This window comes from Pteronotus mesoamericanus, unplaced genomic scaffold (assembly GCF_021234165.1).
Source record: "Pteronotus mesoamericanus isolate MK-2021 breed Mesoamerican mustached bat unplaced genomic scaffold, CSHL_Meso_final contig_20, whole genome shotgun sequence".
NCBI lineage: Eukaryota > Metazoa > Chordata > Mammalia > Chiroptera > Mormoopidae > Pteronotus > Pteronotus mesoamericanus.
The window spans coordinates 52,946,911-53,018,999 of NW_026555085.1; positions in this window are offsets into that span (position 1 = coordinate 52,946,911).

Sequence of the window (72,089 nt, forward strand, 5' to 3'; positions counted from 1 at the left end):
TTAATCTCTAAGAAAGCTAAACTCCATTCTTTATTCTGGTGTTTTCCTGAAGATGTGTTCTTGAGAATAATATTCCATTAGTTCTTGCATGTTCAAAGCAGTTTACACTTTGTAAACTTGAAAGAATTTTGGCTAAACAGGAAAAAAAATAGGCTTCCAGCCAAGATGGAAGCGTAGGTAGATATGTTTACTGCCTCACACAACCAAAAGAAGGACAATAACCAATTTAAAAACAAAAACCAACCAGAACTGCCAGTCTCACAACCAAGGAGTTAACAACCAAGGAGTTAAAGATGAAACATTCATCCAGACTAGTAGGAGGGACAGAGACCTGCAGCTAGGGCAGAGAGGGCATATGGCAAGACTGTGGCTGGAGGACTGGGTAGGCGAGGCAGTGCCAGCAGACCCAGCAGTCCCATATTCATGTGCGGATAAACTGGGAGGAACAGCTGGGGAGTGAGACGGGTGGTACAACCCAGGGTTCCAGTGCGAATAACTAAAGCCTCTAAACCTCTGGCTGTAAAAATCTGTGGGGGTTGCGGCAGTGGGAGAAACTTCCAATCTCACAGGAGAGTCCGTTGGAAGGAACAATGGGGTCCTAGAATGTACACATGCCCACCCACCAGGGAATCAGCACCAGAAGGGCACAATTCGCTTGCGGGTAGCAGGGGAAGTAACTGAAAGTGGAGTGAAAGCTGAGCAAGTGGCATTGTTCCCTCTCTGACCCCTCCCCCACAGGCAGCACCACAACACAGTGAAGTGGGTTGCCCCATCCTGGCGAATACCTAAGGCTCTGCGCCTTGAACGTAACAGGTGCATGGAGACAAACAAGTATGGGCCAAATGAAAGAACAGGTCAAAACTCCAGTAAAAGAATTAAGTGACAAGGAGATAGACAATTTATCAGATGCAGAGTTCAAACCACTGGTAATCAGGATGCTCACAGAAATGACTGAGAATGGCTGCAAAATAAAGGAAGAAGTGAAGGCTATACAAGTGAAATAAAGAAAAATATACAGGGAACTAACAGTGAAGGGAAGGGAACCGGGATTCAAAGTCAATGATTTGGAACAAAAGGAAAAAATAAACATTCAACCAAAACAGAATGAAGAAACAAGAATTCAAAAAAAACAAGGACAGGATTAGGAATCTCTGGAACAACTTTAAATATTCCAACATCCAAATCATAGAGGTACCAGAAGGAGAAGAGGAAGAGCAAGAAATTGAAAATTTATTTGAATAAATAATGAAAGAAAACTTCACCAATCTGGTGAAGGAAATGGACATAGACATAGACATAAACATAGTCCAGGGAGCACAGAGTCCTCAAGAATTTGGACCCAAAGAGGGCCACACCAAGACACATCATAATTAAATTACCCAAGATTAAAGACAAGGAGAAAACCTTAAAAGCGGCAAGAGAAAAGGAGATAGTTTACTACAAAGAAATTTTCATAAGCCTAGCAGCTGATTTCTCAAAAGAAATCTTACAGGCAAGAAGGGGCAGGAAAGAATTATTCAAAATCATGAAAAACAAGGCCCTACATCCAAAGTTACTCTATCCAGCAAAGCTATCATTTAGAGTGGAAGGGCAGATAAAGTGCTTCCCAGATAAGGTCAAGTTAAAGGAGTTCACTATCACCAAGATCTTATTATGTGAAATGTTAAAGGGACTTAATCTAAGAAAAAGAAGAAGATCAAAATTGTGAACAGTAAAATGACAACGATCTCACAGCTATCAACAATTGAACATAAAAAATACTAAAAACAAAAACAAACTAAGCAAACAACTAGAACAGGAACAGAAACACAGAAATGGAAATCACATGGAGGAAAATCAGTGGGGAGGGAGAAAAGGTAAAGAAAATATGAAGCATAATTGGTAGGAACAAAATAGACAACAGGAGGTTAAGAATAGCATAGGAAATGGAGAAGCCAAAGAAGTTACATGTATGACCTATGGACATGAACTAAGGGGGGAAATACTGGATGGAAGGTGCATACAGGGCAGAGGGGCAAAAAGGGGAGAAAAAAATGAGACAACTGTAATGACACAATCAATGAATTACTAAAAAAAAAAAAAAAAACCCACTATGTGAAGACAAAGAATAAAAGAGAGGTAACAACAATAAAAGTAACATTTAGCTCTCACTTTATTTTCTTTGGTATCATTTGGGTTTTCCTCACTGACATTAAATGATTATTCTGCAGCAAATGTTGCACTAAAGAATTCTGTGGCCAGTCTCAGTATTTTCCTTTTTAATTTACTGATTATTTTTGCCTGCATACTTGCAAACTTCTTTATTATATTTAAATTCTACTTACTATATTAGGGTATACCTTGGTGCTGATGAGTAATAGAACATATCTTGGTGTTGATGATTCTGTGGCAATTTTTCCTAGAAATTATTATGTTCTTTAAAAATTAAATTTCAAGTCTTCTTTCATTCCAAGAATGCTTCCTTTTTTAATATTAAAAATTATGTTTAAATACCTATTTTTTCTGTTATTTTTCTTTTTTAGGTCCTCTAATTATGTGTGTTAAATTAACTTTGCCTTTCTTCTCATCTTTTATGTTCTCTCTAGTCCTCTTCTCTGTTTATTTCTATTTCATTTTGCTAGTCTTTCTCATCTCTGCCCTCTTTCCCTTACCATGTTTACCTCAGTGTATATTTTACCTGTAATTCTTCCATATTTATTCTTAATTTGGAATGATTTTAATTTTTCTTCCACTTCTTTCCTGAGTTTGGCCAGCTTTGGGTCATCAGCTCCTATTGTTTTATCAACCACCCCCAAGTTCTTGTATTTGTGTCTTGCAGTTCTCATTCTTAGAAGCAATTACTTCATTTTGTCCTTATGAAAATTCACAGCAGAATGTTAGGACAAATTTTTCAGCTTCTTTTTGGCACCATTGTTATGGCATGTGTTCTTTAACAACTGGCACATTTTGCTGCTCTTCTGTCTTTTCCTATATTATTTTTGTATTAATCATGTGGCTGTTCTTTTTTTTTTTTTTTTTTTTTATCATTACTCATAACTAACCAAGGTAGGTCTTTCGCATCTAGGTTCCTGGGGAAAGGAGAAGGGAAAATAGCCATCTGGGATTTTCAAAGTTTTGGTCGTCCCTGCTACTACAGAGACGGGCTGCTTTTTGCAATCATCACTCCACTGTTTAACCTTGTGTAAAGCAACGGGACATATCTAAGAGGGCTTTTGCCACCAGCTCTACTCTCTTCAGTTCTCACACTGATTGCAGAAATTAAAATGTATATGATTTGTACATCAAGATAAGCAATTCAGCTGCAGGAAGTATGTTTCTCTGAGGTTTTGTGAGATTAACCATAACTGAGTCCTCTTTGCACTTACGAGGCTTCATCCTTTTCTCCTTTTGTTGCTACAACCTAGTTCCAGTTCCTGAATTTCTGTAACCAAGGGAAAGAGCCTTTACATTTCATAGTGAAATTCTCACTTTTAAGAATTATATTTCTATTAAAGCTTTCTAAAGTTCTATACCATTGGGCCCACTCTCTGCTCCTCTTCTCCTTACTTTTTCTTTTGTGACTTCTGATGATCTCAGCAGTTTGGGCATCTCATACACACGTATTGAGAACTGCGGGTTATCTATCTCCTGATTTAACTAAAAATAAAATTTGCAGGGTTTTTTTTTTATATTGTCTTTGTTGGTTGGTGTATGCTTCAGAAGAAGAAAAGTTGCTAATTTTTTGTCATCACCTTCATTCTAGATTCTGTTTATACATTCAGCAGTACTAACTGTATGTATCATGTACTCCATACATAAATTTTCAGAAGTCTCTACAACCTCAAAGACATTTACTACTTTCTATTTTCCCCACTGATAGAAGCAGATGTTAATTTTTAAAAGCGAAGGCTCATCAAAATTTTCACTGGCATAAAAAATTTCCATTGTTTCCTTTTACAAAAAATGCTACTCTTTTTCCCTAAACCCTCCTTGTCCTCTTTTCTTTAAGAAGTCATATAAGAACTGGCTATAAGCATAGGCTAACAACCTGTATTCTTTTTCTCATAATCTTGTTAATGCCTTTAATTTAATTAATAAATATTTCTTCTTTGGGCTTCAAATTTACCACCATCTTCACATAACATCTTTCCTAGTGATAAAGCACTTATTGGCTCATTAAACTCTAAGCTTCACAAGGGCACATTTACCAATTTTCACTGTGGTATCCCGTGAACCTAACGTAATACCTGCCCCCAAAGAATGGCTATTAAAGGTGTTCAATAAATAGAGAATGTTATTTCTTTCGCTAACCATTCTCTGGCACCTGTGCAATATTTGTTTAAAAATAGGGTTTCAATCTTTCTGATTTCAGAAAATTTCAATGCGAGAACTTGTTTTCAACTAATTCAAAGGGTCAGTGTTTAAAATGAAGCTTTTTATTTTATTTATTTGGTTTCCCATGTTGCACTGCTTAACACAGTATGACACCAATAAAGATGCAGGGGAAAGAATATGAAAGGGAGAAAATGCTGTGGTATAGGTGACAGAAAAGTTTTCACCCAGCCTGAGACTCTAAATTGAAATCCAAGTTTTCTAGCAGGAGAACTATAATGCCCTTCCATCTTCATCACCCCACTGATTTTCTTCTCTGGTGGGCCATGAGGTTGGGGAGTAGGTGTTAGAACTCATCTTTCTGTACTCTAAATGTCATCATTTCTCTTGGCTTTAAGGCATTTTAGTTATCATTTTTTCTCTACCTTTTTACAACCATAAAACTAGACTATACAAATATTGCTATTACAGTTTCCAAATCAAACCTAGGAGGTAAGTAACATAAATTCTCATGGGCCAATCACCTTAGTAAAGGAAAAATGAGGAATGTCCTAAACATGGATGAGAAAATGAAGATTTAATTCTTGGTAACCACTCCTTGCACAAGGAGCCACCAGTATTAGCGGAAAAAATTATTGCTCCTGTCTATAATATAGTCACAGCTGAGAAGACTTAGAGTCAAATGAGCTATAGGTCTTCACCAACCATTTTCTCCCTATGGTCTCCTGTGAAAGAATAGCATATGGTGAATTTGCATGGTTCAATGTTGAACATCTGGAGACAGTAACATACCTTTCACAGTTGAGGTACATTAGAAGAGCTTGATATCTGTACCCTTAATGAGGAGGTGCTTCTCTCATTCAGATTATCGGGTAGATGTGAAACAAAATATTTTCCACAGGAAAGATGCTAGCAAGTTGAAAGTACATAGACCACTGAGTAACACTTTATCACTAACATTTTTTTTTTCTCATGTGAATGTATATGGGAAGAGCTAGAGGTATTTCATCAATATTTGGGAATACTTTATTGTATTAAAAATGCCTCTCCATACTGCACCATTCTCCATAGTGCACCTACTTTAATGTAAATACATTTGTTATATAAGACATACTTAATTGAAATAAAATGCCTAATTTATTCCAAAGGTCAGGATCCTTTTGATTTTTAAAAAGTGACTCTTAAGTAACAGAAAAACTACTAAAATTAAAAAACACACAAAATCAGAAACTCTTTCCCTCTAGGGTGCTCACAGGGAGTATTTTGGTCACGTCATGTTATTTGCGGAGAGTATACTGCTCCCCACCTGCAGTCATATCTTTTACACAAATAACCTATTTGCTCCCTGCCTACCTTAACTACCAAGTGAAGCTTTTGAAACGAAAATGTTTCAGGGAAATTAGTCAATAATGTCGCGATTGTTTTCATATTTACTGAAAGTGTGGATTCACCCCTACTGTATTTTGTGAGTGTATAGATGCTAAATACTGTCTCTATTTTTAGGGGAGTCTCTGTAGTTTGCCAATAAACAGGACTGATTCATAGTCTAATAGAGCCAAGAAAATCCAAAATAGGAAAGCGAGGACAACCCTAGAAGAATTGGCGTGAAAACGAAAAGCTCTGCAATAATAAAATTGAGAAATTTTTGATTAGACGTGTTAAATCCTGTTCTGGTTTTCTAGGATGTTGGGAAAAAGGAAGAGGAGAACCAAGACAGAAGGTAATAGACTACCCCTGAGCCCTGGTCCCAGGCAATCGGGTCATAGAATATTCCCATTCACTCTCTGCTCTCGCTCTCGCTCTCCCCCCCCCCTCTCTCTCTCTCTCTCTCTCTCTCTCTCTCTCTCTCTCTCTCTCTCTCTCTCTCTCTCTGTTTTTACCTCGTTAGATGGTCAACCGGCGGCAAACACTGTCACCCCTGCCCAGCCAACAGCTTCAAAGGGGCAGGCGACAGTGGCCTACATTGAGCTCCCTGCCGGCGCCTTCTGAAGAGCGTCCAGGGAAGCAGACAAAAATAGGGGGGCGACACAGATGTCACAGACGCACAGTCATGATTATAATCTGACCAGAAAGGGGAGAGAAGGCGAGCCAGGGCTCGCAGATCCCTGCCTGGGAGCCGCCGCAATGGAGCGGTCGGCTGTGTGAGCGCGCACAGGTGCCTTAGGCTGGTGGCGCCAAGAGCTGTCGCGGCCGCCTCCTGGTCTCTAAAACCGTGCCAGCGCTCAGAAGCCCCGGCTGCTGCGGAGCCTGGGTAACCCCCCAAGCCTGATCCTGGAGAGGAAGAGTCCCTGGAAAGGGCGCGAAGGGAGAAGAAGGGGAGGGGATATGGGGGAGGGGAAGACACCCATCTAATCTTGAATTTCCCCTTCCCGAGCTCTTCTGGTGGGAATCTTTGAAGGGTTTGTGCGCCCCTCCCTCTGCGCCTCCCTCCCACATTCCCTCCCTCCCTCCTCTTCACTCTGGGTGATCATCTCCCCTTCTCCCCACTCTCCCTCCCTCCGAGCCGCGTGCCTCCTCCCCTCCCCCTCGCCTGCCTCCCTCCCTCTCCACCGGCAGCAGCAGTAGCCGCTTTAGCGGAGCCGGAGATGGGCAGAGAGCGCGCGCCGCGCAGCAGCTCTGGATCCACCGCCCTCCCAGCCCGCAGCTCCCTGCGCCCCCACCGCCGCTCTCTCCACGTCCGTGTCTCCCGGCTCCAGTCCCGCGCCTAGGACAGCGCCGCGCCGCCCGGCCCTGCCTGCCGCCTGCGCCGCGCAGCCCCGGTGCGCGTCCGGATGGCGCTTTCCTCCCAGGACCGGTGAGTAGCCTGGAGGGCGCAGGGGGGCGGGCGCCAAAGCTAAGCGCGGAGACAACATCTTTGCTTTAGGAGGTACCCTACACACGTGCTGTGATTCCTCAACCTTTAGGCAGGGGGTCTCGGGAGGGCGCTGCTCCATAGTCCCTGAGGTGCTGTTTGATTTCAACTCCACCTGCTGGAAACCTGAACCCCTCTCCCTGCCGGGCAGCTCCGGGTCTCTCCTCACTTCCAGCTCCCAAACTAGCAGCAGCAGTGGATGGTCCCGACACTCGCTCCAGTTACCCCAAACAGGGTCTTCTCTGTCCTAACTGCCACCCCCCACCCCGTTTTTCCCCTTCTGATTTCCCGCTTCTGCCGGTCCGCAAACGCCCCCACCCGCTACTCTTTACCCGATCTCGCACTGACAAAGCCTTCTCCGCCAAGTCCGCCCCTGACCCACCTTCCCTCCTTTCCCCAAGCCTGACTCTTGAGCCCACGCTGTCCCGCCGTATTCCTTCGCCCAGCAAATGGTCCCCGCAGTGAATTCTGACCTCAGTCCCTCGACACCAAGGTGCCTCTACCGCTTTTCTGACTGTCATCTCAGGAAACTGACACAGACACGCGGTGATCTTGGCTTGTATACAGTTACTTTGTGTGCTTCTCAGCACCTGGTCTGTTTAGGGTATGATAAAGCACGGGAAAAGACAAAAATAAACCTTTTGCAACTAAACTTTTTGTTATTGTTGTTTTAAAGAGCACAGCCATTTACATCAATCAGATTCGTTGTGTTCCTTTAGAGGATTCTTATCTAATAATACGGAACTCCCCTATTTACCTGTTCTTCCGGACTCGGTCTTCGTTCCAGGTTGAGAACCGTGCACCTGACTGGGTGATGAATCTCCTTTAGTAACAACACTATCAAAAGCTCAGCAACTCTTAAGATGCTTTTTCTTGAAAGAGAATAGAGTAGCACCAATCTCACCCTTTGAAATCTTTGAATTTGCAATAAGCCAGAGTCCTTATTTTTCTTTAGATTTAGTGGCTAACAGAAGCATGCATTAGGACCAGAAAACGTCCCGAAGAGCTCCTGACTGTCTGGGTGCTTGGTTGTGTAGTATCTTAGCATCCAGTCTTTCTGTAGAAGTTTTCTTCCGGCAGTAGCCCTCTCTTTTGAAACCATGTTTAACGTTTTAGTATTTCTAATTAGCGTGAAAGAAAGAAGGGAGTTGTGTTCAGTGAGGGAATGAATATGAGAAGGGAGATGAAGGAATGAGTGAGCACAGGGAGAGAGAATTTAAATACTAAAATTTGTACTCCTGATTCACCATGTGTGGGAATCTTAAAAATAAAATTATCCCCATGCAATTTATGATTTAGTTTTTTTAAGAAGGGATAAAATTGTATTAATTTCAGCATATTTTACTCTATTGAACCCTTGGTCATAGGGCTTATGTTTTAAGCAATACAGATAACTATTCAGAAATACATGTCAGAAACTTTAAAAGGTGCCCCATTTGAGTATGTAGTGTGTGAATGTAAATTTCCTTGTAATAGTATTATTCTTATTTTTAAAAATTTTAAGGAAATGGGGATTAAATTGTCATTTTTGCTCTCCCAGATCATGAAGAGATATGTATACTTCCTCACCTTAAGTGAGCAAGCGTCTGCCAATACAAGAAATAGAGAGGGAAAGTTGAGCAATTAACTAGGGAATTTGTCTAGTAAGGATTGCCTTAAAATCTTGCCTTCTCCAATGTCAAGATTTTTAAAAAATTTTGTTTTAACTAGAACTGTATTTGAGCCTTTGTTTTTCTCTTTTTTCTTGCATAGACACAGGCAAAAATGCAGTGAGCAAGTCACTGACAAGAATGGTTTTGTAAATGTGGAGAACAGCATCTGAAGTCAGGAGGGGCTATGAGTAATGACTTTATTGTTGTTTTTCCACATTCAGAAATCTTAGCTGGTAAAATTTCATGCTTGACTAAGAAGAATATTCAAAGCCAAGTGTTTAACCTTACAATTACTGCAAATAGTCACATTGGCCATATCAGATGGTTAGATAACAGGTAAATTATGAGCTGAATCAAAAGATCATTTAATTTTTTTCTCTCTAAATGCTTTTATTCTTTGGACAGTAGTGGAGTGCTTACTATATGTAGTATGTCCAACAATAATGAATATGTATTGGAAAGGATACCTGCTGATTGAATAGAAGGGAAAGCAGAGATCAATGCTGTCTTTGATCAGTTATTGCCCATAATTGTGTAAATGATGAATTCAAGACAATATATGCTCACATAATTATAATTAATGTCAAATTCTAAACAATGTCAGAAATGTCTCATTTATTTTGTAAGGGTGTATGTGTAATGCTAAAATAGTCTCAGAATTGCCTATCAGAATGTAAATGATTAATCTTCCATAAATTATGGCAGGAATTTTGTAAAGAACTCTTGGTGAGCTGGAACTCAAGATCTGCCTAACTTTAATGTGGTTGTCATTATCAAGGGTTTACAAAGCAGCTAAATATAACACTTGGGGAGACAAGTTTCCCCAATGTTTGAATGGCATGTCTTTGACTATCAAGTTGTAGCTTATAATGCTCATAACTATTTGCCACCTAGAGGATGGGATAGGTCTAAATTAAATGTTTACAGTGGTAAAGAGTAATTTTTTTTAGTCTTAATCATTTTACTTGACCAAACTGATAAGTACAAAGGAATATTTGTGAAACCATTGGTAATATGATAAACTTTAAAGCACTTATTATATTTCTTGATATGGTAAACTTTAAAGCATTTATTTCAACTTTACTCCCCTATGATATTTCTTGGAACAGGAATATATACATTTTTCACCAATAAATGCTAATGCTTAAATTTATAATTACCCTATTTGTGGAAATTTGAGAATCATTCCAACTAAATGAAAAAATTATTTTATTCTTACAATTTAATGTATATTCAAAATAATATTTTTGTAGCAGCCAAACCTTTAACCTAAAATTCAGAACTGTAGTCTCATAAGTTAACAAAATGGCCACATTTTTATATAATTATATTGATTATTAACACTAGAAAAGAAATACGGTACCTCCTAAAACAAGGCAGACTAGCAACTGGGATTGTTTTTCCTTCTGGAAAAGAAGAAGTCAAGCTTCTTCCTTGTCTATGATTTTTATTTCATCTGTTCAAACACACAACTGCTTCAGTGTTAAAGTTTAAATGGTTTTTGGGTATTTAATATTGGTAATGCTTTCTAAGATTTAAGAATTCCAACAGTGAGAATCAGAAGATGACCTGGTAAACAGTAATTTAAAACTGTGGAAATCATATAGATTATTTCACCAATAGACTGCTATTAGTTGAATGTTTCATGTGAAATCATTTTTGGGCTTGTGTGTGGTGAAAGAGGTAGTCTGAGGAAGGGAAATCAGGCAAGAAGAGAGAAATAAAAAGGAGAAAAGCTTAAATTCTTTATTCTAGTAAGAGTAATTAAATTCAAGTTCCATTATTTTGGTATTTGGGATAACAGCCATTTTCCAACTTTAATTTTAAGAGATGTCTTTTTATTTACAGCAATACAAATACAATTTTAAAAATAAAATCATGCATTCATTTTATTCAGTAAAAGCCAGGGTTTATAGGCAAACTATTTCATGTAAACTAATCAACCTAAATAAAATTCTAGACAAATTTAAAAACAAAACCTTGAAAGAAGGAAAACACACAAACTCACATACACCTGAAATTACAATATTAGGTAGAGAGCCAAGTGGTTTATTGTTTATGAAGGCAAGGTGATTCAGTGGAGAGATCGCTAATATTTTCATAACTTAATACATCTCTCTCATGTTTTTCTATTTACATTTGTTGATTATTCAAATTTTATTGATTATTAATTTTTATTTACAAATTTACAAGAGGTTGTATATTTTAAAATGCTTCAGATTTTATGACTTCTAAATAACCTGCAAATTGTAAACATTGTATTATTATATAAATGTTTATACATGGCTTTGTTTTCTATCTTTGTTCTATAATGGAAAGGATGTTACAAAAAACATTTTCAGAGAGCAGATAAACCAAATGAATATTTAAAAACTAGCATGATGATTCAACCAAAGTTTTACAACAATGCTATTACTCTCTTAAGATCAAATCTCACATATAATTAAAATTCCCACAGAAAAGAAACATTTAGATTCTATGATTTTACCTAGGGTGGTATGAGAATCATTTTTACTTCTTTAGCTGCAAATGAAATCCTAAATTGACAGAATTTAGTCATTGATTAGAAGATACAGAGGACATTCCACTTCCTTCATTTTACTAATAATTTACTCAAGGTTCTTCTTTTTTTAAATTTTTTTTAAAAATTGTTGTTCAGGTACATTTGTCCCCATCCCCCTGCCTTTGTTGCTCTCCCCTGCCCTGTCCAGCTCTGGCTCCCAAAGGCAATCCCCATCCCATTGTCCTTGACCGTGGGTCCTTCATACACATTCCTTGACGTGACCCTTCACCTTCTTTATCCTGTTCTCTCCTCCTACCTTCACTCTGGTCACTGTCAGTTTGTTCTTTATTTCCAGGTCTCTAGTTCTTTTTTGCTCTTTTGTTTGTTTTGTTGATTAGGGTCTACTTATAAGTGAGATCATATGGTATTTGTCTTTGACTGCCTGGCTTATTTCACTTAGCATATACTCTCCATTTCCATCCATGCTGACATGAAGGGTAGGAGCTCCTTCTTTCTTTCTGCTGGGTAGTATTCCGTTGTGTAAATGTACCATAGTTTTTGATCCACTCATTTACTGATGGGCAGTTAGGCTGTTTCCAGTACTTGGCTATTATAAATAATATTGCTATGAACATAGGGGTGCATAGTTTCTTTTGAATTTGATGTTTCAGGATTCTTAGGGTACATTCCCAGGAGTGAAATCACTGGGTCAAAAGGCAGTTCCATTTTCAGTTTTTTGAGGAAATTCCATACTGTTTTCCACAGTGGCTGCACCAGGTTAAGTAGTTAATAGAAACAGAATTAGAATCCAGGTCTTCTGACTCCATGCTGTACATCTTTGTACAAAGTAAATATCAGTCTTACCACTTATTTTATTTTGAGAACATAATAAGGGAGAGATCAATTTCAGTATTGAAGAAAAATGAAAATGAAATAAACTAAAAATCTGTGCCTTCTTTAGGGAATGCCTAGTCCTGTAAGCTTCATAGTTGAAAGTAATCTTTCTATGCTCACTCTTTCTCACCTTCAGGTTAAAGCATGGGGAATATTTTACAAATTTAACTGTCATTGGTTCACCTTAAATATTTTTGCTTAATTTTTATGTTAGCAGTTTCTTTAATAGTAACTGTATGTCATGGACACTTCCATTTTAACTTTTAATAGACAGTTGATTGAAAAATAGTCCTGAAAACAGATTTTGGCTTCTGTAAACAAAACAATAAAAATAAACATGGTTTCTTGTCTATGTATATTTAATCTTTTTTGTCACCAGAAAGAATGTTTGTGTACCCATGTTTTTTTGTGTGGGTTTTTTTTTTCTTTTTTGTCACCGTAGTGTGTGAATAAATCAGATTTTCAGGGAAGGTAAGTTTGTTTCACAAATTTCCAAGTCCACAATTAAAAATCCTGGCATTTTTAGCATTCTCTTCCATGATGGCTAGGCAGATCAGTGAAAGCAAATGACTAAATCAGTGGGGAACCTCATCATTAATGGGTAAAAAATAAACTTTCAAATGTATTCTTGGTGATGGGGGCTCATCAGTGTCATCTCTCATTAAAAAGAGTAATATGATAATGCAGATTGATATCCATATGGAAGAACACTACATTGTTTAAGTGTGCCTGTGTGGATAGAAGTTAGGGGGCTCTGTGATCTCAGACTGCTGTGTGGCTGCTTCAGAAGTGGAAGAGGAAACCTTGTCTTAGGAAGTGGACCTTCTTTAAGCCAGTTAAGATGCAGACTTAACTGAAAGGAGAAATACTATAAGGCTCCCAATTTCTTTGGAGGGTAATTCGGTTTCCACTTATTGAGGGCTTCCTCCTGGCAAGATCTGAAGTGGTGACTACAGACACCAGAATGAATATGATACAGTCCTGACCGCAAGCAGCTTAGAGTATAACTGCAGAGACAGACAAGAACAAACAGAAAGGAGTAATAGGGCACCAGCTGGCATTAATCTAGGCCAGCCACCATGTTATTGGATGTTTCTGGAGAGAAGTTGAAAAGACTACAACTAACTCTTAATATGCCTTGCCAAAATGGTATGACATGACTAACTTTTGACACAGACATAATCTACTTCTTTAAGATAGAATACATTTACATTGCTTTCCAGGTTAATTTTAACTCTGACAATTAATTTTGACAAAGCAGGAATCTATTATTATGAACTGATAGAGAATGCCTCACACTAATGAAACCAATTATCATTCAGTTGTTATAGGTCATAAGATCATTTTTAAAGAATATATAACTTATTTTGCACTTTTAAAATAAGTTTGAAATAATCAATTCTGTCTTTTAAGAAATCTATATCTTTAAGGTGCATTCCTACATTCAAAGATAATATACAGAAGAGGGAGTAAAGGGAGGCAGCAAATGATATTTGTATCATCTATTCAACAATTAAAAGTTTATAAATGGCTTAACTAAATATATTTCAACTTAAACAGGTAATTTTGGATCACTGTATTCCATTTACTTTGATAACAAATGTTTACTGAGTAAGTATGTGTGGGGTCCCTGTTTGGGCACCAGAAGAGGAAGGTACCCCGTCCCGCAGAGTCTCCCTGGGTCACTGCAGATGAAGGAAATAAGTCGTTCCAGACAGTTTGTGGTCTGCCAGGAAAAGGGGGTGGTGATTCCCTCTAGTGGAGAATGCCCCAGTCCTTCTCTTGAAGTGGGCTTTATTAAAAATGACATGCACAGGGATAGACAGCACGGATGCAAAGCTCATCAATTAATGACAAAAGGCTATGTTTACAGAAAACAGAGATCATAGATAACCATTGAAGGAACTCAGAGATTTGCCTCAAGTCAGGGTCTGGTAGACAGGGTGGTGCCCATTCAGCCCTAAAACCTGGGAAACTGATCACATTCTATGCTCGGACTCCAAACATCAGTACTCACTAACTCGAGGGCATTCTTAGCAAAGTAAGTTTCATAGGATTTAATGCATTCCTTTTCCAGGCCTAATTGTCCCTGAGGAACTGCCTGATCCGGTTTAGGGCTGTACCTGCCTTTAGTACTGTTTCACTGACCTGGTCAGGCAGGTGGAGCGGAGCAGAGCAGCCCAGAGATTAGGAGACTTCTTTCAGAAAGAATGAGGACTCTGGCCATGACTGGAGTCCATAAAGCCAAGAGATGCCCCTCTTGCATGTCCCCCAAGTCCTTCCCTGATGGCCCCTATGTGACCATGCCTGTCTTAGGTTGCCCCTGCCGTCGAGGGGTCTTAGTCGTCATTGACTAACCAGCCATTCTCCAGGGCCAAGCAGGGTGATGTGAGGGAGGCAGGGGCTGGACCCCTGCCAGGGAGACAGATTTTGTCTCCTAAGTGGTCCATTTTCCTGAGGCCTCCTTGCTCAGCTCCAGCCTTGGGGCCCTCTTGCCTCTCGGTGAAGCTACAGTCCCTGAAACCAGGCAGGATGGTTCCCAATATGTATGATTGTATGACACCAAGGGAGATAGGACTGTTGATAATGATGATAAAAAAAGATGGTTTCATTGTCTTGACCTGTAGGAGACAACTATTTCTATAGCCCAACCCTGCTGAATTACAAGACCCAGGGAAGGTCTTGAATAATTGATTTATTATTTAAGACTTCTAAGTTAGGCATTAATAATTGATACTAGTCCTTGTTTTGGAGGGGCTGCATGAAGGCAGTCAATCTAACTTGTCTTATTTTTCCACATCAATAGCCTGATGACATTTGTCTGTCCCACGGAATGACAAGCAATGGTTACAGATACAGGAGTGGGAAAGACAGGCAGAGGTGTTGATAGGCATTTCACATGGGAAATTCAGAAACTGGGGGCATCCCCTGCTATTTCTGATAACATTGCTTGCTAGATTAAGGGGACTATGGATCAAATCAGAGCTGTCTGGCGGGGAATGGCAGATTCAAAAGAGAGTTAAATTTAGGACCCTTGCAATAGTTTGGGAGAGCCATTTTTTCATGTAAAACTGAGATGCCCCAGGAGCCAAGCAAGGGCTTGAATATAAAATTTCCATTTGATGAGTGAATCTGTAGAACCCTTTCTCACACATCGTTAGTCGTTGAGTCTGAGTTGACGCACCCCAAAATGAAAACAGTAGGCCAGAAAGCCCTAAAACCTCCATGGGTAAGGAATTTTGACAAGAGCTCAGTAGCAAGCTAATACTTGTTTCTCTAAAGATGTATACCTGGTAGGGGTGTACATTCTGTGTTAGGGAGGTGACTAGTCATCCATAATCCCAAAGGAAAGCTGGCAGTGAAGGCTGTCTACCTTTTCCAGAGTTTAGTTACAGAGACCTCTATCTCACAGGTCTATTAAGGGCATGGGGCCCCAGATGTAAAGAGAATGCTACAGTTTACTGGGAAACTTCAAACAGTGTGTATTGGCTTGGGCCTCAATCCAATGATGCTAGTTTTTGGATTAGCTAAAATGAAGGTGTCAGTAGAAAGTCCAAGTAAAGCACATATTGTCTTTAGTACCCACAGATTCCTGTTAGGTGCTGGGCATTTGTGTTGTTGTTATTGTTGTTGGTTTGAGTTAAGTAGACAGCAGTTTTTCTTTGAACTGCCAGAGAGTGATCGAATACTGCAAATCTGCCCATATAATCCCAGGAAAATTTATTTGACAAGCACAGCCCTGATTTGTCAGGGTTGATCAGCCACCCTGGCTGGCGAAAGCATGATAACACCACAGTCAAGGCATGGCTAACAGAAGCTTCTGACTTTGTCATCAACAGAATATCATGATATAATTAAAACTTTGTACAATAGAGGATAGAGTCACTTATACTACCCACCTACCTGATGGAAAATTACAGAGGAATTTAGCTATCCCTGGAGATAAGGTGTAGTAATTTGAGGAATTACTACAAATATATATTGGCGGTGATGGAATGTGAGTTTGTGTTTGTCCTCAGGAGCCAGTGGGATAGAAAGTAAGGCATCGACATCATCTTAGGTAGAATAGCAAGTGTTAGGATGGCAAGGGATTCAGTTACACCAGCTGTTGGTGATAATCCATTCTAAACTTCCAGTCCTCAGTCTTTTTCACTGATCTGGGCTGTTGCATTAAAATACTGCATCTCTTGCTACCAATATTTTCATCAAGTCTGTAATGAGAGCTGTGATTTCCTTTTCTCCTCCCATGATTTTATACTGCTTCTGTTGGACCATCGAAGAAGAAACAGGGAGACTAGAAAGTGATTTACATGTTCTATTAGCATTTCCCTATGTGTGGACTTTCCCAATTAGATGGTCTTCTCAGGCACTTAATGAGTGATGAAATATAAGCATGTAACACATTAACTCCTACTATGCAGTCAGATGTAGAAACAACAAAAATAATACATTAAATTGGCCCAAAGTTATCCATCCACAAGATCATGTTACTTTGCTTTCCCACTGTAAATTCTACCTAAACCCTATTAGCTGAATCTGGGTTTGTAAATCAGGTAAGAGAACAACTTGGGCATCTACATTCAACATATTCTTAGAAGTTTGATTCTCCTTCCTGCAATTCTCCGGCATACTTATGTGGGTGCGTTTGTCCTTTGATTCCTATTGGAGATAGGGAAACCTTGGTCTCTAATCATGTTTCTCTTTAAATTATAGGTCAGGGTAAAGCAGGAGGGGAATCAGAGAGCAAGGAAAGAGAGAGGCTTCATATGTATTTTCAGTTTCAAGTAATATGGCGATGGCTCATGGAATAACCAAATGAACTTTGAGTATTTTTAGCCAATTCAGTACTTTATGGGGGAGCAAGGCCCTCATGGCTGATACTACCTATGTCAGTCTTGGGAATCCCTGGACTCAAAAACAATAGCCAAATCAGTTTTTGTTGGTTGGTTGGTTGGTTGGTTTTTGGCTAGGGCCATGGGATTTGTGACCTTCAACTGAATCCATCTGGGCTCACACAGTGGTGACCTTCTTTAAGTCTTTAACCTTAATTTTGGCCATTCACTGTCCCATTGTCTAGATAACATCTTTTCAGTTCCCAAAGGTTTCAATATTGGGGCTGGGCGAATTTTCTTGTGCATTGGTGGTGACCTTAAGAATTTATCTAGATTTCTTTGGATCTCTTTCTCTTTCTCTAGTCAGTCAACTTCATCAGAATTCTAAACTCAATCCAGGGCAGTAAGAGCTCAGATGCTAGCCAAGGCCTCACGTATGGTTTCCCGCAGGAGGTTTTCTTCTTAGGAAAATCTCCCCAAGACAGCCAGTACTCTTTTATAGCAGGCAGAATCCACTACAAAGGCTCAGAGTTTTTACTCTCACTTCCACATGGGTCAAGTATGGCATGATGGAATGAGGGAGAGGTTTGGCTGTAAGTAAACCTGTGATTTGCCATTATCCCTTTACAACTGATAGGTTCCATGCCTCTCTCTTTCCCATGTGAACTAGTCAAACTTTTAATGATTCACCTGGTTTATGGTCACAGGATTCCCCTTTTTACACTTAATGTATGTGCACATCTCTCTAACTGTTGTCTGAAATGGGGAGCAAGCTTCTGCCTACCCCGTACAAATCTTAGTAAGATCACTGCTGAAGATCAGAGGCTGAACATCAAATTGGCAAAGAAGTTGTTTCACCTAGAAGAGAATTAGCAACAGAACAACATTTTGATATTGTATTTTATCTATTTCTTATTACTTAACCTGCAGTGACCTTTTCGATTCCTCTTGATTGACAAGCAAAAATGTGGAGGCTTATGTATTTATTGCCCAGTTGACTATATAATTCGTTACTGGTTCTCTCAGATTTCCCTCAAATTCCATTAATGGACCTGTGTGGTCCTCATTCTCCCTTTTCCAGAAAGAAAACCATGTTTCTGTCAGCATCCCATCGTTATCACAAATATTATCAAAAACTTTGAAGGGTCTGAGATGTTACTTTGCTTTTAGGCTGACATGAAAGCCAGCCACAAATTCGTGGATGCTGGCAGAAGATATTAGACTCCTGGATTACAGATGAAAGACAGTTTATTATTCAAAGCAGTAACAGTAGCAAGAGTATCAACATTTTGCACTGGTTCCCAATTTCCACAGGCAACACAAAACAGACCAGGCCCTACCTAACATTTTAGGAAAGGAATGCCAATCTTTTATAATGGATGATAAGCCTGCTTCCACTTTCTTTGCAAGGAAATGCTGTTTCTATCTTCCAAGGCTGTTTGCTTTACAAATATCTTTTTAAAATAGTTTAGAAAAAAAGTAGCCAGTGTGTCTGTTATAAGATGTGCAGAAATGTGAGAAACCCTTGGGAAATTGATTTTCAGCAATGACAAAGTACTTCAATAAATGCTTGTTTTCGTAGGCTCCTTATCTATGGTATAATATATGTTCATCCTTGCTATTTCCTAATGATGGAATGCTTTAAACATGTGAGAACTGAAATTGATCAATCTCTCACTAAAACAGAAACCAAGAAAAAAACTTTTAAAGCAAATGTATTTAATGTACATCATTAGTCTCTTAATTTGTTACTTCTGTGTATATAGGCTATAGTGAAGATTAAAGAATTGAGAATTTTTATGTCAGAAAGTTAAAATTTGAGCCTAAACCACAGGATGTAAGAAATGTATGTTTTGTGTAATTACAGCAGACTGTAAGTAAAAATCATTAAACAAAAATGGGATGGAAATATGCATGTTTCCTTTGGCCTTAATATTCATATTTCTCTGATACTTTACAGTTTGAAGGGTACCTAAACTTTCCCAAATATTCAAAGGAAAAAGGTTCATTGCTATTTTATTTTGCTTATTTGTAGACTGTTTCTTCAAGACTGAGCATAGATGCCGTCTTCTCTAAAAGGCATCTCCTTTGCCTCAGGCAGGGACACATGCCCTTCCTCTGTACTGGTATAATGTGCAAGCATATCTGTACCATGTTATGACCTTAAAATATCACATTGGCTTGATATGTTTCTATGTATTTCCCCTAATGGATTACTCTGAAGCCAGTTCCTTATTAATCTTCATACTCCTAGTGCCTAGCTCCCTAACTACTACATGAAGAGTGTTCAATAAATATCTGTAGATATGAACTGAAGGTAACAATGTTCATTAATGTTGAACTTACCATGACATATTTTAGAAAACAGTATCCCACAATGAATAGCTGAATGGAAGATGTGTAAAATACTTGAGCTGGAATAACCTTTAAGAGTTCTCAATGATCTTTGTTTAGTTATAGCCATGTAAATACCCAAATTCTGATGCTCCTTTGTTTTGTGACATCCTGAAACATTTAGAATGATGTCACATTTATAGTGAAACCTCAAACATTTATATAGCTTATATACTTTTAGAAATTGAGGTGTGGGTCATAAAATTAAATGCTAGGCTTTGTTAAATCATCAAAGCCTGGGAGTCATGTATTTAGATGATCTAGGATGGACTTCTCTTGTAACCCTAGGTTAGGAATTTCTCAGCCTCGGACTTTCTCCTTCCTCAAAGAGGGAGACTGAAGATAAGCATACTTCTCTTTTACCTTTTGCTGTTATCCACAGATGTTCTTACTTCACTTGTTTGTCATCCTGGTTTTTTTCCTCTAATGTTCAAGTAATTGTGGCTCGTGCAGCCTACCTTTGCGGTTTCAGTCACCACTGTGCCCTGATCACTGTTGCTGTTAGAGCCAGTGTTGCCAACCCTAAGTGTGGTACACTCCTCCTCTTTCTTTTTTCTTCTCTAATTTTCCAATTTCTTCTGCCTTCTATTGCTTGCTCGTGCTCTAAAAACAACAACACAAACGACAAGGCTTTCTCTAAGGGAAAGCTTCCTTTCTCTCTGCACAGTGAGCTTGGAGGAGCAGATGAAACGATGGGCTCTCTGGCGCTTGCTCTGTGTCTGCTGGTTGCTCAGGGGCGGGCTGCACCTTCAGTTCAAGGGCTATGTTTTTCTGGTTTTATTCCAGAGACATTTTGGAAATTTGAGAATTCTAGGTTCTTGAATTTTGACTAACTGAATTTTTATATATTTTTTCATCGTAGACAGATCTTTGGTAACCATTTCATCCCTACATTGCCTTGTTACTTTAATAGCAACATTAACAAAGGAATACTTTAGAACTGATAATATATATGTGTTATTTAGGAGAATAAAAAGGTTGGAATGAATCAGATATTAGACAAATAAGGTTTTATGGCAGGAATGGAAGGTCAGAAAACAACTGGTTTCTTTGGAGCATGACACTGACAAGCTTGCATGATAAAGGAAAAGATGAAGATATTTGACAATAATGTAAAGGGAAGATGGGACAAAGGGAAGATGGGGAAGACCCATAAAGACAAATACCTGTGTCAGCAATTTTCAACTGGGTGCTGCAACAATTTTTGAAACATACAATACCTGACTACTTAGTCAGGTGCACTGACCTTTTCTTCCCTTAGATTGTCAAATAAAAAATTGACAACAGTCAACAAACAACAGCCATCCAGTATGAATGAATCAAAACTATACCTATTTTTTGTCAGATTGGCAAAAAATATATTTTTTTAGCATGCTGCAGAATGTTGGTCATTAGTTTATGTGTGCCATGGGATGAAAAATGTTGAAAGTCGCCGACCTGTGTCATAATAGGGCTCCCTGGGAGCACTGAACTGTTTTTAATATAAGAAAAGCATAGATCTCTGATTAGACATAACTGGGTTAATATTTCCATCTGACCATGTACTAGCTGAAAGATCAAAGTAAAATATGTTTAAGACCCTTTTTCCTGTTATGTAGAGATTTTGCATGATTGTTGCAACATGGAATTAGAGAATATATAGAAATTCCTAAAACACTGACTGGCACTGTAAATTCTCATTTAGTAAATATGTTTTCTCCATACTTAATAATTAGAAAGGACATAATCATTTCATTTTGTAGCAATGAAATGAGTGTATTTTTCCAGTTACATATTTAACAAGTGACATTCACTCTTTCATGCCAACTGAGAAAATTTTGGATTTTTCAGAGTGTTAAATAGCAGTTCAGGGAGTAGCATATAATGTGCACAAAAGAACTAATAGGATACATACTTTCCATGATAAAATTAAACATTCACATAGAAAATAAATTTTGTACTTCCATTATTATTAGGTTACTGTGGTATAACATTTTCCCCCCAAAATTAAAACTCATAAATAGGATTCTTATTTTACCCAGGATGAACAAAAATGGAAAGAGTGTATATATCCCTCCCTAACAATAAGAAAAAGCCAGGTGAATTACAAAATTGTACTTTTATTGAACCCATCAAAAAACTGAATTCCTAGGTAAAAAGATATCCAGAATTGCTAACTCATGGGTAAATCCCATGGGTCTAGATGGAGAAATGGGTCAAGGGGGTGGTGTCATATGCGGCAGAGAACAAAAGAACACCTGGCTGCCATGCAATAGCTAAAAGAGAAATCAGCTAAAATTTTAACAAATTACTAAAGGCTGAATGTGGGCTAAAATTATAGTGTAGACTGTAACCCCTGACACAAGGGAAGTTTGAACTCACCAATGCTTTTATGTGGACCTGCATCAGGTCTTATGAAAAATACTGGAAGCAGGGTGAGAGACAAGAGGGAGCCTCCCTCAGTAATGTAGGTGCAGAGTAGAGGACTGGCCACCAGTGTAGGTAAAGCACAAAATCCCACTCTCTTCATGCCCCTTTTAAGCACAAGGATTCCAAAGTCTATAGGAATTTGAAGTCTTTGGTACACTGGAGCTCTACTTCTAACTAGATGAACTCACCAATGCCCTACCTAAACTTATGACCTTTAAGTAGACAAGGCATGTCCTTTATCCAGGCATAAATAATTTTCACAAGTCCCAATTATTTTATACTTAATTTTTGGCATCTGATAAAAAAAACGACAATCTATACAAAACGGTGGTGGGGGGTGGGGAAACAATCCATTGTTAAGAGTCAAAACAGTGGAGAAAACCAAACTCAGAGATGACCCAGTGTTGGAATGATCAGACGGATACTTTAATATAACTACTATAAATATGTTAAAGGACACAATGGGAGAGGTGAATAGTAGGCATAAAAAGATGGAGAATTTCAACAGAAAAACAGAAACTATAGGAAAGATTCAAATGAAGATGTTAGAAATAAAAGAAAATATTATAACAAATTTCTTTAATGTACTTATGAGTAGACTCAATATCTCTGAGAAAAGAATCTGTGAAATTAAAGGCATGTCAATAGATATTAGCCAAACTGGAAAAAAAGAAAGAATAAAAGGAAAACAAAAAGAAATAATCAGAACAGAACATCCAAAAGTTCTGGGGCAGTGTCAAATAGTCTATTATATACATAATTGGAATTCTAGAAGAAGAAAGAGAGAACAAAGCAGAAGAAATATTTGAAGAGATAGGAGAGACTTTTTTACAAAAACAAGAACTGAGCTAGTTATTTTTCTAAATATTTTTATTGTTTGTTTGTTTGTTTGTTTGTTTTTCTCATTACCGCTTATCCCCCTTATCCTGATGGGGAAAGTGGTAGCAGGAAAATGGAGACAAATGTATTTAAACAATAAAAAATAATAATAATAATGAGAGTCATCAAATTACATATCCAAAAAGTCAAGAACTAAACAAGATAACTAAACAAACAATTAAAGTACATGCATGTGCATAAACCCACCTCTATATATCACATCAAAGCTACAGAAAATCAAAGCAGCAAAAAGTCTACCACAAGATATATGAAAGATGGTCTTCATGTGGTAGAAATAAGATACCAGAAAGAAACATAGATCTACATAGAGACATAAAGAACTCCCATAATAGTACAAATAAAGGTAAATATAAAAGATTTTTTAAAGTTTTAATTGCTCTAAAAGGTAATCATCCAAAACAACAACAGTGACAGTATACTGGAGTTTTATAACATGTAAAAGTAAAGTGTATGTCAATGATACCTCATAAGTTACACATAGTACAGTAATGATTATTTCATTTATTTTTAATTTCTTGGCATTTGCACATTTGTACATACATTAGTAAACATGTGAACTAATTTCTGCAAATAACATTCCAACATGTTGATATTATTTCATTTGATCTTCATTATGAAGCCTGTTACTGGAACAAGATTTTTAGGGTGATAAATAGATAAGAATATAGTAATTCAGAGAGATTTCATGATGTGTTGGAGGGAGAATGTGCTGGAGCCATGACCAGAAACCGTACACAGAGGTGGCTAACCTGCATGCAGAATTAGGGTGACTGCCTTTCAAGAATATGGCAGTAGAGCAGTTTAGACCAGTAAAAGCTTATCTGTCCCTACCAGCTGCATACTACTTTTCTAACAGATGGTGTATCCTTAGATGGTACTCCAGAACATTTTTGTCATGATAACCTGTAAGTAAGAGAGTATAACTTTGACTTCAGTATATCTAGTGTACATTAAAGGTTTAGTTAAATGAACTAACATTTTTTGAAAAATTGAATATTGCTGTAGGGTAGTTGGTCCAAAATGTAACTGCCTGTTGCAAAGCCTGCAATGTGAATGGGTGAAGTGGGTCCGAGGTAAGACACTGGGTCATGGTGGGAAGTGGAGTAATGGAAGTGCTTGGTTTCATTACGACAAAGGTGCTATTCAAAACCAGTTTTGCAGGCCCAGGTCTGTTTGCAAAGTGTTCTTATAGGAGCATGATAAATGCAGAAACTGAGAGGAAGCATTTAGAAAATGTTATAGGAAGTTGAAAGTAATTTTTGTCTCTTAAATCTAATAATAGAAACATGGGATTATGTTGTTGTCTTTTTCATTTCTTTTTGTCTAATTTATTTGTAATTACATTTTAGAAAACTATTTATTCCTGAAAGATAGAACATTTAAAAATAAAACTAGTGTTTCACTGCAATTAGTTTGAAAGCATTGATTCCTAGATATGTAAACCAACTAAATAAAAATAAGACAAGTGCAACAGATCTGTGACCAAAGTTGGCCTATGGCTTTTCAATGTCCAAGCTTGCTATGAGATACTCTAAAATTGAGACCTATGACCAGGAATACATTGTTCTCACCTTGTTTTCAGTCTACATTGAGCCCTGTGGAATATAGTTTGAATTTAAAATAAGGACATTATGAAAAATACAGGATCCTTTTATAATGATCTGTAGAAAAAATGTTTTTCATACTTAGTTTTTCATAGGAGTCATACTGATTTTATTATTGATCATATTGAATGAGTAATTCTCCCTTTCAATGGTTATTAATAAGCTCAGAGCCAAATTGCTGTCCATAATAATTGTAAAGAGGTTTGTGATATATACTTTTCAATTATATGATTTTTAAATTATATTATTTAATTTATGAATTATCTTACATAATTTTATGTATCCTATCCTGTTTGGCCAGCAAATTAATTTTTTCTCATAATGCATTTAAATTTGCAGCAAATTAAGGAACAACTAGAAAGAAAGATGATAGGTAGTAGGGAGGGAGGGAAGGAAGGAAGGAAGGAAGGAAGGGAGGGAGGAAGGGAGGGAGGGAGGGAGGGAGGGAGGGAGGGAGGAAGGTGGGGAGAGGGAGGGAGGGGAAAGACATACTCAAATATACTTATATATTGCTTACTAAATATCTGAATAAGCCTGAAGTTCATTAGTTCTTCATTACATTGTTCTCTCATTGTTACCTAGGTACAAATTTTCTGTCAAAAATTTAAGTTAGAGATTTCAGTGTTAAAATAAATGTATTAGGGAGTAATTTACTACAATTTTCTATATATAAAAGTAGGCAGTAAATTTGTTTCCTCCATTCAGAACTAGCTATTCTTAACCAGGTGTGAATACTGGGAGTCACTTCCTTATTATCTCCATGTTCCTGTGTTTTCACATGTTTCAGTTTCCTTATTTAAGCCAGGCCCTGTGTGCAGGCTGGCTGTGTAGTCTTAGAGATTATAGCATCCCACTGAGATAATATGTTTTCATCCCTAATGGCAACCTGAGGAATAGATGAGCAGTACATATTTTTACAGCAATTGTGCAAAAACTTCCAGATTTGCATCCAGTTCAACTCTGTGTAACAATTTTGTGATTCTCAGAAAGAGGTTTATATGCTGCTAACTAGGAAAATAATCCAACCTATTAAGAAAAATTACATGTGGTTTTTAGTGCTCTACGATGGGAGTTGGAATTTTGTATAATTAATTATATCTTATACAGATAAAAAAAAGAAGTTTAAAAGCAAACTACTCTTGGTAAAAGTTTAAAAAATATGGAAAGCCCATTTATTATCAGTAGTTTGATAACCATCACTAAGCTTTGTTCTAAGATTTTGAATATATTGGGTTGAATTTCATGGAAGAAAAGTAATCGTACCTCATCACTAGGACTCACTGATAACTCCTTGATTGCTAACTAAAGTGCTAAGTAGTTAGTGAACTTCAATTAAATAGGACTTTTTTTTTTCCTGGTGAGACAGAGTCACCTAAAATGGGGTATAGCAGTCCATAGATAGAATAAAAATTGTTATAAAAGAAAATGAATCCTTACTCAATTGAAACAGCAGGGCTCAGAAAAATGTAAGTCAAAATTAATTACCTAGCCTGGAAATTGGCCAACTCACTGTAAAGAGCAAACCTGAATAAAGGAGAATAGAGACAACAAACTCATACTTTAAAGATTAACCCCTTAATTTATCTTTATCTCTATCTTAATAAAACTCTGAAAATGCTCCATCATTAGTCTTACTGTGAAAATCAATTATTAAATGACAAAAAAACCTTTGAATCCTCTTTCCAGAGAAATGTACAAACAATAGCATGTTACCATTAGCCACATATGCTCAATTAAAAATATAGAATGGCAGAGGTACAGGTTCTTAAAAGAATTACTCCAGTGACAGGTGAGATGAATGAGAAAAGTTTAATAATGGGTTTATGCCAATATTGGCCAAGACTTTAAGTGGGGCTATTGTTCTGAAAGTGTTAGGAGTTTCAAGACAGGCGAGCCAATTAGGGTCTAATACAGATACTCGAATGCATAACCTGAGACCTCCATCCTCACCATGGGTATGTGCTGCCTTGAACTGAGACCAATACTTCAGTGAATTGCCTAAAGGTGAATGGACTGCAAGTAAGATATGTAAGATGACAGTGAACGCACTCAGATTAAAAAAAATGTAAAATGTATAATCGTAGGATTTTTGAAAAGGCATGGCTTTCTGTTTAATTTTCAATTATAAAATCAAATCAGAAGAGGAGTAAAGGTTTTCAGAGGAAGGATGCAAAAAGATTGCAAATATTTATCAGACAGGATGTATATCTTGATCAGGAGAATTCACTATCTTGGAATCTAAGACATAAATAATATGAGAAATTTAAGGACATCTCAGGCTTCTGTCAGCAGAATGTCTGGCCAATAAGGCAAACCAAAAACCATGTTTTTATTCTCCCTCTTTGCCATTGTGTATCTAAACTATAAAGTTAATTAATAACTTTATAAATTATATATGTTATATAATTATATACATTTATAAATAAAAGAAAAACATTGGAGACTCTAAGGGGCATATTAAGTAAGTATCTTTAAAACTGTTCTACCCTGGTCAAAAGGTGTTTAAAGAATTCAGAAGAGGTTTATCATTTCTAGAGAAGCAATTTTCTTCCAGGGTAGTAGCCGGGAAAAAATATTTCCAGGATGTTCCCCACCAGCTGCCAGGGATCCGTTTAAATTTCAAATTTCACTAGGTCCACTCTACCCTCCAACATCCATCACTGGTTTTAATTGACATCAGGATGGTGTTTGAACAGCTTAAAATAACTTTAACATCTTTCTTTATCTGTTTCTTATGCCCCAAATCTCATTTCCCACTAGTCCTCAGTTCATATTTCAAGCTTTAGTAATACTGACTTGAAAGACCTTCTTTGCATCCATCTATATGAAAATGTGTCTCTTCTTTAGCTTTTACTTTCCTTGTACATGGACCAACTTTTCTGGCCTGGTTAATTAACTAAAAACGAAGGTGTTACCTCTTTCAGGAAGCCTTGCCCAAACTATTGGTCTGGGTTAATTGACCCTCACTCCAATCTTTTAATATCTCTACCTTAGCACTTAATGTATCATTCTAAAGTTATGTTTATGTGTCTATCTTTCCCTCTATATTGTATAATCTTTAGGACAAGTATTGTGTTTTTCATGTTAGTATCTCTATCACTAAATAAACAATAGGCGTAGTAGGTGCTCAGGAAATATTTGTGGGGGTTTTTTCCAGCTTTTTTTGTGGTATAAATGACAAATAAATTTGTAAGACATTTAAGCTGTACATTGTGGTGATTTTATGTAAGTTATGAAAGCATTCAAACCATATAGTTAATTAACACATCCATCACTCTATTTATTAATTTATTTGGTGAAACATTTAAGTTCTAGTATCTTAGCAAATTTCAATTATATAATACCTTGTTACCAACTACAGTCATTATATTGCACATTAGATTCTCAGATCTTATTCATCTTATAACTGAAAGTTTTTATGCTTTTATCAGCCTTTGCCTATTTCCCCATCCTCCAACCCTTGGCAACTATTTTTCTACTCTCTGTTTCTGTAAGCTTTATTTCTATTTTTAAGATTACACATATAAGTGATACCAGGCAGTATTTATCTTTCTCCATCTGGCTTTTTTTCACATGGATGTCCTTAGTCCATGTGAAAAATGGCAGGATTTTTTCCCCTTAATGGCCAAATAATATTTTTGTATATGTCTTGTGTGGTCTGTGTGTGTATCACACCTTTATCCATTCATTGGTTGATGGACAGTGTTTTTTTCCATATTTTGGCTACTACAAGTAATACTGTAATGAGCATGGGAGTGCAGATAATCTCTTCAATAACATGTTTTCATTTCTTTTAAACATACATCCAGAAGTGGGATTACTGGATCTTATGGTAGTTCTATCTTTAAATTTCTGAGGAGCTTCAATGCTATTTCACATCGTGGCTGCACCAATTTGCATTTCCGCCAATAGTGCCCAAGTATTCCCTTTTCTCCAGGCCATTGCCAACATTTGTTATCATTTGCCTTGTTGATGTTGATCATTCTTACAGATGTGAGGTGATATCACATTGTGGCTTTCATTTGGATTTCTCTGAAAAAATTTGTGATGTTTAGCACTTTTTCATGTACACATTGGTCATTTATACATCTTCTTTGAATAAAAAAGTCTATTTAGATTCTCTGATCAATTTAATCACATTGTTTTGCTATCATATTAATGCAAATCATATTGAGTTGCATTAGTTTTTAAAAAATATTTTGGATATTAACCTCTTATCAGATATATGATTTTCTCCCCTTCAGAAAGCTATATTTTTATTTTGTTGTGAGTTTCCTTTGTTGTAAAGAAGCTTTGTAGTTTGATGTAATCTCACTTATTTATTTTTTATTTTGTTTCCTTTGCTTTAGCATCAAATCCAAAACAATCATTGCCAACACAGATATCAAGAGAGGAAATGTTTGTTTAATTGAACTGAGCACTAATATGTCAGTGGTGGAAACCAAGGTGATGGAATTCATCTAGTGCCAATCATGTGAATTGCAGGCATGAAACGTCAGAGGAACTTCACAGTCCTCAGAGCATGTTTCTGGCGGTGGCCAACTCCTTCTTCAACAGAAGTCATGTTCATGCTTGCTGCCTACTCTCCGTTAGCTTTCTGTCAATTAATGAATATGCCTATAAGTCCCTATATCACTGGGCCTATTATCTTGCCCTCATCTTGTACCATGTACCCTCTCCCTTATTTTTATTCTTTCTATGTCTTGAATTTGACAAGTATGTTTCCATTACAGTGCTTGTGGTTGTGATGTTTGGGGTTTTTTTTTTTCCTGTCTGGGTTATTCATTTATCCACATCTCAACTCAAGCATTATCTCTTCACGAAGCCTGTCTCAATCACCTTATTTCAAGTAGCTCAACTCTCTGTCTAGCCCTTTGAATCATAATATCCTGTTTTGTCATTTTCATACTAGTTACATCATTTGAAAATTTCTCTTATTATTTATCTTCACTGCTAGAAGTAAAGCTCCAAAAGGACAGATCTTGTTCTTTGCAATGTCTCTATCACCTAACACAGTCAAAACATGCAGCAAGCAGTCAATAAGTATGTGTAGACGTAATGGAATGGATAAGATGTTTTGTTTACATATTGAGTTTTCTTACAAAATATTATCTTGGATGAAAAATATATGAGAAGATCATCCTTTGCACTTTTAAATCCAAACTAATTCTTTCCTATTTTTTTCTTTCTTGCTTGCTTTCTTGTTTTCCTGCTTTCTTTTCTTCTTAGTTCCAAATATTTATCAGGTTCCTATTAACATGCTTGCTGGGTACCATTAACTAATATATCATACTGTGTATTTTGACCTTAAATAAACTATTCTAAATTTCTAACTTGTTCTAAATATTGTACACTCTTTTGTTAGGCAGAGATTATAAGTGATTTGACCTTGTTATTCAAGTGTCTAACATAGGGCAAATGCATAGTTATTTAAATGGTCCATCCATTTAATATCCATTTAGGAGAACAAAAGAAATACTATTTGAGACTCTGAAAAATTACAACCAAGAAGGACAACAATAAATGCATTTATTTATCCATCCACTCATTAGTGTAGTCATGTGGTCTAAATAAAGCATTGCTTAGCAGCTGGTATTCCACAAGTGAAAAGGCTGAGCAGTGTGAAACCATGACATGTTTCTGGACATACAAACATTTATTATTCAAGTATTCAGTAGCATTATTGAATACTTGAATATGCAATATGGAGCTGAAGGTCAAGAAGCAATACATGGTGATTCCCTCACTTTGGCTTGGCAGTGACATTCAAAGACATTGGGAAGGGGTCAGCTTCGTTGGGGTTGATGTCACAGCAGTTTCTCTGTTCTTGAACTTTACCATTTTTTTATGTTAATGCATAAAAGGTGGGAGGCATACAGTGGAAGAGGAAGAGAAATTGCTCTACCTGTATTCTCACATTTTGAACTGTTTGTTCTTTTCCTGCCACTCACTGCTTATACCCCAACATCAATGGCTCAGTCCCTTAGTCATTTCGCTCCTTTCCCATACTTGGCCAGTATGCCTCCTAATGTAACATGCCTGTGCCCCACCATTTATTACTTCCCTGATTAATCTTGCAAAACACAACTTTTCAAATGCTATTTACATACCAGTAAATTTCCTTATATAATAGCCAGCTTCTTGAGGACAGGGTTTATGAAGCAGCCACCCAAGTGTCTACATAAAATAAACGTTAGATGTAGGAATTCTTAGTGTTCTCAAGCAATGAAAACCAGAGTAAAACCATCACTCTCAGTTCCTTCCTATTGTGCTTAGTTGAATATCTTATTTGAAACCTATATGTAAGTTGCATAGGCCTTATATAAATATTTCAAAATTAAATATGATCTCCTTACTAGTTCATGAATATAAACAGACATCTATCCACATTAAGATAAATTATTTTTCTTATGGGTTTCCTTCTAAACTCATCTTTCTGCATAGTAAAATAATGGAAACCCTGTAGAGGTATTTTCAGTGTAGTGTGGGAGAAAAAGTACTAAATCAAGTGACTTTGCTACTTACCTGATTCTGAGATGGATTTAAGAGGTACCTCTTTTAAATGTCCTAATCATTAATTTTCTCCTTCAAAAAAGTACATTTCTAAAGGTATCCCTGGCTCTAAATTTCTCTGTGTTTTTTTTTTTTTAAACTCTATTCAGGACACTAAACAATCACATTTAACATATAAACACATTTGTAGTCACCACTTCTAACTTGTGTTAATCCCAATGAGTCTCCTCTTGTCATAGCCTAACCATATTGTGCAAAACTATTATTGAATAAGAGTATTCTCTTTGATACTATGTTTATGCAGAAATAAGGAAAAAATGGCAATTATTATATGGATAATGCAGAAAAAGAAAGGTTTACTGGAAATATCAAAGTGATTAAAACAATTATTTTTGCCTGAACTTGATCTTTATGTAGTTATCCATGCATAGGGAAGAAATGACTATACAGTTGTATTTCATGTCACAGTCAGTGAGAAAGAGAATGAAAAATATATAAATACTGTAAAAGAAGAGACAAAACTATAATTGTTTTCAAACAATATGATTTCCTTCTAGAAAACCTGGGAGAATATATATAGTTGAAAGGGAATAAAATAATTGGCATTCAGATGAAGACATATCACTAAAACCTAGAAATTTCCTGCAGAACATCAAATATTCAACCAATTAATTTTTATCTTTTTTTATATTGGATTTTAAACAACTGAAGTATTTTTTCTCTATTTCTAAAATAAAATCATAATTCTTTCCTGGTGACATTATAATAATTTCCACAACTGGCTCTGTGTTTACACTGAGTTATTATTTAGGTTTTAATAGCCAATAACATGTCTCAAACAGTAAAAACAAACAAACAAACAAAACCATAGCACTGTTTCAGTTGAGATTTTAAAGAAAAAAAAATCTGTGAAAAATAGCAACATCTTACAAAAACATTTTACAGTTCTACAGAGCCATTAAGAGTCCAATATATAAGCATATACATATATATGTATATACATATCTCTATGTGTATAAATACACACACACATAAAATCTTCAAAATAGAGTTTGTCACACAAATAATATATACCACGGTCTTTCCAGAAGGTATCCAGCCATGAAATATGAAAAATAGAGATATTTATTGAAGAAGATACAAGAAACATTGTGCATAGGACAATGATGCCTCAGTCCCCTTCAAAGTAGGCACTTTGGGACCTCACACAGTTCTCCCAATGATCATCAGTTGCCCTGTCGTATTTTCTTGAATCTCATAGACATTCTGAAATCTCTTCCCTTTCAAAGGTTATTTTAGTTTTGGGAAAAGCCAGACATCAGAGGGCACCAGATTTGGGCAGTAGAGGGGCTGAATCACCTGAGTGATTTGATGTTTCGCCAAAAAACTCTGTAAGCGACATGATGCATCTGTAGGAGACATGAGCAGGTGCATTGTTGTGATGAAGCTGCCAATCACTAGCTGCCCATAGCTTTGGCTTTCTGAATCATTTGAATAGTTTCTGTGGAAGAACATTCAAGCTTAATGCAAAATTTGACACAGACTCATTGTTCTACTTGCTCAGTCATTTTTAATATGATGGCCACACAGTACTCATGCTCACTCATCAGCATCTATCACCTCACTGATTAGTACAATGGAGGGAGTTGTCATTGTTCAGGCATGCGCATTCCAGTCCACTCTTGGCTGCTAGGTTACATCAATGTCATGCGAACCATTCTCATATTAACAATGGCTGGACTTTTTCTGGACAGACATCGTATATTTAAAATAAAAAAAATATTTTAAACAAAAATAAACCTCTACCAGGTGTTTTGTGACAAGTTATGAAGTCAGTGCATTTTTATTGTCTTTCATGTTTTTGCAATCAATGCACTACTTCACCAGGATATTATCATCAAATTGCACCAATGCTGCTTTTCTCGAATTTGACTCTAGACTGGAGACTGACTTAGAACCCTCAGTCATTTCCACACTCCTCCCACACTCACCTCCTATGCCACAAGGTTCAGGCTGGTCAAGTGTGTCAGAAGTAGATGGGATGTGTCAGAAGTAGATGTGTCAGAAGTAGATGGGTGTCAGAAGTAGTAGGGGTGCTTACAGACACCAGGGTCTCTCCAGATCCCTGATACATGGTTAAAGTGAGAGTCAGGGCAAACATGGTTATACCTGTAGGGGCCCCATTACAACTACTAATTTTGGAGCTAGAGGCAAGCAGCAGAAATCCTGATTTTAAATGTAATTGTGGAACTCCCAGATACATGTTAGGGACAATGTCTGCACTTGGTAGTTTCTTATTTTAACTAATAGGTGCTAAAAATTTTAAGATTGTTACTCTAAATTTTTGCACCTTTAATTTTTTTCCATTTTATTATGAAAATGTAAAACAGGAAATTTGAAAGAATATTATATATACCCACTACCCAGATTCCACAACTAGCATTATATTACATTTGCTTTGTGCTTGGTTATCCATCTGTTTATCCCTTTATCAGTTCATCTTTGTTTTTGGGGGGTTTTTTTTGATGCAAGGCAAATTGCAGACATCAGTACCCATCGCCTGTACATTTCAGCATGTATATCATAAACTAGAGTTCTAAATCTGTTTATGAGTCTTTTTTCCTTTTGAGTTAGTGTAGGTTCAAGAAATGAATATTTTAGATATGAATCAAATATCTTTGATAATAACCCTACTTTGACAATAAGAACAATAGCTAACATTTACTGAGCAGTTACCATGTGTGACAGACTTAGTTTTAAAGATTTTAGGTATGTTAACCCATTGAATTCTCACTACATTTCAGTGAGGTAGGTCCTATTATTATGCCCATCTTACACATAAGGAAATAGAACTTAGGACATGTAATAATTAGGCTTAATTTATTAAGCTCCCTTTATGCAAATTAAATATGCACTCAGCACTTGAAAAGACTTTATAACAATGGTTATCAGGAATCAGTTTGGACCTTTGTGGTTCTTGACTAAATCTTTATGGTTGTGGCAAAATAAAGTACATTTTTAAAATAGTGAGTTTTCATAAACCTAAATTTGATCCATTCATAGGATTGTAGGATTATAACTCACAATTGTTTGGTGTCAAATGGCATTGCTTTTTAAAAATTATAATAATAATAGATGGCAGGTTCATTTTGTATGGTTGGTTGTTTTGTTTGTTTTGTTACTCTTACTGGAAAGACAATACGAATATTATTTTATTTGAACATTTTCTGGTCCCTAAAAATCCCCAAATCTGGGAACCACTGATTTTTATCACAACTAAATACTGAAATCTTATGGGCTTAACATATTATTTTAAAAGAACACTCCCACCGTGTCTTTTTAGATTCTTGCAGGGTTCAAGTCAAATGGTGTTTCTAAGTTTCCTGATCTGACAGTTGACTTTTATCCAAGGGATTTTTTTTTTTAAACATAAGATAGAGAAGCTGCAAACCCATTTTTAAATGACAAAGACAATAAGGATATTGTTATCATTAAAACAAAACAAACAAACAAACCAGCACTCTTGGGGGGGGGGTGCTATCTGTAAATCTGATCAAGGGTTACCAGTTTATACAGGTTATACAGGTTCAGGTTTTAACCGCCTTGAAATAAATCTTGTTGCCTTTGACTCAGATTTATTTTGTCTGCTTAAATGTCACTTAGGCTCAAACTTGCATCATTCAGAAGTAATGTTTTATTTTATTTTTTTAAACTATACCTAATTCTGTTTAAAAGTCTCTGTGGGTAGGTGGATATGGGGAAGAGGGAGGAACAAAACTATCAGAGACATTATAACTTACATACTTTTTACACATGTGTACATTTAAAAGAAAATAAATGTGTATATGCACAAACAAAAGCCTTTATTCTCAGTGATTTTTCCATAATCTACAATGTTCCTCTAAATGGAAGGAATGATTCCATGAGCAAAGACCAAGTTAAGGCAGCATGATCTAAATAATTGATCTTAAACCTGGCTGAGTCCTCATTGAATTTTCTGAATTTAGTTATTTAACTTTTTTTTTTTTTTTTGCATAGACAGAGCTTGCTTAACAGGCCCATTTGCATTTACAGTTACTCAGATTTGAATGGAGATATTCCAAAAATCCATGTCTTAAAGAGCTCCAGCATGCCTGATAAACCAAGTAAAAACTAAACCTTCCAAGTAAACTTTATTTTCCAATAGTGCCACTGAATCCAATATGTCACATATTTTCTTTTTACATTGTTTGATATTTGCATTGACAAAATCTCTCAAATAGCACACAAGTGTTACATAACTGAAATTCTTGGATTAGGCACTAGAATCTTGGTCAGTAGTTTTTTCAGTTTCTTTTCCTCACTTAACCACAGCTAACGTCACATTTTTAGAACCACAATCTGTGCTAAATCTTCATGATAAAAGTTTTATTTAGAAATACTTTTTAAAATTCTCTAATTACCATATTAATGAGTCACATGAATTTTAATTTTCTTATTTTCAGTATGAAAGTACTGTATAAATTAATCATCTTAAATAATGACAATGTGAGCATAAGTAAATTTACCCTGTTTATTTTAACATTGACTGCCAATATGTGGTTTTACCTGTCATCTCAATATTTCAAAATGCTTGGTATGCCAGGTGACTAATATCATTTGATAAATGAAGGCTCAATATAGGAAGTCAAGCTAATTTGGGTGGTGTGAGAAGGGTACGATGGGCGAGGCTCATTGGAGGGGGGATGTCAGGATCCAAGGAGTTAGACGTATGGCAGATGGAGCCTTCAGCAGGATGATATTGGCCAAATTGGTCAATCAACCATCATAATCAGGGGCAAATGAAGAGGAAGAAAGTGGAGAGTAAAGGCAAATCATGCTGAAACAAAGAGAAGAGTGGAAGTGTCAAAGCAGGGGCTCAGCAATCACCAACAGTCAAACTGGAAGAAAGAAAAGTGGGTAATAGGGTACAGGAACACTGAAATCAAGAAGAGTAAGGTGCAGCAAGTGGGACTAAGAGGAATTTTAAGTGCCAGAAAAAATGTGGCCTGACTTTTAGATGTTGTTCTAGCTGTCTTTTATGTTAGATTGTTCCACGTGTAATTTAACAGACATCACCATATAATATATTCGCTTTATTGATTCCTAGATACTAATTCTTCAATTACTTCCTTCATTTTTTAGCATAATTTTAAACCAGACACTATATTAAGTACCGATAGTGCCTAAAAATCCCAAGTACTAGTATGTAAGCAATTACCATCCCAGATAGCAAATACAGTTGGAATTTGACTAGTGAGGCCCAAAGCAGAAGAGATTCAGGGAGTGCCCAGGAATCCTGCGTGGGGTTGTGCAGTTCCTGCAGGGAAAAAGATGCTCAGCTATGGGAAAAGTGGGGGCTGAGACCCAGCCAGCAGTCTGCCCATGACACTGCACAACTGGTCACACTGGTGAGGTTATTGCCATGCCACTCTACCTCAGAGGAGGTATCTTCTGTTGTAATCTCTCCTTTCCGAGGGTTTTTTTTTGTAATTTGCCCAAGACAGCTTAAAGCAGGACGGGTGCCTCCAGGAGGAGGGTTGTTAGTTGAACCTCTAAGAAGCCACCCAGGTATAAAATGCACCATGACCTGGAGTCTGATTTTTCAGCTCTCCAAATACTTAAATCTAATTCATTCAAGAAATGAGAGTAGATCAATAGATCCAGCTTTTGAGCAGCTCACACCTCTCTGTGTGTGTGTGTGTGTGTGTGTGTGTGTGCGCGCGCGCGTATAACATATATATATATGTTAAAGCATTCCATCAGTATCAGTGTCTCATTACATGTAAAATAGTATTCCGATCCATTGAAAAGCTCCCCAATAGTGTCTCTCAGATGTTCACTGGGACCCATAGGAAGAAACTTACATTTTATCTCATGATTCATAAATGCATACACACACGGATACAGGCACACTCATGTACATACACACAAAGCAGTCATTTTGTGAAAACTATATTCTTAATATATGCAATGCACTTTAGTTTTGATATTTTATTCTTTTCTGATTATAAAGAAGGCATGGTGGGAGCATTCTTTCCAACTTTTCAAGAATCTAAAAAAAAATTGCTGCAACTCACTGACCTGATTTCAAGATCTACAAATTGGTTGCAAATCACAATTTGACAAACACTGGTCTATGACTCCTTATAACTTGACTCTAAGGTTTTTCCCTTTTTGCCTTAAATTTCTCACCCAGATGTCTCTTTTCTTTTAAATTTCTACTCAAATGTCACTGCTTCAGAGAAGACTGCCTTTATCACCTCATCTTAAGCAGACTTTCACCCCAGCTCAATGGACAAAACTCTCATTCACTTATTTAACTTTTATTTTGTGCTGCTCCCCCATAATGAATATATAAGCTTTATGAAAGAGGAGAGTCCTATTTCTACACTGCCGCATCCACATGAATCTGGCAAGGTGGCAAGTGATTAATGAACATAAATGCTTTGACTCCCGTATATATGCATCTGTTCTAAAATTCCCAAAGACTGTTTTGCACAAAGACATTTAGTGTCAACCTGGAAAGTATTATCATCAGATCATTGTGTCCTTTTAAGGGCATGCCACATAAAACACCAAGTTATTATCAAAATGAGGGAGATTTAGTTATCTATTTTGACTTTAATGACATCAAAAAGAACATTTCCTTAATAATGCTTTTTCTTACCTAGTGACTAGGAAACTTTTCTCTGAAATGGAATACTTGCTTCTTTTTACTGTACTTTAATGGCAAATACAAATCCTATCTGGTCTTCAGTTTTCTCTAAGTGGCTAAGGATCCACCTTTTGCATGACCTGAAGCTTATGCAATTTGGGAAACTTCTTTTAGAAAATTACAAATACACTATGTCCTTCTAATGTCACCCAACAGAAAGTTAAATGTGATGGAGAAATGGTAAGGACAGTAGTCTTAACTGATTGCAGTGGAAATATCTCACTTATACAAATTTTACTATAATGTATGATCCTTTCTGGCCTCTCTCGGGACTATAGGAGGGGCATGCCTGTGAGGAGGTCAACAGTGTTGAGCTTCATTCACTTCACACCATATACCCACCTCTGCTTCTTGGTGTACATTTAGTCACAGGTTTGTTTTGTTTTTTTTCTACAGTAAAGTAATATTAGTCCAATATTCACTTACTGAATTGCAATTACTTATTTTTTTCTTCCTGCTTGAGGCTACTAACAGATATCTTTGTTGAGACTTGTATTTCCCAAATCACTAATCATACTCTTAAGCCACAAATTTTTATTCCCTGGTATAGTTAATTACATTCATTGACTATAGATTTTAGGATTTTAATATCAGAAAGAGAATGTATTTCTCACTTAGAGGTGGACAGGAACCCTTTCTGCCATCCCCACTCCAGGATGAAATTAGGACAAGAACTGTAATGGAAAATTACCATGGGTACCATGTGAGAAAATACAAGGGAACCCAAGCCAGGCACCAAGCATTAAGAAAGAAATCCCGAAATCTCTAAGGAATTATTGTCCTAGGTGATTTATAGAAGACATATTAGATTTCCATTACTGCTGTAATAAGCTACCACAAATTTAGTCCTAAACAATTCATTCTCTTATAGTTCTCTAATTCAGAAGTCCAACACAGGTTTCAACGAGCTAAAATGAAGGTAGCAGCGGGGCTCTGGTAACAGCCCACCTCGGGACTGTTATGGGAGAGTCTGTTTTCTTGCCTTTTCCATCTTCCAGAGGCTACTGCAGTCCTTCGTTCATGGTTTCCTTCCTCCTTCAAAATGAACAAGGTCCCATTTCTCTATTTTTTTTTTTTTGTAGGGATATCTTCTGACCACAACCAGGAAAATTTCTCCATTTTTAGAGAACCAGATGAATACATCAGGTCCACCAGAATATTAGGACATCACTGCATCTTACGGTCCTTAACTTAATTATGATCTGAAAAGTCTCTTTTGCCAATGAGGTTACATATTCACAGGTTTCAGGAATTAGCATATAGACATCTTTGTGGGGAGGCCTTATTCTTTCTACCATTGAATGATCAGAGTTTTAGGATAAATCTAGCAAAAATGTGACAGTAACCTTAGAAGCTGTTAAATGGCTGCCACCAATACTCAAGAAAAAATAAGACCAAGTTTTCAGTGGAAGTGTCGGTAGTTTGAGAAGAAAGTTTTGCTGTGTAATATATTTAGAAAGGATTGACAAAGAGGAATGAGAGATAGGAAGAAGATAAACGCTACTCCAAGGTTTACTATTTGGGCAGAGAGTTAAATGGTAGTTCCATTCAGGAAGATGGAGGCTAGAGAGAGGATGGATAATGGATAGTGTGTTATAATGGCTTAGGATTCCTCTAGTGGCTGTGCTACATGCTGGCGAGGAAGTGCGTATTCCCATGGAACTGAATCTCAAATAAAAAGATCTGCACTAAGATTCTGATTTGCACATATTCACTCGTTTAGCAAATGTTTTTGAACACTTCCTAAATGCCTAAGTGTGGGACATAGGAAGGGGGGACTGCCTAGGGACAGTTGGAGCCCACTCAGCGTCTGGTTTTCCGGTGAGGGTGGAACAGGAGCAGTGAAGCCCAGGAAGGAGGAGCAGGGGCCCTGAAGGGAACTGCCTGTGATTGAGCCCTGATTCAGCCGCCTCCTCCTAGGTCACCTTCAGCAGATTATTTAATCTCACTGTGTTTTAGTTTATTTTCCTATGCGAGGGACATGATAATAAAAGTATCTTCTTCATGAGTTAATACATACCAAGTTCTTAGGACAGTGCCTGACACAGATTAGCTTTTATATAAATACTAATTATAATTATGAAAAGGCAAGGAGGCAATTATAAAAAGCTATTCTTAAAGTAAGAGTTTGATTGGTCTAGGCTGAAAAGTAATGAAGGGGAGGAGGACAGAAAGAATCTCATAAAATAATCTCTTCTTTACAAGGGTGTGGTCTCCTCAGAGCTGTTGTCTGGAATCCTTAATTCCCAGGCTGCTATTCTCTAGCCTGAGATCGAAGAATTATATGGCTACTAACATTCAGTTTCTGGAATGCCAATCATCAATGCATCAAAACACATGCTACTTACTGATAACATTCACTATTTAAATTGCATAATGAAACACCAATTTATTCACAGTTTATGTATGTAGGTCTAATAAAATAATTATTTTTAGTCCTATCAAGTCAGTGAAAAATGTATTCTTACTTCTATGTCTCATATGAGGACTTTCTGTTTCAAAATCAATGTCCAAGAGAAACCATCAGAGAGAGAGTTGAAGAAGGAGTAATCACAATACTTGTCCAGTTGTGATAGAGCGGAAATAAATGGGTGATCTACCCAATTATTGGACAGAGTTCTGGAGTGAGAAACACAAATGGAAAAATAGTTTTGACTTAAATTTCTTTTATCTGTTATATCTATTTTTATTATTTTTCTTGGAATATGAATTCTTGAAGCAGCTCTCTTTTTAGTTACAGAAAAGGGAGACCCAGAGACTTGGATTATAGTAAAACCTTGGTAAAGAGGTGAAATTCTCAACATATTGGTTTAGTTAACATGGATTGAACAGCTATGTGTCAGGCACCGTATAAAAATGCTACATTTCATTTATTCCACATAATAACTCCGCAAGGCAGATGTGATCTTTATTTTAAGAATGAGGAAACTGAGAAATAAAGTAATCTAATGAAAGAAGCCAAGATGTGAATATAGTCCTTCAGATACTTTTTATTTTGGTTTATGATTATTTTATTAGTTCATTTTTGCCATGTTTATTGAGCATGTAATATATGCCAGGCCATTATGAGTAACAATTTCTATTCCTATAAAGTTTTCCATGTTTTTTTCTTGTTACTTCATGGAGAACAACAAGATCTCCTGACACTTCTAGAAAAGGATTCATGGTACAAAACTAATTATATTGCTCCCATAGAACAGCCTTTCCGTATATACTTGATGAATTTGGAAATAATCCAAAATTAAGTGCAGTAATAAAATTAAGTGTGCCCTAGATGCTTGGCACATTCTAGAAGATTTAATCTTTATAACAAACATTAAGTTCGACATTCTATTTGCAGGAGAAACCAGCATTCAAAGAAACTAAGTAACTTATGGAGCTAATGAGCGGTGGAGCCAGACTGCCCAATATACTCAAAGGAAGGTTTTTCTCTGGAAATACTGAGAAAATAGCTCTGGGCTCAAACATGGGAAAATGTGCAGCATACTCTGTGCCTTCCCTAATTCTTCATAGTGCACATTGATCTGTTAAAGGTTTTAAGAAACTCTTGTCATAAGGAAACCTGTTTAATATTGTTGAAGTTAAAATCCCTGAATTTGTGTTATAAATGTAAGCTGGATAATAGCAAATGGAACCATTTAATGCAAACATCACACATCCTGTTTAACTGGGGTCAGCTACGTAATTTGTGGGACCCAGTGCAGAATGAAAGAGTGGTGACAATTGTCAACAGCAGGAAAAAAATGTTTCTTTAAAAGTATTAAATATAAAATATTTTTCTTTCTTTTGCAATTTCCCTCTCGACATGTCATGGTGTGTATTTGCTATTCAATGTTGCTATAAGTAAAAAACAAAATAAAATTTTAAATTATGAGCATGAGTTTTATTATTCATCTTTATAGTGTGTAATGACAGTCTTAAATGCAAATATTAGAACCTGTAATACACATGAAAAGTCACCAAAAATTGTAATTTGTATTTCATTGCTTATGCATGAATGGGTATTCCATTCTTATTACAACAATGGACATTCTGCACAACACTGTCTTGTGTTTTTATTTCCTTTCTTGATATGTATTCACTCCACCAACACTCTGTTTTCAGTTTACTCAAGAATAAGAAAGAACTGAAAGGGAAAGGAGCTGTGGGTTGCCCTATCTTGACCTTTCTTTCTATGTCATAATTTTTAGCGTAAATGGTTGGCTAATACAGAAAAATGACAGGAATAAGAAGGAATAGGACAGGATTCCTTGGTTGTTTGTGGTTCCTAGAATAATACTGCCCCTGTCTGCATTCAAAGCAAATTCTGGTTCAAATGGAAAACATGACCTCTTGGTGTGATCAGTGCCACCCCCGCCCCTTACTCCTTCAGAGATGGAACACTCTGACCTTGAACTCACTTTCTCTGAGTTGAGTTGAACTCCCATGCATTGTGCCTCCACCACAATTCTGTGCTCGGGGGGACATCAGGAAGGCTATATGCAGACAGGACAGCAAGGAATGGCGGCCATCCACCTTGGATGTGTCTCCTCTGCTCATAGGCACTCTCCATGGCCACATTGGATTTCACTTACAAAACAGAAGTGCAAAGATAAAGTTATTGAGAACTTCAAGGCCACAAGGGCAGAGCATGAAATGGAGGTTGGGGCCCTCTGACAGCTGGGCCCTGTGTGACTGCACAGGTCACATGCCCATGGAGCTGTCCAGGGTTTAACCCAACCTCATTTGAGATAAAATTTAATAGTTTTAAATGATCAAAACACCCTCTTTTATTCCTAACAGAAACAATGCTTCGTTTACCACCATTTCTCTCATTAAAAAATGTAACCCATGTTCACTCGTGTGGTTTAGTGTTCTAGACATGAGCAACTGTGCTCTTCATTACCTAACCCAGAGCTGCTCAAGCTGCCTAAGGAGGGAGAGTTTTACCTTCCAATTCGTCACCAACAGATAATTTTGTAAAACAAGAAAGCACACACTTGAATATCCTCGTCATGTTAAATTGAAGTACTTACATGTCTATTTCCTCTGCCTCAATTTACCTCAGTGGCACTCGGGAATAAATAGTCTGCAAATCATACCAACTTTGAGTAACACTTATTTAAGGGATACCCTGAAATTGCATTTTAGTTGTGAAGATAATTGTTTCTTCATCCTATTCCTGATACTATCGGTGAGAAAGAAAAAACAGGGCATAGAGAAGTTGATGATTTTGGAGTGTCTTCACTTTGTGGGCTATCTTGTCTATTCTCCCCATTTTCTCCTTCCCATGTCAGCGCTGCACAGCTGGGTTTCAGTGGTAGCTACAGAGGCCTTGCATTGACTTACAAAGGAAGGAGAATCAAAGGAATGCGAGGGAGAAATGTGGCCACAGACACATGTAATGAAGAGGGCAGATACAGAGACCAGAGACAAAAGAAGTTTTAGAATGAATGGGGACCTTAGGTTCCTTCTGGTGCTCACTAGTCAAGACCTCACTGTTAGTAAGTGATAAAGTCAGGACTAAAATCTCAGGCTCTTTTCTTTTTAGAGCGTAAACATATCAGATTTCTTGGACACGTCTTGAACAGACTGTCAGTGCATGTTTCTATAAACATGAACTAAAAGAAGCTGCTTTTTAGTAAGTTCTAGTCCTTGAAAAGGAGAGTATTCTTTCCTCTTTCCTCATGTATGGTTCCCTGAAGTACATTCATAGAATGAGGAGAAGGTGAAACTTGTACTTTAGATATGGCTTATACGTTGCCTTATGTTTAATTATTGTATTTATAGTAGTTTGTTTTCTCTCCCTCTCTCTCCTAAACCATTCCTCTTTCACGGTCCAAGGGCATGCACTCTAATCATAACTTTCTTGCAGACAGCATGAAATGTAAGGGAAGGTGGGCTTTGCACGTCCTCCCTGGATGCCTTACCACATCTGCTCTATCCAGAGTGCTGTTGCCTATCCTCATGTCTCATAATCCATTTTCTCCAACAGCTGTTTCCCCTGTGTTTACTGCTTTTCCCCTGTGCATACATTAATTTTCTGTAGCAAAAGCTGTAGAAAGAATTCTCCAAATTTAACATTTTAAAGCAAGAGATTTTAACCCATCTTTATGGGCTGAGAAAGAACAATTTAGAGCTTTTCACATATGTTTATAAAATCAACAAATGGAGATTTTGTTCATTATTACTGTTGATAATGTTGAGTTTTTTATACATAAGTAGCAATGTAACTGCTGTCACAATTCAGTTTTTATTTTTCTTGCTGTTTCTGTGTGATTCAGGGAATGTATGTAGAATATATGGTTTATTGGGGCCCTCTCCTTCTGCCTTCCATACACAATCAAGAAGTATGTATATTAGCCCTGGCTGGTGTGGCTCAGTGGACTGAGCGCTGGCCTGCGAATGAAAGGGTTGCCGGTTCAATTCCCAGTCAGGGCACATGCCTGCGTTGCAGGCCAGGTCCCCAGTAGGAGGTGTTCCCGTGGCAACCACACATTAATGTTTCTCTGCCTCTCTTTCTCCCACCCTTGCCCTCTGTCTAAAAATAAATAAAGTCCTTTTTATAAAAGAGGTATGTATATTTTAACTATGTGAGCTAATTATTATCTTAGATGGTTAATTGGGAAAGTTAGGTTTTTAGACATTTTTTGCGTTGTTCATTGTATTGAATTATATGCCTTTTGTTTAAAATGCTGATAGTATGGGTTTCTTTTAATATTATTTTTTATTAGATTATAAATCCTGCTAGAGCAGAAGGAATTTTTTTTAAACCTTTGCAGTCCAAAGATCAAGGAGTGCTTGGATCAAATAGTTATTCAAAATTGTTGACTGAATACATGAATGAGTTAATGTATAAATTCTGTAGAGCACATCTCATATTGTACACTAGCATGTGGACCTGGGCTTGGGTTATAGTATCTGGTAAACTGTAATGAGCTGCTAGGCCCCATAAAAGCCAAGATTTGTATCTGTCTCACATTTGTTATAACCCCAGCACTGAGCACAATGCCCAGTTCAAAGGAAGGGTTCAATAAAGAAGAGTTTATTGAATAAATGAGTTGATGAGCTTTTCCATTCATCGTCCCAAATAAGGACAAGACTTCTAGGCCAAGAAGGCCTTGACAGCTATGATCACTTGGCAAAGTAGACCCTGAAACAGCGGAAGAGTTAGTCTTCTAGGTACCTCAGTCTTCACAGCAATGTTACATCATGATACCAGGTTAACCTGATTTATTAATTCTATAACTCATACCATATTATGTTCACAAGTAATACAGCTTCACAATTTCCCTAGAGCCATAATTTAACATTACAGATAAATATATATGTATAATTTTTACTTCTGGTGTAGTCAATTAAGTGTTGAATAGTTTTCCAAGAGAATCTTGCAAAATTGACAGTAAATATGCAACATGTGATATTTTGGCTTGTGTCGAAGTGATTATTTATGTAAATATGTCTGTTAAATTATTTTCCTCAATTTGAATGATTCAAAATTTCCTTCTTTCTTTTCTTTAATTAGAGAATAAAAAAATTTCTTTTTTCCATTTATTGTAGTTATAGCTCTAGTGGTATTTTGGATATAATAGTTTTGAAGTTTCTGAACTAAAACTGTAACTGAAATTAACAAGTGGTTTGGAAAAAATGCATTGCTTTAATACATCTTAGATACATAAATTCTCTAAAATCTAGGATAATCCTAAAGCCTGAGTGTAAGATAAATTAATTTTATGGAAATATAAACTTCTGAGTCATTTTGATATCTTTTAGATCCATGTAAAAATTATTCTTCCATGGATTGAGAAAAGGCCTTTCCAATTAATCTAATTTGGTGCTTGATTTCAAAAGAATTTAAAATTGCTTCACTCCTGGTAAATTTTCAGTGACGGTTGGGTTTTAAGTTTTGCTTGTTGGGGTGGCAATTGAGTGAAGACACAAATTATTTTCAAGATTTTATTTTTATAGTTTTAATTTTTTATCTTATTAAATATTAACTTGTTCTCTAATTTTCCCTCTGTATCCCACTCTGCACACCACCTTAATAAAGAAAAGTTGACAAGCATAAGAATTCTAATCAAAGAAAAAATTGTGCATTTAATATGTAATACTCATTTGCAAATTTTTAATTAACTAATTTTACTCTATTTTATTGTTTATAAAAGAGAATTCCAAGTAAATCAGGTAACAATTTCTGGATTATCAAGAATTAATTTTTTAAATCCTTTAATACTATTGTATTAGCTAAAAATGTAGAAGATACATGACAGCTATGTATTCCTTTATCATCAGTAAGTGAATTAAAAAGACATAATATTTCCAATCAGTTTATTACTACGGACTACTGAAATATTTTCTCATCTAAACACAAACAAGTAGCCATGATGGCTCAATTTTCAAATAAGAAAAATAAAGCAAGGCATTGTTAGTTTTTTCTAATTGGTTTAGGTGCTCTGTAGAATAAGAATGGCTAATAAATATGATGAGTGCATGACAGACAATATTCCGAGGTTTACATTCCTTTCAGAGGACTTTGAAACTCTTGAGACCTAAATGATATAACATGAAACTAAATTTTGAAGTAACTGTTAAACCTGTTTCTATAGACTAGACAATTTTCTCAAGATTTATTCTTTTTGTCTGTTAGAACCTTGCTGACATCCATCATCAAGTATTAATTCACAGATACGGGGAAGCCTCCAAACTCTCCAAACGTTTTTAAAGTCTGTAAATTAGAGACATTTAAAAAGAATCCACACGATCTCATCTGGACTGCTGCTTGATCTTGTTTGATATTCTTCAGCATTCTTTTTTTTTATAACGGGTCAATAGCAGAGGGGCTGTAACTGATCTCCTTGTTTCAGTACTGGAAATGTGAGGCACTTTGCATTGGGTTCAGTTCTCTTCTGTTATGCTACTCCCGTTTGTCAGTAGGTAAAAACTTTTCCCGTTCCCCAGAAGGCAGTACCTTCACTGAATAGTTGCTTTAGACAAGCATTCATTGTGCAAAGGGTTTGATTCCTCACTGAGCAAAAGCGACAGCATTATAAAGATGCCAGTTTAAATTTTTTTTAGCCTTGAATTTTTTAAAGCGAGAAAGGAACCCTCACTGTTGAGGCAGTCATGAAAGAAAACCTCTTTTCACAACCCCTGGAACAAGTGGATGAAGAGAGTAAGAGTGAAAGTGCAAAGACTGGGAACCTGGCTTTTTTCCAAGAAACAGAAAAAAGCCACAGTTAGAAGTAATTGAACACTTGAAAATCTCTTTGAAGACCCAGTGCAGTGGAACTTTTAAAAATGAATTAAAAGCTAAGTGTGTAATAATTCCATGTGAGAAAATATACATGAATGTTTGAAGTACTAAATAATACATTTATAAATGTTTAGTGTAGTGAGACCTAGCAGTAGCACCCATTGGTGATGTGCATTTAGCATTTTGGCAATGTGGTTACTTGGAGGAGACAAATGAAAAACCTAGCAAAATGTTAACTCTCAAAGGTATTTTACATCTTGAATGCTTTGCCTGGTTCATGGTCATGATATTAGTTGTATTGATCATCCTTACTCAGCAGAATTTTGTGAACTTCCAAACTGAATTTTGAACATGGGCAAAAAGAAGTAAAATAATGAGACAACTACTAAAATTGCTCTCTCATTCATATTGTAACTAATGATGCATTAAACAGTCTTATATTTCACTTAGAGTAAAAGGAGGGGCAGTTGCATTTACATGAAAAATGTTAAAATAGGTGTTAGACCTGTTAAGAGAACACAAAATATGAGATTTTAGGAATATATTGCTACATATGGTGTTTTTTAAAATAAAAACGGTATGAAAATCATTGATCCTAGAAGAACTTTGATATAAAATCAGATGGGTATAAAGGGCAATGGCAGTTGAGACCTAAAAAGAAAAAGGCCTGAAGAGTGTTTGTCACTCTGAAGGAGAATGTGTTTTCTGCTAAATGTGGTATAAGATGTTACGCATTTAGTAGACAGGATCAGGTGGTGGCAGTCCTCCCGAAACATTCCAATGATTTCTTTGTGCCAGCTTGCCCTAGGTTCATTTTCCATATCCATCTGAAGTGACTCCAAACATAGAAAGCCCGAGAATAATGTCTGGCCCACCTGAGTTGCGGGAGAAAATAGGATTCTTCCACCGTTTCTCAGGAAAGGCATTTCATGGATACATGCATAAGAGGATTTGAGGTATAGAGGCAATGTTTATTGAAGCAAAAACAAAGGACTGCCCCCAGGTACACCAAACCCCAAATCTCATCCATGGCTAGGTAGCTCAGCCCTGTCTTTCTGCGAAAGAAGTCCGGCCTGTGGGGCCGCAGGCCCACGCTTGGGCCTACCAAGGCTAGGAGCAGGGCTAGCATACAGGGCTGCCGCGACGGTACCTGATGTCTGAGGCTCCAACAGTCTAGCTTAGTCTCTGTTCCTATCCATCCCCGATGGGCGCTGAACTTTTGCCGCTGGCCTGTGCCCTGCTGAAGAGAGAGCGTGTGCGAGTGCCCTTGGGCCTTTGTTAAGCTTTGATTACATTTCCTTGAGTTTCAGTGAGAGCAGGCTTTCTTTCAAACTATCCTATCCCTTTCCTGGATCTATGCTGGTGCCTCCCTCTATCCTGCTCCTTTCCTGGTTCCTCCAGGGCTTTGTGCCCTTATCCTATCTTGTCTTTTCCCCAGATTTTCCCAGGCTAGATTCCTCCCCTTTATGATTGCCATTTTGGCTCCTACTGCATATACCTCATAGTTTTTCCTCCTCATCTGGCCCCCACTCTACATGCAATTAGTAGTAGGAATTTCCCCTGAGCCATCTTGGCTTCTATTGCGCATGTGCCCGGTAAAGGAATTTCCCCATTACTGTTTATTCCTCCCTCACCAGTAATACGGGCAAATAGACCAGTTGTTCCTTGGGATGATTGGAAAGCTGGCCCTTCCTTCCTACTCAGAGGAACGGAAGAACATTAATCCCCTGGCAGGGCAATGCAGCTGTCCCCTGGTGTTTCTGTGAAACTAGTTTTCCAACTTAATCAGGTTTAGCCAGTTTTCTCCCTCCTCATTGTTAATAACTACCTACCTACTTTAGCACCCGCACACATGCACATTTGCACACACACATACGAGCAGGCTAGTATCATCCCACTTTGGAGCAATGATCTGACATTGGACCATGTAGATGCTGCAGAGGAGCCACCTAGCACAAAAGTGTTTAAAGAAGAGAAATAACTCTGATATAGTGGAACGTGACAAAATCCTGAGTGAGAAAAAAGTCAAATAAAAATGACAGAATCTTTTGGTTGGAAAAAATTTAAAATATCATTTGAGGCCTATTTCTGACTGCATTACCATGGAAGACAACTAATTTCTAGCTTTTGTTTTGAATTTAGTTTGTGGAATGATTTTCCAGGCTGCTCCACAAACAAAATGTTCCATGGAAAAATGTTACCCCTTTTTTTCTTTTTTTCTTTTTTTTGCAAAATATGAAGGTAAAGTGATGAAATGGTTTTGGGTTTTTTTTAGTCATATCCTCTCTCTAAAAGCAGTTCCTAAAATGGAGTTGCTAAAATATTCTCCAGCATGGAGCATAGTTGGAATAGGCTAATTAAGGTGAATATTCTGAATGGTGTCTCAGTACTAATTTTAGAGTCTGTAGCTCTGTATTCACAAACTGAACATTAATACTTTTAGTAACTTAAATACTAAAAGAGGTACATAAACACACATTGTATCTATTGTTTGCATAGAACAATAGTATAATTTCTTTATTAGTATATCTCCCTTTGTGAAAGCAGAGTCTGACAAAATTTCATTTAGCTCTTATTCAATTATCTAACACAGGGAATGGTTCTGATCTGAATTAAAACTCTTTGTTTACTGTTAAATTGAACAGATACAAACTCACTTATGAAGAGCCTTCTCTTGGGAAAACTATATAATTTGATAATTATCTAATCCCAGAATATTTCAAAGAATATGAGCACCTAGTTAAAATCATTTCAAGTACCAATGAATATTTCAGCAATAACATTTATATACTAATTTAAATTTAATTATACAACATAAAACACAGAACTATTAAATACACAAAGATTATGTTGAATTGTCATGTGCTTCTAACCTCATTCACATATTAATATAATATTTAAATAATGAATTAAATTTTAAGTAACCCCTTAGCATGTGGTTCCTATTAAAGGTTACTGGGAACTTGCAGCACACTCAGCATCTACAGAGACATTATTAACTAGACATTTGTTGCACCTACATCATGGAAATCAATTAATAAAAAAAGACCTGTTATTAAGATTTAACTTTAAAACAGTTTAAAAAGTAATTGTGTTATTTTGCTTTCCTTTGATTTGTTTTTGCAAAAGTGTTATAAAAAGCCACAAATATAAAGATGTGCGCACACATTACAATGTATTTTATATCTAATAGTTCTAATGAACATTAAACTTGAAGTTCCCTAGTAATCCCATGGAATGTTGTCATTGCATTACAGAAATAAGGGAGGATGCAATAGCTTCTTCTGTTTCATTTTAGAATATACCTATTATGGTACATGAATATTAATCTATTTTATAAAAGATTGAAGCAGGTTCTACAACATTTTAGTAGATCATTCTAGTATTTAACCACATTTTCCATTAGGAATGAATTTATCATGTATTTTTCTTTAAAGGTCTCATGACACTTTTAAAATCTATTCTCTCTGGAGATTGGTAAAGTCTAGTAACCATACAATATATTTATTATCTTAAAGATCATAACATCTTTTCTTATCCAGATATGTTTTAACATTTCTGGTTTCCCATGGACCTAGTTTTACAAATTATTTCACTCTTTGCATTGCTCTTTATTTTATAGCTGCATTGACCAAATAAACGTGTGCATCTTACCTGCTTAGAATTACCTGTTTCTTACAACCTTAAATTTATGCCAAGTCTCATGGAACATTCATTTGATGCATTTATATATTATTCTTTTTTTCTCATTGTATTTTGTGAAACTGGTTTACACTATGATTCTGAGAGCTTCTCTTGTGCCCTGTAGTTACTACCTGTGCTCTGTGTTCCTGTTATCCATTCTAATGGTGTCTAGCTCCTCTACATGTTTACTGTTATTTATATTGTAATCGTTTTCTCTCAGATGCTGATGATCTAATTATATTTAATCGCCAGCAAACTCAGAAAACTCTCAGTCTCCCCGGTTTTATTAGAAACACTCTTTCAGAATAGTTCTTTCCAGGACACTAAAAAGAAAAACTGAACCAATGCCACTTTTGAGTTACATAAAACATAGGCACTATGGAGATATTACTCTGTCTTATGTGGTCTATATGCTGGACGTCAACTTGGATCTTTACCTTTCCCATGGAATGACTGAAGTAATTTAATACTTTTAACTTATAAGTGTGCCACAGTTATACTAGTGTTATATGATAGTATTCAAAGTGATTTCAGCTAAATGATCTCTTTCAATACTGAGGAGGAAGGAGATAAAGCAGTTAGCCTACAAACCATTCACTATTATTGTGCAGGAGCAGAAATGAGGATGCTGTTGGGAGGAAAAAGGGAACAGATAATTCAATATAATCTCTTTGGAAAAAGCTGAAAACTGGACGTCTTGGTAAATTAGCAGGATATTCCTGGTTTAGGATTGCTTTTTAGTAAATAAATCCAGAATTTGTGGATTTATGGAAAATGAGAAATATGGATGTTTGATGACTACATGGGGCATAGAGTAGATGATTCATGACTTAAATGTCCCACTGCTGTTTGAGACAAGTAAAGGCAATGAAGCATTACAGTGTTGTAGATGGAAAATGTCATAAATCCATAAATACAGCGGGGAGCAATCAGTTTTCCCTTCGGAGAGGGAATTTGGGGAAGGATCCTGGAGATGCTGTCAGCACTTTGTCCACAAGGCAGAGGTACCAAAGTAACCCAGACAACATCTTGGAGAGTAAAAATGGTAATGTGTATTTAGGCTGGCAAGTTACTTACAGGGGATATAATCTGTATAATTAAGCCAAAAATTAAGTAAGTTTTCCTGTTATTTAAACTCACTGCAAAAGCCTGAAAATGAGATAATAGAATGACTTGATTGTTTGAACCAGCAAGCTCTTTATTACCAGTTCAGGGTTGCCGTATATCTAGATCCATTTACAATGTATAATGACACAGTTGCTGCAAAGTGCACAGGAGATTTGGGGTGAGAGATCCAGAAATACTGGCATCTAAGTTGAACTCATATTTTCATTGGCTCAGGTTAACCACTAGTGGAGAAGTGGTGTGTCCATACTGGCTGTCTATGACAGGGAACTATCCTACATCTCACTGTTCATGTGATTGCCATGGCATTTGACCTTGGGAGGCAGGTTATCTATGAGCTGACTACTGCAGCATGGACGGCCTGTCTGCTCAGGATGAGACATGAATGGAGATCACAGAGAGCACAGTACAGGATCACGTGGAATGTGATGTTGAGGATCGATCATACCACGTTGGCAATGCCCAAATAAGATGGAACTAGCATGCAAATGCATGGTAATGTCAGCAGTGAAAATATGAGAGGGCTGATGGCATCTTTAGAACAGGAGCTCTTTGCAGACTGTTCTCATTTCCTATGGTTGAAGGCCTCCACTCTGAAGTAATTTTTCTTTGGTTTGCAGCACACACATTTACCCACATTCTAAAAAATACATATGTAAAAGTAGTTCTAATATATAAAAATGGCTAGATCCTGAATCAATTTGATTTATTCTCTATGACACTTTTGGCTTGTTCGTGACCAAGGTCCTTCCCAAACCATTTTTTATCCTTTATGCTGAATATTAACTATATAGCTATAATAAAGTTCCCTGCTCCCACCCTTTTTACAATCTGCAGAAGAAAAAACAGATGAAGATATAAAGCTGACTTTCCTCATGCTGAATATTAACTATGCAGCTATGATAAAGCTCCCTGTGCCCATCCTTTTTACAATCTGTGGAAGAAGAAAAACATAAACATGTAGAGCTGACCTTGCTCATGCTGAATATTAACTATATAGCCAAACCATTTTTCATCTGTAACTTTCACGGGAACAGACACACATACACACATATGCACTTGTGCACACACACACACACACACACACACCACTCCATCCCCTCCCCACTTCAGTCCGCATTAGACATTCTCTAAAGCTGAATGGCCAGGTAATCCCACTATTAAGAAATCTAGTGTGCAGTCAAAGCAATGGGTTAGAGATTATCCTAATTTACGAAGGAATGTGGTATAGAAAAATATTCCTCAAAATAAGTTCTTAGATTGACTACGTCAGAATCCCCCAGACATCAGACTATAAAAATGTAGATTCCTTGACCTCAATGCAGATTTGGAGTAGGGATCAAGAAAGCTTTATTTTTAGTAGGTGTCCCATATGACTCCCGAGAATAATGATTATTAAAACACTGGATTAGTTATTTCTGGAAAAATTTTTAGTGTCACATTAATGTTTTTCCTTTCTTTCTAAGTAGACTTGGGCAACTTAGAAAAATCTTCTGAGCCTTAGTTTCTTTATCTGCAAAAGAGAGCTAGCCCAGATCTTACTAGTATAACTCATTGTCTAATTGTTCAGTGAAAGTGTTTTAAAGTGAACTATTCAAACAAGCAATATTCTCTTAGAGGATTTCCCCTGCAATTCTGTCATTTCTAGTGTGTCTCTGGGGAGACTTCTATAGCCACAAGAACAGCAACACTTGGAGAAGAAAAAATATATTTAGTGAGGAGAATACCAGTGATTACAAGGTCTTGGCAACTTGCTCACTTCTCTGAAGAACTGGCAATGTGGCTACTCCATCTAATACGTTGGGATGTTATTAGTATGTTAATAAGAAAAAAATATTGCTGTGTCTCTTTGGACTACAAGTCTATGAATTTTCTCAGGAACTTATATGCAGTTTAAGGAATTTTGAATTTTTAAAAATGTTAGATATTTGTTTTTCTTTCTGCAACATTCCCCCTCTAGAGGATATGTGTGTAATGAATAGCCACAAAACTGTTACAGGTCTATTACAAGGAGGGACCCCCAAAAATGGAATTACCTTCTGGAAGGTAGGCTCCTTGTAGCACAGCCTTCCCCCGTTAGGGCAGTGTTCTGGGAGCCCATCTGTATCAGTGCACCAGCCAGCGTTGCTGGGAGGCTGTGTTCAGCTTCAGTGAATTTTTTTTTGAAGCCTCTTTGAACACATTTGCCCATTTCATGATGGGTGATTTAGGAGCACACCTGCCCACACTGCAGAGTGTTCAGCAGCTTTTGACCTAAAACAGCATGACCCCTGTGCCCCATTCATCGTATTTACCTGATCTTGCCCCCAAGTGAATTCTTTTGTTTCCCTAAATGAAAAAAAGTCCTCGAAGGGAAACATTTTGCTGATGTGGAAAAGGTGAAACAAAAAACAGCACAAGTACTAAAAAGCATCAAAATTGATGAGCTCAAAAACTGTTTTGAGCAGTGGAAAAAAGCATCTCCGTGGGTGTGTTGCACCAAATGTAGAGTATTTTGAGGGTGACTGAAGTTTAAACATGAAAAAATAAATACACAATTTTTTATAAATTAATTCCATTTTTGGGTCCCCCTCATATTTTTAAATTTTACTTATAAGCCATATACCTAAAAATACTTCAGTTGAAAGTTTATCCCTCTATCTGTCATAAGTTACGAAACTGATAGTAAATCTTCAGTGAGAAGACTTAACAATTATGAGCTGCAAGATAACAGAAAGATAGAGTGTTGTCACAAGATAATGGCCACTGACTCTAAGATAAATATCAAGGCAAAGTCATGGCAAAGTCTGGCCATTTATCAAATGTAGACATTGAAGAAAAGCAGGATGCATTTATCAAGAACTGTTCTACTCCAAAATTTTTATTTTTCTCATCCTAGCTGATCTATGATTTAGATGCTGTCATTTCACCTGTACTGCTAAATGACTTGGACCACTGCTGCATTATTTTGGCTTATATAACCTTGATTTTTTCAGTGATAATTTTGTTTAGTCCAAGAAATATCTTCCAGTAAGACAATAATAAGGAAAGTAATTAATTTGGCTTACTTCTAGTTTTTTTCTTCCTAATTAGAACTTTTTATGCCCTCATATATTTCCTGAATTGAATTCAGTATGGTTCACATTAAAATGCATATTCAATAAGGTAGCAGGATTGAAATTCAAGTAAAAAGCTAAATCTAGGGAGAATTATACTCAAAATTATTTTAATATAGGCATAACAATTCTAACAAGTATACTAATTGCTTCTATACCTCTTACTCCCTGACATGTGTCCTATTGAACCACAGGTCTGAAACTGTCATTTCAATGATTGACAGCTCTATTATCATCCATCATCATTTATACCTATTACCACTCTAAATTACCATAAAAAGAGGCCACCATTCTCCTAATTTAACATGCTATACATTCCAGACATGATGACGAATTTGGAATCCATTTAACTTCTTAAAAGAATGGGATCTATAGGCCAGCTTCTTCAAATGGAGAGTAAGCACCCAGTAATTAGTAAGCTGAGAGAATGTGAGAAAATCATTCTGTAACTGGTACAAGTATAAGTATATAAACTTTATTTCCAGATTTACTTAAGAATGGAATTAGCTACAGACGTGGAGAGATTTTTTTTCATTCTACTCCCCCAAAATATTCAAGGCGCTTGAGCATGCTGTTCTCCTTCCAGAATCTTGCCATATTCCTGCACTTGGAAAATTCTCCTCTTTCGATGTGAGAAGTACTAAATGAAATTAATGAAAATCATGAACCATAAAATATGGTTACCTGAAAGCTTTTAATATCTTTCTTTCCTCACTGCTTCTTTCATTCCTTTATGTGTCTGGCCAAAACTTATTGAGTAGCTACCATGTGTGGTATATTTGTGTTATTAACGTGAAACAAATACAATAGATGAATGAGGCACAACCTCTATTAATAGGAATGAGGAAATCCTATTTCAATGGAGAAAATTTTATATATATATATGTGTATATGTATATATGTGTATATATATATACATATATATGACTGGATATATGTATGTACTTGTGTACATGTGTGTACACATGTACATGCATATATACATGTATGTGTCTGTTTAGGTAAGGACAGGAGTTTAGTACGACAAAGAACAAATGTTTGGTGTAGGGTAAAGAAGTAAGTGGGAAATGCCTGGAAACATAAGATAATTTTAGAATATAAAAGATCTTGCATACTTTGCTGAGGAGTTTGAATTTTATCCTGTAGGGAACAAAAAGTCATGGAAATATTTTCAACATAAGAATAATGGAATTATGTCTGACTGCATTGAAGCCATCATGAAAGCAATAAATATTGGAGATGGTAATTCTTTGTCACACTTCAAGAACTGGTGGTTGCTTGATAAAACAAATGGAGAGCAGAGGTGACGGGAAGAAATTAACTAAGGATATATGAGACAGCAAATTGACAGGCTTTGGGAAGTTATTTGGGGATATAGGGATGACTCTTTTTTTAGCTCAAAAGCATAGAATTGTGGTTCATAAAAAAATGGACTTTGTGGTGAAACTATAAAACTGTTTTCGCCACTTTTCATTTAACAATGTGACCTTGGGTTATTTGCTCAAACTCTTTGTGCCTAACTTTTCTTACTTGTGAACAGGTAAGGATTGTTTTACCTCATCGGATTACCTCATAGGACTGTTATAAGGATTAATTAATACATTTGATATTAAAATGGTGCCTGGAGTATACTAATTGTTGAATAAATCTTCTTTTTCTTCTCCTTCTCCTTCCTCTTCCTATTATTATTATATCACTATTATTATCCTGGAATATCATTATCAACTGATATCATGCTGCTATTACTCAAAATAAAGAATTTCAACAAAGGTGGTTTTGAGGAAAACATAATAAATCCCATTTTGGACCAATCAAACATTTTAGTTAAACCTCTAGGCAGAAGTGACAAGTAGGAAATCAGAAGTGCAGCTCTGGAAAGAGATGGTAGTTAGTGTATAATCTTGGCAGTCAACTGTACAGGTCACAGTTGAAGCTATGAAATAATAGTTTGGATTGCCTAAGGAAAAGAATAAGAAAACAAAGGAAGGAAGGAACAATGACAAACAAATTAGCTCTCATGGAAATACCAATATTTAAGCAATGGATAGAAGATGAGCCATCATAGGAGCCTAAAGATCAATCAGAGATGTAATAAAAGAATGTGGAAAAATGGGTCAGATAACCAAAGAGATAGAACTCAATAAGGAAGATGAAGAAAACTGCACTGTGAAGTTCTCAAAATAGGATATAGCCAAAAAAGTACTTATTGGAATTCAACAAATGATTATTGTGAATGAAGTAATTAACTAATATGATAGTTGAGAAATCATTGGTGACATAGAAAATTATTTTCATACTGTTCCTATCACACTGATTAATGTGAATACAATGAAAATTAATATTGGACTAAAAAAACAGTTTAAGCAGTGTTAGGTATGCAATTCAGATTTCAGTGGATTATTAGTGAGGAAATGAGGAAAGCTATACTTTGTAAAAATAAAATTGTAGACACATTTTCTATTGCTGTGAATTACATGTAAATTTGCTCCCATGCTATTATTCACATCATTGTAAGGGTAAATGAGTCTGCAGATTTTATCCACAGGTTGAGGAACACAACCCCTGTTTATGAGGAACCTAAGAAAATTAACTAGAGGAGAAAAAGAAGTAAAAATTTGAGGTAAATAAACTGTCTGAAGATAAGCAAGTTAAATACCAAAAAGTTCTTGTACACAAATAATAACCAATTAGAAACTACAGTGGTAAAATGATTCTATATACATAACCAAATGTAAAATGTGATAGCTAAGATTCACCTTAACAGGAAATACATGCCTTGACAGAATGAATAAACCAATTTCTGAATGGAAAGATTGGGAAAAAAAATATTTAATTTCAGATTTGTTTAGATATTTAATTTAATTTTAATCAAAATCCCAATAGAATGAATACCTTTAGCAAATTTAAAAATCAACTCTAAATTCATCTAAATAAACAACTTTTGGTAAGATAACTTTAAGATAAGTAAATACTAGGACAAATTTGTAAAGCATATTTAAACAATAATTAAAACTTAAAAGATCAACTAAAGAAAAATAAAAATATCTCAATGGACACAGTTCATGAATAAATTATGAATTATTCATTATTTAGAAACAATTGCTAATGAAAAATAATATTTAACCTTATTAATAATTAAATATATGCAAATAAGAAACACAATGAGAAATATTTTACTTTTTTGATTAGCTGATATGTGAGGGGAACTTATTATTTTTAACAGAAATAATATGCTTTAAATGTTTATAGTCTTTGTCCTATAATTACATTTCTATGAAGGTATTTTAAAGAAATTAAAATATAAAAGACATTTAAAAATGCTTATTAAAACATTTTTCATAACATAACAAAACATTGGAAGCAATCTAAATGTCACATAAAACAAGAAAAGCATATTATGACAGTCCATAATATGTAATAGTATGCCAGCATTAAAATTATAATTACATAGCAAAAAATTATTGTAAAAGGTTGAGTAAAAAGCTAGATTCAGAAATATATATGCAATTTAATTTATACAGAATATATGTAATATATCCCAGAGATTCTTTAAACCATTTTTCTCTTGGGATCTGAATTATTCATTGCTTTGCTAGGGATACAGTAATCTAAATAGAAAAATTGAACTGCATGTAATGCAATTAGAGGCATATCAGATAGCTATTACTCTGCTCACTAAATTCAGTACATACATTTAATATTACTGCCCAGACTAAAATAAATATGAGCACTTTCTAAAACTAATTGACCAAAAATGATATTAAAACAATCTTACAATCTTAGTCAATTAAAGTAGCTAATGCATATAGGATAAAAATTTATTGAAATATAATTCTGCATTTTATGAACGAGTTGAAAGTAAATAAGAAATCCAAAAGGTAGTAGAGGAGTTTCTAGAAGCAGAGCAAGTGGCCTAAATCTGACAGCTGATGGGTCTACAGGAGACTGCGGGTTAGAGGGATTGTTCTTGAGGAGCAGGCATTAAAAAAATATCCTTAGGTAAGGGTTCCTGTGGACATGTGTCTGGGAGAAAATAGGATTTGTTCTACTTGGCAAGTGATAGTATGTTCTGGAAGGTGGGTATTATGAGAAGGATGAGGATGAAAATCATAATGTGAAATTAAGAATTTAAAACAATTTTCAGACATATGCCCACATATCATGATTATTAATTTTTCTGACATTTCATTCAAATAAATGATCCAAAGAAAATAATGCTGGAAGTAAAACTCAGTATTATTTATAGCAGATCAATTATGTAGAAAATAAAATGTAATTGTCATTTTAGTGAAGAGTATAAAGAGCACTAAGCCGCAATTCCAGACACCTGGAAGTTGTCCCAGTTTAACCGTTACCACATGAGCAAGATTCACAGCTGTTCTAAACTTCAGTTTCCTCAACTGTAAAATAAGGGATTTGTTTTAAATTATCTCCAAGTTCTCTTCTACTCTTGAATTCCTATGACCTAATTCCAATAACAGCCACTCCACAGTTATAGCAATAATAATAGTTATTTCATTTATTGTTATATTCAGCTAAGTGTGGTACAAAATATTTCTTACATATTATTCTACTTAAACATTGTAATGACTTTATAAAATACATTCTATTATTAGATGTATTTTTAATGAGAAAGTAGAGATTTACAGAGGTTAGTTACTTGCCCAAGGTCACATAACTGCAATTTGCAAAGTAAGGAGTCAAATCCAACCATTCCAGTCTCATAGCTATCACGCATCACTTTCTCTCAATTTCTACATACTTAGGCATCCAGAGAATATTAACATCTGGTTGCAAGCATGTAAGAAATTCACTAAATTCACTCTATTTATTAAGTTATGTCTTATTCTTATTTTCCACAGCATCTAGTAGATTGTCTTACAGATACATCCTTGTTGAATACACTGAAAGACAGCAATTTTCTCTCCTTATACACAGTTGTTGGATCTTTAAAAAGTAGTGGGGAAGAGTATGTTGAAAATTAGTAGTCTATAATGGTTTGACCCGTGCAATTTGCTGTAAGCTTAGCACGTAACTTAAACATTGTATTAACATAGTTATTTTTTATAGTGCCTTTGCCATAATTTTTATAAAAGAACCACATTTTTCTCTCTAACAAAGTTCACTAAATCATTAGTGATAGGTTTTCTGAAGCCATAATTTTGCACTATATATTTTGTTTGTCATGGAAATGTAAAAGTGGAATATTAATACATTTCAGTTTAGTTCCGTAATGTCAGAAGTTTTTCAAAAAAATTAAAGATAGACTGAAGGCTTTTCTTTAAAAAATTTTTTTATTGTTGTTCAATTACATTTGTCCCCATTTTTCCTCCATGGCTCTCCCCTCCCCTGGCTGTCCCCTCTCCCACGTCAATCCTGCACCCCCCGCGTTGGCCTTGTCCGTGGGTCCTTTATATACATGTTCCTTGACTTGACCCTTCCCCTTCTTGCACTATATATTTTAATTAAAATATTTTGATATAAGACATACACAAATGCAGCTAAGTAATTTTATGGTTACTCTAAATATGAGAGAAAAAAACTGGATAACAGATACCTTTAGTATATTTAACAAATCGAATTACACACCAACAGTAAAACTTTATTTTGTAGGTACATTGAGGCCCGCAATATCTAGGCACTGAAATTACAAAGAGGAACCAGGTACTCTTCCTGCCCTTAGGGTTCCTTCATTCTCATGGAGAGACATGCATGGACAATAAATCAGAAGAGAAGACAAATTCTATAACTTGGAACAGAAGCAGGCACAGGAAGCAGCACATGATTTCTACCTGGACGTGGTGGGAGGGTGGAAATTAGGACATGTTTCACAGAATCTGAGATTTGCGTTGTTCCCTGAAGGAACATTGAAAAGAGGGAGGATGGTATTATTAATAAATGTATAGGTCAAGTGAAAGCCTAAAGGTCTTTGAGTTCGGAGTATTCAGTAGGAAATAGGAAATAAAGGTCTGACTAACAAGAGTGAGGTTGGGTTAGAGAAATGGGTTGAGCATCATCAATATCCAGCCATTAAAATCTTTGTACTCTATGAGAAGCAGAGGTAGAAAAATTGAAGTGAGAAAGGACAACAGGAACTACAAGCATTAAAGGGGGTATGCTGAGGAAAAAGTGCTAATAAGGGGTCAGAGGTGGCACTTTCTCAAATCTATACTTCCTTTATGTTCGTTCTTTCTCCAGTGCTACCTGTCCTTGCTTGTGCAACCTTGTCCCTCATACATATCCTGGCACAACTCCAGTCATGTGTAGAACAAGGGAATAAGACTCATTCATTCCCAAACCGGGCTCCCAAAGGTAGGGACAGAGTTCTGCAAACTAAATTGAGACCCCATATGATTTTCAATATTACAGAATTACAGTACACATTGTAGTTTGTCCCCTGTTTTTAAATCCTTCAAAATTTAGGATCTGTAGTTAAAATAATGAAAGAACCCTTACTGGTTAAAACATTGTAAACCATTTGTCCAGACGGTTATTAGAGTTCCTTTTATCTGTGAAAACTTAGCTCAGTGAATATTTGCAGTGGCTGGTTTTTCACATAAAATTTATATTGCACCAAACAATATTCACATGGTTCCCAGCCCTGAGACTGTAGCCTTCCGGCAGATGCACATGGGCCATTAGCTCTGCAGTTTACGGAAAATGCAATGATATCTGTTTTCTTTCATTTCTTAATATCCAAAACATAGGCCCTGGCTGAGTATCTTAGTTTCTTACAGCATTATCCCCATATGTCAAGGTTGTGGGTTCGATCCCAGGTCAGGGAAGATGCAAGGATCAACCAAGAATGCATAAATAAGTGAAACAACAAATTGATATTTCCTTCTCTCTCTCTCCCCCCGCCCCATCCTCTCTCAAATCAATTTTAAAAGACAAAAAAACATAACATTTGAAATCAGTTATTTCCTGGGAGGAAGGCAAATGGCATAATGACAGGAAGAGTTGTTAACATGAATTTCTGAAAGAAGTCTAGTTTACTACTATCTAGTTAGGAGTCAGATTTTTGTTTAATTAGAAGGCTCTTGGAAGAAACTAAAATTAGCCTTCTGACATAACACTCTTCTTCTTTGTAAAAGGGATAGGATCATAATTCCTCTTATCTAGTACTTCACAGATATCTTCCAAAGAATATTTCTGAAAGAGCCTCTTTGTTGTTTGCGACATTGGGGGTCAAAAATAAGGTCACTTAAAAACAGCCACCAGCATAACCCCGTATTTTTTAATAAGAAAACTGCCCTAGCTGGTGTGGCTCAGTGGATTGAGCACTAGCCTGAAAAGCAAAGGATCAATTCCCAGGGTAGGGCACATGCCTGGGTTGCAGGCCAGGTTCCCAGCAGGGGGCGCATGAGATGCAACCACACATTGATGTTTCCCTCTCTTTCTCCCTCCCTTCCCCTCTCTAAAAATAAATAAAAATCTTTAACAACAAAAAAAAAGCCTATCTTTACCTCTAAAAACTTGCTCTTGAAATTGTATCAAATATTGTAACTGTACAAAATATAAACAATAGATAATTAGATTTTATGTTTTAGATTGTATGTATGTATATATGTGTGTGTGTGTGTGTGTATATATATAAAAACCTACCTTATTAAGAAGAACTACTAACAGAAAGCTCCTACATCACATAAATCAAAAACACAACAGAAAGTTGGTTGTGTCAGGAGCCAAGTTTTAAACTAATGATGGTGAAAATTTTAAATAGTGGAAAAACAATTGAAATTGCATGTATTCCTTGGATATGCCAGTACAAAATCATTGACCAGGATTTGATGAAAAGCTAAGAAAGCACGGAATCCTCAAATACTAACTTTTTTGCCATTTCATGTTTAGTATCCAGAGGAAAATGATGGAAATTCTATGTTTCAGAAATGTATCCCATTTTTCTGAAAAACCAATATTTGAGTTTTCTTTCTTGCAGAAACAAATTTGGCATATATGAAAACTCAAGTCATGTACAATTTTTACTCTTTTAATTTTTAATATTCATTTTATTATATTTTGAAAGGGCAATTAGTGGGTCAAATATTATAAAGACTAGGATATTCTTGTAATATGAATGTTTAAGTGAATATAATGGAAACTAAAACACATTTTAAACCTTTAGATTTTTCAAACTGCTAATCGTAGTTGATTGCTTCATCCGTTAAATGTTAGTATCAGTTAGCTGATTCCTTCAATTTTATTTCATCTTAAGTCCACTGACTGATTTTACAGTAGCTTAATAAAAGAGCCATGTAGGATTGAAAGTTTAATATATACATTAAGTTAGTTAAGAGAATGACATTTCTTTTCCCCTCCTACATGTTTGGTAGTGAGTATTTCCAAATACTTATAGCCCACTTTTAGAGCAGCTTTTGTTCTTTTGCCTCTTAAAATATGCCAGAAAAGGATACTTACACAAGCTATGCTATTCACATTCTGTCCCCAGCCTCTTACCTACTATGAATAAGGACATGGCCGGGTGTGTGGTCCGAGGTGAGCTGTGACCAGGGCAACCTCTGTGCTGCTGGATGACCCTGAGAGAGGATTCAGGAATAGCTCAGACTTTCAGTATTTTTCATTAGGAGAAGGTACCAAAGAATGTTTGCATTTTCTACAGCAAATGGTATTTTTGTCATTGATGTTGAGAAATACAGAAAGACTTTTCTTTTGCAGTAGCGTCTAAAGCAGGAAAAATTAATAGGGTTTGTCTAGATATCTCTAAAACATCAAGGATGGCAGGATCACATAATACGCAGTCTTCCTGGTAATCTGGAAATTATCTGAGGGTTTCAAGTGGCTGAATTAATTTTTCCTACCCTGTGAATATAAATTATAGTCTTTCTTCATCCAAGCAGACAAATATCAACATATTTTTTGAATTTCCATCTAAAATTTGTGTTTTAGTTAGCCCCATTAGAAAGATATGTTTATCATTTCACTGTATGGAACAGAATTGTCAAAATGATCTGTTATTTTCATTTGAAAATTGAACTGCTGAGACTGACATATATACTTGGCACTAACTTCATGAGTATAAAATAAGTTATTGACAGTGCTTCATGCTGTTTATATAAATATAAAAAATGAAATCTTGTCATTGGTGACAACATTGATGGACCTGGAGGGCGTTATGCTAAGTGAAATAAGTCAGACAGAGAGAGACAAATACCATATGATTTCACTTACATGTGGGATCAAAAAAAACAACACAAAACAACTGAATAAATAAAACAGAAACAGACCCTTGAATATAGAGAACAAGGTGATGGTTGCCAAAGGGAAGGGGAATGGGGATGGGAAAATATATAAATGCATACTTAACTCCCAATAAAATTAAAATTTAGAATAAGCATGTTAAAACCTTGTTTTGTGTGTGTAGTATTATTTCCCCTAGGCAGCAAAAGTGCTTCTAATAGTAGTTATTTTATCCTCAAATTTACCACATGAAGTGCTCTGTAGAAAATATTGTTTACTTTGCTTCATAAATTGGAACACTTAGGTTTATATTCATATAAACAAATAGACCGTAATAAGGAAACCTTGATTATTAGTTCACTGTTGTCTCTCTTCATCCTTTATTTTATTAATTTGCAAAGTTTTGAACCAAGTGGATGGTAACATAGCTCCAAACCATTACGTAGTACAAAAAGTCTAGTAAGGAATAGCTGCAACCTTGGCTGGCGTGGCTCAATGGGTCGAGCGCTGGCCTGTGACACAAAAGGTCACTGGTTTGATTCTCGGTCAGGACGCATGTCTGGGGTGCAGGACCATCTGTGTTTCTCTCCTCTTTCTCCCTCACTTCCCCTCACTCTAAAAAATAAATAAATAAAATCTTAAGAAAATAACTGTAGTTCCTTCCCCGGGCCTTTTCTTCTCAGAGACTGGTACCCCAGAGACATAATACTGTCAAATATACAATACCAGACATAGTTCTCATACAATTTTATGTTTCTATGAATTAATTAATCAATATTTATGTTAATTTTTCACTTTGAGTTACGGTAAATGAGACCAGGTTCCTCCCAATCTCTAAACACACAACATACACACATGTACACACAAATCCCTTTTATGCAACCTCCTAAACTACTACTATTACAAACTTTAACTAGTAGTTTTTATATTATTATCATAACATACATAGTCATTCATGATCTAAATTATTCACTGTAATTTCTTGTACTTTTTATTATTCTCAGAGTTATTTTTTTACCAATATGCATGGTTTCCATGTATCCCTTACTTTTCCAGTTTACTGAACCTATTTTAAAAAATTAAAAATTATCATATGAAATCTATCAGCTTTCCCCCCACCCTGGTATCTTCTCGCGGAGCACTCTTCCTTTTTTTCCCCCCTCACACTCACATAATGAACTGCTTAGTTATAGAATTCCTTGTTGGTAATCATTGTCCCTCAGATTTTAGTGTTTCTTGATGTCCAGTGTTTTCTTAGAATTCAGAAACTTACTTTTTCTGTTCCCTTCCATGTGTTTTGCCTTTACACTCCCTTTGTAGTCTTAATTATTTACTTTTAATAGCTGGAGTTCTGAAATTTCAAGATGATGCATATTGGTGTGAATTTCTTTAAATAATCATTGTCTTAGATTTAAAATAAACACTTTCAATCATGTCCTTTGTTATTGTTGTATTAAAATAATTCATAAATTATTTCTTTTTTGTGTTGTTTCTACAATGCTTATGTTGGACATTTGAAATTGAGTCTATCTTATTTTTTCAATTCCAACTTTTTCCCCTTTCATCATTGTTTTTTTTTCTGGAAGATTCTTGCAGCTTTATTTTCCAAATTTTCTATTAGAAATTTAATTTTGGTAATATTTGCTCTTCAGCTGCTCTAGATTCATAGCATTCTACTTTTTTTCCCCAGATACATCTTCTTTGATAACTCTGAGATAAATTGACAGTAATTTTCTTCTCATGATCTTTTTTCTAATGTTTTTGCTTAGATCCCTTTTTTCACATAGAACCTCACCAAGTGTCCCAGGATCCTTAGTTATGCATTCATATTTGAAGATTAAGACCAAACAAAGAATACTGAAGCTCATAGTGTATGAATAGAATTTATTTGATTAATTTATAACAAGTTGGTGTTTTCTTTGGGAGATATCAATATTTAGATTACTGCTCTCCGTTCTCACCCATGCACTTCTTTTTTCTTATGCTTTTAAAAAAATGTATTTATTTTTTCAAATACATTTGTCTCTGCCTACCCCCCACCACTTTCCCTTGCCCCCTCCCTCCCTCAACTCTTCCCCTTTGGTTTTGTCCGTGAGTCCTTGCTATATGTTCCTTGACTTTCCCCTTCCCTTCCTTTTCTCCTACCCACCCTCCCTCCTTCCCTCTTGTCTCTGTTGGTTTCTTTTCCTTTCAGTGTTGCTGGTCTTATTTTCCTTGCATCTTTGTATTGTTGGTTAGGTTCCACTTATAGGTGAGATCATATTCACCCATGCACTTCTTAAAGGCTCCTTGATTTCTTTCCCAAGAGGTTTATCCTTGTGGCTGAAGGTCCAGGATCAGATCAAAGGGTCCAACCACTATGTTTTTAGACTCTCACCACATCCTGTATTTAGCCCTGATCTTCACCTGATTTCTTCACTCTTCTCCGTGGCCCTATGTTAAGAGCCACTGTGGTTTAATTTCTCTTAAAAATAGCCACTAGGTTTGTTTTCCCTGTTAGTAGACACCTTGTTTTTTTAAGATGGAGAAGATGACTAGAAAACACCAGATCCACACTCATTCTTTCGACCAACCCTCCATTTTAAATAACTTCAAACAATACCCAGTGTCTCCTAACAATGAGCTTTCCATAATGCCATGGCTATATTGATCAATTTCTTATTGTTTTCCTTCTGTCTAGGCATTTGGATGGAAGCTTCTTTCATGAAGCTAATTCAGTTACTACTTTTCCTGTTTCCCTTTTGTTCCTCCTGAAATTGTTCCTCTGAACCTCAGCTACTGATATTCCTGTTTTCTTTTCTCTTTGAATGTTTAAAAACTCTTTATTGCTTCACAGTTATTTTTGCAAGGTTTTTGAAAGTAGAGAAAATGCATGAGATCAATCCACCATTTTTAATGGTGTATTCTTTATTAATTTTACAGGTAATGGTGCCATCAATTTGCCTTTTAATATACCAACAAATGTTACTGAGGGCATTGGAGATGATAGATCCCATCATTCCAGAGTCTATTTCTAATTTAAAAATATGACCTCAGTCTGAAAAAGTAAAATAAGTACACCTGATGGAATTTTAGTCCGTAATGTGTGTGAAAGGACTAAGAACTGTCCTACAACGAGAAGTTACCTTGGAAGTCCTTTGGCATAAAGAAGATGACAATGATAAATTTGAGTAATTTAGGGAAAACTAATTGTTAAATTTAATGAACTCTGAGAAAATGAAAGATTGTTGTGGTAAAAAAATATAGATCCATTTTATTTAAAAATGGAGGAGCAATAATAATTCTCACCAAAGAGAAAGCCTGTACCTATACAACACTATATCTCTCAATGTTATTGCTGTACATTAAGATGTAGAGTAAACACAGGACATTAAAATTCAAAAGAAACACAAATTAGCATGTATTCATGTCCTCGAATTATTTTCAGAATTGTATTTAAAAGAACAATGGTGCATAAAATATTCATGAATACATACTTAACATTTTATTTATTATAATGGTTATTGTGATCTATTTCTTAGTAATCCTCACAAATAAAGCTTAATTGTGCTTCTAAAACAATAGCTAGAAAGAATGACAGCACAGTTTTTGAAAAATGTTTATTTGTAAGAGGATTTATAAGCATAGCTCTGGATAACGTCTTTAATACTTATTAGAATCTAGGATTCATTTTAGCAGAGTTTACATAAGAGCAGTGAAGAGATCAATAAAATTAAATTTTAAGGTGCATTTTTCTATGCCTAAGGTAATTTAGTGAAAGAATAAAGAACTGAAATGAAGCAAAACCAAAACACTCATTTGCCTAATTATTAACTGTAAGTATATTTTGCCGAGTCAAAAAGCTAATTTGATAGGCTTCCATGTCTTGCATGTTTTATATGTTACCTAGTCAGTTTCCTGAGAGATGGACATTCAGGTAATCTCCGGTTTCCAACTACCACCAACAGCACAGTGATATACATATTCATACACAGCCTTTTAAAGATCTGTGTGAGAAACTAAGGTGTAGGATTGGGGTTGTTAGTAGGGCAATCATTTAACTTATCAGCCACATTGAAATAATTGTGACAGTGGAAAAGAGCACTATTAACAATTATACTGGAGCAACAGCATAACCAGAAACTGGGCAGACCAAGGTATACATTCCTCTGAATCACAGGTTGATGCATGCACTTAATACACTACTAGCCTAGTTTCCAGCTGACAAGGTACCTGTTAACACTCAGTATTTTCAAATTTCTAATTTTGCAATTCGATATGTGCAATGTTGCTTTCATTTACGTTTATATGCACTATCCGTTAGCTATAATCTTTTCTACCTTTAAAGATTTTAAATTTATAGTTTTAATTTTTTTCTACTTTAGCTATGCATTGGGTGTCACATTTAGACTTAAATATTATTTGCCCTCAATTTGTCAATTTTAACTTTGTCTTTGTTTTAACTGTTTTAACTTTGTCTTTGAATCAAAATCCTTAATTTGATACAATGAATCAATTAGCTTGTTATCTTTTTCAGGAAAAAACTGCAATTTAAGTTGTCCTATACATAATTTGTTTAAGAAATATTTCACCATCTTAAGGTCACCAAAATGTTTGCCTATTTTTTTTTTTCTATTGACTATATCATTTGGCCTTTCATAGTTAGGAACATAATCCACCTGGACTTTAATTTATAATTAGCATACAATAGGGTCTCAACTTTCTCTCTGTATGAAAAGCCCAGTTTTGACCACAGAGATTTTACTTTCTTTCTAGGCCTTAATTTCAACTAAGAAATGTTTATCTACCAAGCATCCTTGTATTTTTCAAATAATTAATATTTTCCTCTACTTGGCCTCTCTTTTTAGCCCTCACACTAAAAGAAACTCTGCACTCAGGTATTAAAAGACACGTGGTAGTAGCAGAATTCAGCTGTCACAGAGTATAGGTTGCCTGAAATTACGGACTGCAGCCTGCCAATTCCTGGTTAGTTCCTGTGCCTCCTATACTGTTGGCAGAGAGACAAATGCCATTTTAACATATGGGGATCAGAGCCAAACAATTATTCACGTGGATGAAGTTCAATGCTTTATTTCTTCCTGTAATACCAGTTTTTGAAAACCTTGCTCTCATTCTTAGATGGAGAAAAGTGCCATACTCATAGGTCCAGAAATTAAAGTTGAAAGCTTGCCTTCTTTTGAATTATTTGAATATTTTTGTTATCTATTTTATCTTGGCTTTTAATTAAACTAAATTTTTAGTTGCCTTAGGATTTATAGTACATATCTTTTAACTTGTTACAGTCTACCTTTAAGTAATGTTATACCACTTATATATAATATGAGAACATTGCAATGGTAGACTTCAATCTTCCCTCCAAATTTTTGTGCTGTTTTCATCTGGCGTCTCTCAAACGTTTGAATGTTTTATGCTACAACTCACTCTGGGGCCTTTGAACATGGCCTTTTCTCCTTCTGGGATATTCTACCTTTACTCCTCCTCCTCCTTCTACACAATTTTTATTTATCTTCTAGCTCTCATCTCATCCTTCTGTTACTCAGGAGACACAGGTTTGACTTCCCCATTTTACTCTTAGAACATAGCACACTATTCCTTCATTCTGGGGCTCTATTCCATTTGTTATTTATCATTATTTATGAAATTGTATAATTAATAAAATTAGAGACCATATTTGTTTGCTAAGCAGTGTATCAGCAAGCACCTAGTACAGTTCTTGCACATTAAATGTGCTTACGAAATATTTATTAATTTGATCAATGAATCAGCAAAGTCACTTTGTTTCATAAGTGGTATTTTTATTTTAATCCCTTGAAAATGCTTTTCATTTTTATGGATTATTCTATGATCTCATTTATCTTCCCCATGTGACTTATGCAGTAGGATGAGGTTTGGGTGTCTCTGTCTAGATGAGAGGAGATAAATTTTATGTTCGACAACACCACCTAGTACCATGGGGATTGAATGGAACATTTCTCAGACAAATGGAACGGATGTGCAAATCTTGGCTGTGTGTGTGTGTGTGTGTGTGTGCATTCTTTAAATATGTATATAAAGAAATTGCATAGATGAGTTAATAAGTTAAGTTGTATAATGAATTAATATATATCACAGAAAAGATCTCTGTAACAAAAATCTGTATTGGAATATGCCTTTCTTCATGTCTATATTATATAAAAATATAATCATGACTTTTCCTGAGGTAAGAATAAAAATGATTCAAAGATAGTAAGTACATAAGGTTCCACAAAAAGAGAATTTTTAAAACACTTTAGCAGCTCTAAAATGGAAAGTGAATAAAAATAGTAACAGCAGTTCCTTTCATCATTTTCATCCTTTCAACTCAACAACTATTTATATTCATCAAGCATCATGTATGGATAGACATGGAACATGTGCTATGTGCTGTGAAGCCTATGACAAATAAGAAATCAGCTCTGCCTTCAGAGAGCTTTCCATGTGGAGGGGAGGAGCCATGCCAACACAGCTACAATGCAAGGCAGAAGCTAATAACAACAGTGATTTCCATGAATTGGACCTATTCAGTTGTACCTGGAACTTTACTCACCTTATCTTAATGTGTATAATAGTCCTTCAGAGGAATATATACATTAGCATTTCAGCATTTACAAATGAATAAATGAAGGGACAGAGGAATTCAGAAATTTTCCTATGGTTACTCAGTGGTAGAGCCAGAATTAAAATACAAATCCTATGACTCCTAAGTTCTAGTACATAAAGTTTTGATGATGCTAATAAGCCTGGAAGATTTATAAATTTCTTCTCTCAAAGCTATACCAAATAGACCATAAGACTGGTTTTCAGAAACACTCAGCTATAAGTCACCTTTTACTTAGATTTGTGTGTTATCAGCCTTAAACTTATAACTTGGCCTATAATTACATAGAACTCATTAATTTTGAAATCCAAGGCCATAAATCTTATATAGATGTAGTTGGGTTTGATACTACATCAAATAGCACATAAAAAATTGATTGTGTTCTTGGAGTGGATTTGCGTGAGTTCTTTATATATTTTGGAGATCAAACCTTGTCCGAGGTATCACTGGCAAATATATTTTCCCATATGGTTGGTTCCCTTTTCATTTTGCTAATGTTTTTGTTAGCCATGCAGAAGCTTCTTATTTTGATGAAGTCCCATTTGTTTATTCTTTCCTTTATGTCCCTCGTTCTAGGGGACATATTGGTGAAAATATTGCTGCATGGAATATCTGAGAGTTTCCTGCCAATGTTCTCCTCTAGGACTTCTATGGTGTCGTGACTTATATTTAAGTCTCTTATCCATCTTGAGTTTATTTTTGTGTATGATGTAAGTTGGTGGTTGAATTTCAATTTTTTGCATGTAGCTGTCCAGCTCTCCCAACACCATTTGTTGAAGGGGCTATTTTTACTCCAATTTATGTTTCTGCCCTCTTTTGTCAAATATTAATTGACCATAGATACATGGGTTTACTTCTAGGCTCTCTATCCTGTTCCATTGCTCTATGTGTCTGTTCTTATGCTAGTACCAGACAGTTTTTATTACGGTGGTCTTCTAATATAGTTTGATGTCAGGTATTGTGATTCCTCCTACTTTGTTTTTCTTTCTCAAAATTGCTGCAGCTATTTAGGGTGATTTATGGTTCCATGTAAATTTTTGGAGTGTTTATTCTGTATCTGTGAAATACGTCATTGGTATTTTAATAAGGGTTGTGCTGCATCTATAAATTGCTTTGGGTAATTTGGACATATTGATGATGTTAATTCTTCCAATCCATGAACACAGTATATGCTTCCATTCATTTTTGTCTTCCTTAAATTTTTCTTCAGTGTTGTGTAGTTTTCTGAGTACAGGTCTTTTACTTCCTTGGTTAAGTTTATTCCTAGGTAATTTTTTGTTGTTGTTGCTATAGCAAATGGGATTTTTTTCCTGATTTCTAATTCTGATATTTCATCGTTGGTATACAAAAATGCCTTCAAGTTCTGAATATTGATTTTTTTAACTAGCTGTTTTGCCAAATTCACTTATTAGGGCGAGTTTCTTTCTGGTGAAGAGTACGGGGTTTTCTATGTACACTATCATGTCATCTGCAAACAATGACAGTTTTACTTCCTCCTTCCTTTCCAAGTGACCCAATTGAAAAATGAGCAAAGGATCTG